This window comes from Zalophus californianus, chromosome 4 (genome assembly GCF_009762305.2).
Source record: "Zalophus californianus isolate mZalCal1 chromosome 4, mZalCal1.pri.v2, whole genome shotgun sequence".
NCBI classification, from domain to species: Eukaryota; Metazoa; Chordata; class Mammalia; order Carnivora; family Otariidae; genus Zalophus; species Zalophus californianus.
In genome coordinates this window covers 3707415-3778894 of record NC_045598.1, presented here as the reverse complement: position 1 = coordinate 3778894, position 71480 = coordinate 3707415, and positions in this window count along the sequence as shown.

The window sequence follows — 71480 nt, the reverse complement described above, 5'->3', positions numbered from 1 at the left end:
ACCATCACTAGGCAGTAATGAGGCCACCCCAAGTGTGATGTCAGTGGAAATCAAAGGGGAGACCACCCCTGCCTAGTGGTAATGATGAGATACCCCCACCCCCTGCAGGTGTCAGTGCAGGCAGACTGGGGGACCTCCATCTGGCAGGAATGAGGCAGAGCCCCTCTCTTACTTCTGCTGCTGGAGCAGTGCCAGAGAAAGCCATCTAAAACAGAAGGTTTAAGTAAGATCTGGAGTCTCAACATAATACAACAATGTCCAGGTTTCAGGGAAAAAATCGCTCATCATACTAAGAACCAGGAGCATGTCAAACTGAATGAAAAATTATAATAAATATTAACACTGAGATGGCAAAGATGTTAGAATTTTCTAACAAAGATTTTAAGGCAGCTGTGATAAAAAATGCTTCATGAGCAATTATGAACACTCTTTAACAAATGTAAAAATAGAAAGTTTTATCAAAGAAATAGAAAGTCTCAAGAAAGGAATAGAAGATATAAAGGGGAACCAAATGGACATTTTAGAACTGATAAAGGCAAAAACTGGAATTTAAAGCTCAGTGTGTGGGCTCAAAAGCAGAATGAGACACGAAGAGGAAATCACTACAGACCCCACAGACACCAACAGCACAAGGGAGTAACTACAAACAACTGTGTGCACATAAATTTGATAACTTAGACAAAATGGACCACTTCCTTCAAACACACAAACTACTACAACTCACCCAAAGTGAAATAGATAATTTGAATAGTTCTGGAACTTTTAAGGAAATTGAATTTGCAATTTAAAATCACCAAAAAAATATCGCCAGACCCAGAAGTTTTCACTGGAGAATTCTGTCAAATGTTGAAGGAAGAATTAATACCAATTCCACACAATCTGTTTCAGAAGATAGAAATGGAGAGAAAACGTCCCAATTTATTTTATGAAATTAGTATTACCCTGTTCCCTAAACCAAATACACTACAAAAAAAGAGAGAAAACTATAGATTAATTTCTGTCATGAACATAGATTAAAAAATCTTCACAAAATATTTGCATTTGGGGGAGGAGCAAGATGGCAGAGAAGTAGGAGCCCTGGATTTTGTCTGGTCCCAGGAATTCAGCTGATAGGGATTAAACCATTCCGAACACCTACAAACTCAACAGGAGATCGAAGAAAAGAATAGCAACAACTCTCTGAACAGAAAAGCGACCACTTTCTGGAAGGTAGGTCGTGCGGAGAAGTGAACCTGAGGCGATATTCGGCAGGATAGACGGCGGGGGAGGGGCCTCCCCCGGCCGCTTCTGGCAAGTGATAGAGCCGCGGAGCACAAATTTCGAACTTTTAGAAGTTGGCTCCGCTGAGGGACATCGCTCCAGTGGCTAAGCGGGGGGTGGAACCCTCGCAGGACCGTGTGGTCTCAGGACCCTCGGGGTCACAGAAAGACCGGGGGTGCCTGAATGCGGCAAAGTTCCCAGGTATCAGAGTAGGGAAGCCGGCTGATCCGCGGCCCAGTCGGGCCACTGCTCCTCCAGCAGGGACCCAACGAGCGGCAGATCCAGGGAGACTCCCCTTCCTCCCCCAGGAGGAGCGGTGTGGGAGTGCATCGCAGGGATCTGCTGGGTTTGGAGACTCCACACGGGGCTGTGTGCCAGAGATAGAAACACTCGGTCACAGGCCGGGTGAGCATGGAGTGTGGCTGGAGATCAGGGAGACGGCAGTGATTGACTGCTTTTCTCTGGGGGCGCACTGAGGAGCGGGGCCCGAGTTCTCAGCTCCTCTGGGGCAGAGATTGGGAGGCCGCCATTTTCACTCTCATCCTCCAAAGCTGTACTGAAAGCTTGCAGGGAACAAAAGCTCCCGAGAGCAAACCCGAGCAGATTGTTTAGTTCAGACCCGACAAGGGCGGGGCAATTCTGCCTCCGGCAAAGACATTTGGGAACCAGGCAACGGGCCCCTCCCCCAGAAGATCAGCAAGAACAGCCAGCAAGCCAAGACCAGGTTTACCAATCAATGAGAACGGCAGAACTCCAGCGTTAAGGGAATACAAGACATAGAATTCATGGCTTTCCCCCATGATTCTTTAGTCTTTCAAAGTTAATTTTCCCCCCTTTTTAACCAACATCTTATCAATCCCTTTTTTAAAAAACCTTTTTTATTTTTCATTTTTAGAGTCATATTCTATCCCTTCATAGTAGTTAACCTTATTTTTGGTATATATATATAAGTTGTTCTCTCTTTAAAATTTTGGGATACAGTTTCTTCTAACAGATCAAAATATACCCTAAATCTCTAGTCTACAGCTTTGTTCTAGTCTCCTGCCTGATCACATTCTCTCCCCCCCTTTCTTAAATCCTCTTCTTTTTTCAACCAACTTCTTATCTTATCAATTCCTCTTATAAAATCTTTTATAATTTTCATCTTTACAGTCATATTCCGTCCCTTCATCGTATTAACCCTTATTTTTGTATATATATAAATTTTTCTTTCTTTAAAATTTTGGGAGGAGCTTTCTTCTAAAAGACCAAAATATGCCCAAAATCTAGTGTGTGGCACTGATTTATGCACCAGCCTGATCATATTTGATCATATTCTGTTTTTTGTGTTTGTTTTTATCTTTATCTTTTTCTTTCTTTTTTTCTTTTTTCTGTCTTTCCCTTTGTTTTCCCCTAGTTTCAGGTCTTTTCTGATTTGTTTATTGTATATTTTCTGGGGACGTTGTCACCCTGTTACCATTTTGTCCTCTCATTCATCTATTCTCCTCTGGACAAAATGACAAGACGGAAAAAATCACCTCAAAAAAAAAAAAAAGAACAAGAGGCAGTCCTGACTGCCAGGGAACTAATCAATACGGACGTTAGTAAGATGTCAGAACTAGAGTTCAGAACGATGATTTTAAAGATACTAGCTGGGCTTGAAAAAAACATGGAAGTTATTAGAGAAACCCTTTCTGGAGAAATAAAGAACTAAAATCTAACCAAGTCAAAATCAAAAAGACTATTAAGGAGGTGCAATCAAAAATGGAGGCTCTAACTGCTAGGATAAATGAGGTAGAAGAGAGAATTAGTGATATAGAAGACCAACTGATGGAAAATAAAGAAGCTGAGAAAAAGAGAGATAAACAACTAGTGGATCATGAGGGCAGAACTCGAGAGATAAGTGATACCATAAGATGAAACAATATTAGAATAATTGGGATCCCAGAAGAAGAAGAAAGAGAGGGGCAGAAGGTATATTGGAGCAAATTATAGCAGAGAACTTCCCTAATGTGGGGAAGGAAACAGACATCAAAATCCAGGAGGCACAGAGAACCCCTCTCAAAATCAATAAAAATAGGTCAACACCCCGACATCTAATAGTAAAATATAAGTCTCAGAGACAAAGAGAAAATCTTGAAAGCAACTTGGGAGAAGATATCTGTAACCTACAATGGTAGAAATACTAGATTGGCAACAGACCTATCCACAGAGACCTGGCAGGCCAGAAAGGACTGGCATGATATCTTCAGAGCACTAAACGAGAAAAATATGCAGCCAAGAATACTATATCCAGCTAGACTGTCATTGAAAATAGGAGAGATAAAAAGCTTCCAGGACAAACAAAGACTAAAGGAATTTGCAAACACGAAACCAGCCCCACAAGAAATATTGAGAGGGGTCTTCTAAGCAAAGAGAGAGCCTAGAGTAACATAAACTGGAAAGGAACACAGACAATATACAGTAACAGTCACCTTACAGGCAATACAATGGCACTAAATTCATATCCTTCAATAGTTACCCTGAATGTAAATGGGCTAAGTGCCCCAATCAAAAGACACAGACTATCAGATTGGATAAAAAAACAAGACCCATCAATATGCGGTCTGCAAGAGACTCATTTTAGACCTAAAGACACCCCCAGATTGAAAGTGAAGGGGTGGAAAACCATTTACCATGCTAATGGACACCAAAAGAAAGCTGGGGTGGCAATCCTTATATCAGACAAATTAGGTTTTAAAACAAAGACTGTAATAAGAGATGAGGAAGGACACTATATCCTACTTAAAGGGTCTATCCAACAAGAAGATCTAACAATTGTAAATATCTATGCCCCTAACATGGGAGCAGTCAATTATATAAGGCAGTTAATAACAAAAGCAAAGAAACACATCCACAACAATACAATAATAGCGGGGGACTTTAACACCCCCCTGACTGAAATGGACAGATCATCTAAGCAAAAGATCAACAAGAAAATAAAGGCTTTAAATGACACACTGGACCAAATGGACTTCACAGATATATTCAGAACATTCCATCCCAAAGCAACGGAATACACATTCTTCTCTAGTGCCCATGGAACATTCTCCAGAATTGATCACATCCTAGGTCACAAATCAGGTCTCAACTGGTACCAAAAGATTGGGATCCTTCCCTGCATATTTTCAGACCACAATGCTTTGAAACTAGATCTCAATCACAAGAGGAAAGTCAGAAAGAACTCAAATACATGGAGGCTAAAGAGTATCTTACTAAAGGATGAATGGGTCAACCAGGAAATTAAAGAAGAATTAAAAAAATTCATGGAAACCAATGAAAATGAAAACACAACTGTTCAAAATCTTTGGGGTACAGCAAAGGCAGTCCTGAGAGGAAAGTATATAGCAATACAAGCCTTTCTTCAGAAGCGAGAAAGGTCTCAAATACACAACCTAACCCTACACCTAAAGGAGCTGGAGAAAGAACAGCATATAAAGCCTAAACCCAGCAGGAGAAGAGAAATCATAAAGATCAGAGCAGAAATCAATGAAATAGAAACCAAAAGAATAGTAGAACAGATCAACGAAACTAGGAGCTAGTTCTTTGAAAGAATTAACAAGATGGATAAACCTCTGGCCAGACTTATCAAAAAGAAAAGAGAAAGGACCCAAATAAATAAAATCATGAATGAAAGAGGAGCAATTACAACCAACACCAAAGAAATACAAACAATTATAAGAACATATTATGAGCAACTCCATGCCAGCAAATTAGATAACCTGGAAGAAATGGATGCATTCCTAGAGATGTATCAACTACCAAAACTGAACCAGGAAGAAATAGAAAACCTGAACAGATCTATAACCACTAAGGAAATTGAGGCGGTCATCAAAAATCTCCCAACAAACAAAAGCCCAGGGACAGATGGCTTCCCAGGGGAATTCTACCAAACATTTAAAGAATAATTAATACCTATTCTTCTGACACTGTTCCAAAAAAAAAGAAATTGAAGGAAAACTTCCAAACTCGTTTTATGAGGCCACCATTACCTTGATCCCAAAACCAGACAAAGACCCCATCAAAAAAGAGAATTACAGACCAATATCCTTGATGAACATGGATGCAAAAATTCTCACCAAAATACTAGCCAATAGGATCCAACAGTACATTAAAAGGATTATTCACCACGACCAAGTGGAATTTATCCCTGGGCTGCAAGGCTGGTTCAACATCCATAAATCAATCAATGTGATACAGTACATCAATAAAAGAAAGAACAAGAACCATATGATCCTCTCAATAGATGCAGAAAAAGCATTTGACAAAGGACAGCATCCTTTCTTGATCAAACTCTTCAGAGTATAGGGATAGAGGGTACATACCTCAATATCATAAAAGCCATCTAGGAAAAACCCACAGCAAATATCATTCTCAATGGGGGAAAACTGAGAGCTTTCCCCCTAAGGTCAGGAACAGAGCAGGGATGTCCACTATCAGCACTGCTATTCAACAAACTATTAGAAGTCCTAGCCACAGCAATCAGACAACAAAAAGAAACAAAAGGCATCCAAATCAGCAAAGAAGAAGTCAAACTCTCACTCTTTGCAGATGACATGATACTGTATGTGGAAAGCCCAAAAGACTCCACCCCAAAACTGCTAGAACTCATACAGGAATTTAGTAAAGTGGCAGGATATAAAATCAATGCACAGAAATCAGTGGCATTCCTATACACCAACAACAGGAAGAAAGAGAAATTAAGGAGTCGATCCCATTTACAATTGCACCCCAAACTATAAGATACCTAGGAATAAATTTAACCAAAGAGGCATAGAATCTGTACTCGGAAAACTATAAAATACTCATGAAAGAAATTGAGGAAGACACAAAGAAATGGAAAAACATTCCATGCTCATGGATTGGAAGAACAAATATTGTGAAAATGTTAATGCTACCTAGAGCAATCTGCACATTTAATGCAATCCCTATCAAAATACCATCAACTTTTTTCAAAGAAATGGAACAAATAATCCTAAAATTTGTACGGAACCAGAAAAGACCTCGAATAGCCAGAGGAATGTTGAAAAAGAAAAGCAAAGCTGGTGGCATCATGATTCCAGACTTCAAGCTCTATTACAAAGCTGTCATCATCAAGACAGTATGGTACTGGCACAAAAACAGACACACTGATCAGTGGAACAGAATCGAGAGCCCAGAAATGGACCCTCAACTCTATGGTCAACTCATCTTTGACAAAGCAGGAAAGAATGTCCAATGGAAAAAAGAAGTCTCTTCAACAAATGGTGTTGGGAAAATTGGACAGCCACATGCAGAAGAATGCAATTGGACCATTTCCTTACGCCACACACAAAAATAGACTCAAAATGGTTGAAAGACCTAAATGTGAGACAGGAGTCCATCAAAATCCTAAGGGAGAACAGAGGCAGCAACCTCTTCGACCTCAGCCACAGCAACTTCTTCCTAGAAACATCGCCAAAGGCAAGGGAAGCAAGGGCAAAAATGAACTATTGGGACTTCATCAAGATAAAAAGCTTTTGCACAGCAAAAGTAACACTCAACAAAACTATAAGACAACCGACAGGATGGGAGAAGATATTTGCAAATGACATATCAGATAAAGGGCTAGTATCCAAAATCTATAAAGAACTTATTAAACTCAACACCCAAAGAACAAATGATCCAATCAAGAAATGGGCAGAAGACATGAACAGACATTTTTCCAAAGAAGACATCCAAATGGCCAACAGACACATGAAAAAGTTGCTCAATATCGCTCGGCATCAGGGAAATCCAAATCAAAACCTCAATGAGATACCACCTCACACCAGTCAGAATGGCTAAAATTAACAAGTCAGGGAACGACAGATGTTGGTGAGGATGTGGAGAAAGGGGAACCCTCCTACACTGTTGGTGGGAATGCAAGCTGGTGCAACCCCTCTGGAAAACAGTATGGAGGTTCCTCAAAAAGTTGGATATAGAGCTACCATACGACCCAGAAATTGCACTACTGGGTATTTATCCCAAAGATACAAATGTAGGGATCCGAAGGGGTACGTGCACCCCGATGTTTATAGCAGCAGTGTCCACAATAGCCAAACTGTGGAAAAAGCCAAGATGTCCATCGACAGATGAATTGATAAAGAAGATGTGGTATATATACATACAAAGGAATATTATGCAGCCATCAAAAGGAATGAAGTCTTGCCATTTGCAACCACATGGATGGAACTAGAGGGTATTATGCTGAGCAAAATAAGTCAATCCAAGAAAGACATGTATCATATGACCTCACTGATATGAGGAATTCTTAATCTCAGGAAACTGAGGGTTGCTGGAGTGGGGGCGGGAGGTATGGGGTGGCTGGGTGATAGATATTGGGGAGGGTATTTGCTATGGTGAGTGCTGTGAATTGTGTAAGACTGTTGAATCACAGACCTGTACCTCTGAAACAAATAATACATTATACGTTAAAAAAAAAAGAAGATAGCAGGAGGGGAAGAATGAAAGGGGGGGAAATCGGAAGGGGAGACAAACCATGAGAAACTACGGACTCTGAAAACAAACAGGGTTCTAGAGGGGTGGGAGGATGGGTTAGCCTGGTGATGGGTATTAAAAGGGCACGCTCTGCATGGAGCACTGGGTGTTATACACAAACAATGAATCATGGAACACTACATCAAAAACTAATGATGTACTGTATGGTGATGAACATAACATAATAAAAAATATTTGCATTTAACATTTAGCAATATATAAAAAAAAATAAAAATATATATAAAAAGAATTGTACACCATATCCAAGGAATTTCAGGAATGCAAGGCTGGTTCACTATTTGAAAATCAATCAATATAACCCACCAAATTAACAAGCTAGAGAAGAAAAATCACATGATTATATAAATTGAAGCAGAAAAAGCATTTGACAAAATTCTACACCCAATCATGACTAAAAACTCTTAGAAAAATAAGAATAGAGGGGAATTTCCTCAACTTGATAATGAGCATCTACAAAAGACCTTCTTTTAAGTTTGTACATAATGGTGGAAGACAAGGTTTTCCCCATACAATCAGGAACAAAACTAAGATGTCTCTTTTCATTATTCTTAACTCAGCTTAGGGCCGACAGTGCTCACAGGGTTATAAGGTAAGAAAAGGAATTAAAAGGCATATAGAATGAAAAAGAAGAACTAAAGCTGTCTCTGTTTGTATATGATATTGTTTATGTAGACTTTTCCAAGGAATCTACAAAAAACACCTAAAACACCTAGAACTAGTAAATGAGTTCAACAAGGTTGCAGGATACAAAGTCGATATACAAAAATCAATTGTATTTCAATATACTAGCAACAAACACATGGACACCAAATAAAAAATACAATACTATTTAAAGTGCACCAAAAAAATTTAGGTATGAATCAAAAACAATTGCAAGACTTGTATGTTATATACCAAAACAAGTCTGATGAAACAAATCAAAGAGTATCTAAATAAAAGGAGAAATATATTTTGTTCATGGATCGGAAGGCTCAACATTGTAAAGATAAAATCTCTCCCTAAATTGATATGCTAGTTTAACAGAACTCCTATCAAAATGCCAGAAAGATTTAATTTTTTGTAGATATGGAAGATATTATTATAAAATTTATTTGGAAAGACAAAGGAACTAGAATAGTTAAATTTGAAAAAGGAAAAGAAAATGGAAAGAACCAGTGTACCTGATTCAAGACTAATTATATAGCTACCAAAATCAAGATTGTGTCATAGTGGCAAAGAAAAAGTCACATAAATCCATGGAACAGAGTAGAGAACCCAGAAAAAGACCCACACAAATATGCCCAACTGATTTTTGACAAAGGTGCAAAAACAGTTCAATGGAGGAAAAATAGCCTTTTCGACAAGTGGTGCTGGACAGCTGGACATCCAGAGGCAAAAATTTAACCTTGAGCTAAATCTCACATTTTATACAAAAATTAACTAAAAATTAATTGTGGCCTTAAGTGTAAAACAAAAAATTATAAAGCAGAAAAAAAAAATAGGAGAAGAATCTTTGGGATATAGGCCAGGCAAAAGGTTCTTAGATTTGACACCAAAAGCACAATTAAAGGAAAAATTGTTGAATTAGGCTTCATCAAAATTAAAACGTTTCCTCTGAGAAAGACCCTGTTAAGAAGATGAAAAGAGAAACTGTACAGTGGGAGCAAATATTTGCAAACCACATATCCGACAAAGTGATGGCATTTCAAATATATAAAGACCTCTCAAAACTCAACAGTTAAAAACTACCTGATCAGAACAGGGGGGAAAAATGTGACCTTTCACCAAAGAAGATACACAGAGGGCAAATAAGCACATGGAAAGTCGTTGAACTTGATTATTCTTTAGGGAAATGTAAGTTAAAATGATGATGAGCTATCCCTACACATCCTCCAGACTGGCTAAAAAAAGAAAAAAAGTAGCAAACGCCAGCAAGAATGTGGAGAAACTGGGTTCCTAATACACTGCTGGTGGGAATGTAAAATAATATAGCCACTCTGGCCCAACAGTGTGGCAATTTCTCAAAAAACTAAACCAGCGACTACCATACTTCCCAGCGATTGAACTCCTGGGCATTCATCCCAGAGAAATGAAGACTTATGTTCGCACAAATATCTGTACATGAATACTTGCAGCAGCCTGATTTGTAATCAACAAGTCAAGTCAATCTTGGGAACAGCCCTGATGTCCTTCCCCAGTTTCTGGTTCAGCAGATCGTGGTACCTCCGCACCCATGGGGGAGTAGCACGCAGCACCACACCTGTGCGCAACCCCAGATGAATCTCCCGGGAGTGTCACCTCAGGAGGAGAGCCCATCCCCAAAGCTTACATGTATGGATCCATTTCTGCAACATTCTCGCGATGACAAAATTACAGGAAGGGGGAGCAGAGGGGTGATTGCAAAATGTTGAAGAGAGGTGGGTGTGGAAGAGGGTGTGGCTATGAAGGACGGCAGGCGGGATTTGGCGGCAAAGGGAACATTCTGGATCTTGACCGTATCAATGTCAATATCGTGGTTTTGATATTGTCCTGTAGTTTTTCAGGATGCTACCACTGGGGGAGAACTGGGTGAAGGGTATGGGGGATCTCTGCATTATTTCTTGTAATGGCATTGTGAATCTGCAGTTATCCTAAAATAAAAAGTTAAGATATTTTGAAGGCAGTTTATGTAATAACTTTACAAGTTCAGCGTTAGTCTGTGTATATAGTAAGCACCGAGCAAGGATATATTGACTCATCGGAAAGCTCTTAGTAGGCACCTCATCCTCCATCAGTGTCAGGGAATGGGTAAGAATACTGCGTTCGTACCATCTCTCTGGGACAGAATGGCAGCGGGGCTCGGGAAGACGGGGAGTAGGCCTGACTCCACACTGGCCAATTTTTAGTAAGTGCCTCAAAGGGGAAATCAAAAGGCCTTGGAGGAGACCCTGCTGGCTGCCCAACCCATGCGTGGCATGGGGACCGTTGTGCCATCAGTAGTGGGCTCACAGCACGAAGGCTGAGACCCCAGGGTCAGAGTGGAGCCTGGCAGGAGCTGACACACAGGCCCACACAGGGACTCCCGGTGGGGCACCATTGGCAGCCCGGAGCCTTCCGTCATCTCATGGTCAGTATGAGTGAGAGTCACCAAGGATCGGCATGTCCACTCGTGCTGATGGCCGGGTCTCGTGCGGTCCTGCAGCAAGTGCACCACACAGACCAGTGGGAGCCACCATCTCGGGAACTGCCCCCCTGCCCCCCGCCCAACTCTAGGACTCCAGGATGACCTCACAACTATGAGTCTCAGAGCTCCTTGGGGGCATCTGTGTGATCCTAGGCTCTGGGCAGAGGGCAGAGCACCCCAAAGGAGACAAATGGAGGCTCATGCAGGCCCTGGAATACTCTTGGGGCACCCTGCCTGGTTCTTGGCACTGGGGGAGGGCTTAGAAGGTTTCCAGGTAGGGGACTGTGAAGCATGGGGCTCCCTGCCACTTGGGGCCAGGCCAGGGGCCCTCATGTCTGGTTGCTGGGCAGTTGCATGGTCACCTGCAGAAGCAGGAGGGGCCCCCCTCCCCCACCCCACTCCAACGTGTGGTTCTGATGTGAAGACAGATGATTACACACTAACATAGACAAACACACACACATCCTAACAGGGTGTGAGAGGCTTATGGCTCACGCGGTAGAGGTCCCTGGGAGCGCAGGGTAGGGCTCTCAAGCAGAGAAAGGGGTCCGACCCGGGCTGTCACCTTGGTTCGGGGTGGGGCCAGGCGGAGAGGTCCCATGTGGCAGAGACTTGCGTGGTTTGAATCGCCTGCCACTGCCGAAGAAAGGAGCACCCAGTTTTCTTACTGGCTTGTGCAGATGTGGGGTCCAAGGGGGTGAGCCTGGTGAGGCTTCAAAGTTGTGAGCCTTCCTCAGACATCAGAGAAGGGTCAGACCTCTCCTGACGCGGTACTGCCAGAAGTAAGGAAACATTGGGTCTTTCCTTCTCGCCACCAGGAGAGAAGTCATTGCCACCGCCAGCGCCGCGGGCTCCCCGGTGCTTTGGGCCGTCGGCCGCTCTGTTCCTGGGCTCACCCAGCAGAGCCCTGCCCCGACCGGGTCACAGGCGTCAGCACCTGCTTCCCCTGCTCCCGCAGCTCATTCCCAGATGCTGTGCCCTCCGTCGTGCTTTCAGAGCTCGGAGGCTCTCTGCAGACGTGCGCGGCGGTGTGTCTTGAGAACGGGCACTGCAGGCAGGCCCAGGGGAAGGCCTGGGCCTGGGACCACAAGGAATCCCTGTGAAGGTCCTTCCTGGTGCTGGGCCCTCCCTGAAGGGAGCCTGCACTCTCCTCAGAGAGGTAGCACTCGGGGAAGAGCGGAAGAGCACAGGGGAGGAGATGGGGAGTGCCCAGAGGGAGGTGTTAGGGATGGCAAGGATGTCCCTCCAAACTCCCTACAGTGGCCAGAGCCATGCTTTTAGATTTTTTCAATGGCTCCCTTGCACTTAAAAGAAGGTTCTAGAAGTGCTTTCCTTTCCAGGCCCCGGGGCCCACATCACCTGCCCTGACCACTGGTATCCCCCAAACCTCCCCCTGCAGGGGGCCCACGCGAGTCACATCCACTCAGGTGCTGTGGACTGGCCCTGCGTCCACTGCAATTCCATTCAGGAAACGACATAGACGTGTGTGGTGTCGATCACCGTGTCGTGGGTACTAACTGGGGACAACTGGGGACCCTCTACCTGTCCCTCAGCAGGGGATGGTTACAGGAGTCCTTCCCTGGACACCCTGCAGTTTCCCACGATGATGTCACAGAAAAGCATGGCAGCCAGGATGCTGCCGGCAGAAGCTGGTGGGGCTCTCCAATGGCATTCGGCCAGGGGAGCCCAGAGTGGATGTGTGCTCAGTGAGCAGAAGCAGCTGGGCAGGCAGGGGGTCTCACTGCTTGTGTGCAGGACCGTGACCACCGTGCTGGGTTCTCCGGAGAGCATCCAGGAAGGCAGGGCCAGGGCTCAAGGCTGCAGTAAGGCTCACTAGCTCTCTCAAGGTCAGATCTGCCCACCTTGAGACGGCACAGAGCACGGCTGACGGTGCCAGTGTGGCCATGTGGGCACCCGGGGGCAGAGCCCCATGGTCAGAGTAAGGCAAGAGCAGCTCAGGGCGGAGACTCCCTCCTGCAGGGAGAGGAGGGGGCGGTGCCAGTGTGTGCCCCTGCACATGTGGATGTGTGCCTATATACGCGGATATGTGCACGCACAGGTGTATGTGTGGATATGGGCGTGTGTGTGCCTGGACATGTACATACGGGTAAGTGTGCATGCGCGTGCGTATGTGTTCATGTATGCACACGTGCCTGCATGCGTGTGTGTGATCTCTTGTCTCATGGCCACTCACGTGGAAACGTGGCCCTCCTGGGTGGTGGCCCCGCCAGCTTCCCTTTCTTGGGGAGGAACTGAGGAGGAGGGCAGGACGAGAGGGGGAGAGAGCTTTCTCCCCCACACCGTCGTGGTACGTTCCGGAGAAAAGGCGTTTTGCCAAACAGGAAGAAAAGTGTGAGACCATTTTTAGAGAGCTCATTTTAGAAAAACATAGACGTGAATGCTGAGGAAAGTTACTGGAAGGATGTACAAACATGTCAAGTGGTGCCTTTGCAGTTTGGGGATTTGGGGTAATTTTCCCCCCCTTCTTTTGGCTTGTCTGCATTTTCTAAAATTTCTACAATAAACATCTATTACTTTGTAATAACAACCGAAAAGTTATTTTAACAGTTGGCCCGGAGTGGTGACAAGTGTTTAGATGAACCGCCTCTGAGCTGCCACCGGGACGCGCTGTGTTCTCGCCTCTGCGGGGGCCTGGGGGCCGCGGGGGAAGTGGCGGGGATAATAACTGGCTTCCTCGAAGACGTCTCATCCCCCACCTTCGCGCTGCCGAAGTGCCGGCGAGTCTGTCTTTCTGGGGCGCATGATTTTTGCCGGCCCCGCCAGGGCGCCTGTTCCTGCTCCTCGGGCCCCAGAGCGCAGCTGGGTGCTGGTTTCCACGGCGAGGCCAGTGTGTGCTCAGGGGCCTGCCTCCAGCTCCGCAGCCTCTGGCCACCTCACTCTGTCCCCTTGTCTCTCGGGGCTCGGGGTTGAGAGCAGTTTGGATAGGGGCTCCTGGGCCAGACGCCTGGGCTCCACAGTGGTGCCAGTGACTGTGGGCTAGTCCCTCAGCCTCCCAGGGCCTCAACTCCGTCATGTATAGAAAGGGGCTGATGATGTGTCCACTGCTTGGGCCGCCTAGAGAAATTGCAATGCATCTGAAGCACATAGAGCAGTTCCCGGCACACAGTCAGCACTAAATCAGTGCGTGTTACTGTTCTTGTCATCTGTGCAATGGGTGTGTCGGCTGGCAGGATACTGGCTTCAAAGATGTTCCAGTCTGAATCCCCAGAACCCGTGAATGTGGGGGGCCGCATGGCAAGGGGGATTTCACAGAATCAAGGCTGCTTGTTAATTCACCTTGACACGGGGAGAGGAGCCTGCCTTATCCTGGCGGACCCAGTGTGACCACAGGGCCCTTGTAAATGGACGAGGGGGGCAGAGAGTCAGAGAGCTTGGGGATGACAACAGAAGTGGGGTCAGAGGGGGCACTGGTGCTGGCCTTGGAGGGGGGGCCACGAGCAAGGAATGGGGGCGGCCTCCAGAAGCTGGAAAGGCAGCTCTCCCAGAGCCTCCAGAAGGAGGGCTGCCTTGCCCACACCATGCCTTCAGCCCAGTGAGACCCGGGTTTCCAAAATACACAGCTATGAGGGAATGAGTCTGTGTGAAATCACGATGTTGGCGGTCAGAGGCGGCTGAGAAAAGCCACCACGGGGGTGTCTCAGCTTCCTCCCTGAAGAAAGGGCGGGAAGGCGGACAAAGTCTCAGGTGCCCAGCATGCCTGCCTTCCCACAGCCTGTGTCTGGAGTATGTCACAGCCAGCCGTCCTGCAGGCCCCTTTCCCGCCAACTCTGGGGGCACGGTTTTGGGGGTGGGGTGGGGTTTGGCACTTGGGAGATGTCTGTGGGGGCCCTCTGGTGCCTCAGTGGATCTGATTTGCAGAGCTCCCCGCTGTCACCCCTTCCTCCTCCTGGATGTCACCTTTGCAGGCACGTCCTTGAGCGTGAAACTTTGGGGGAAGCCCACTTCTTTTTTTTTTTTTTTTTTTTTTGGGAAGCCCACTTCTACTTGCTCAGAGGGCAGAGTGGGCTGTAGCCTTCACCGAGCGCTGCACTCGACAGAATGCCTTGAAATCTCCTTAAGACTGGTCCTCGTAGAGTGCTTGAGGGGGAGACAGCTCAGGCACACCACTCTGATGAGTGCGTGCTCTCTTGCCGAGAACAGCGAGAGGTTTACAGCTGCTCTCATTAAAAGCTCCTCTTTCTGTGTGAAATCCCAGCTTCAGAAGTGCTGCCTAGGAAGTGGCAGGGGAGGGAAAGCCCCCTCCTGGAGCGGGGGGGGGGCCCTGCTGGAGAACCAGCGTGGGCACCTGGGTTACCCCCCATCACCCCACCTGTTCTGGCCCCTGGGGGGCGGGTCAGCAGGACCTGGGGCTCTCCTGCCATCCCCCTCTCTGCTTTGTCTGCTGGGACCCGGATGGCTTCAGAAGCTCTGCAAAGAAGCTCCCCTGAGCCCCCCTCCCCAGCCATCCTGACTCCTCCCGCAGGAGACGCTGACCATTCTAGTAATAACCATCTGGTGCTTAGGGGGCCCCGCCCTGTCCTAAGCACATGTCCTGCACTAGAGGGTTTTGCTTCCCCAACTCTCAGTGAAGCAGGTACTATTATTGCCACCATTTTACAGATAAGACAACTGAGGCACAAAGTGGTGACCCAGTTTCCTCAAAGGCACACAGCCAAGAAAGTAGCAGAGCCAAGATCAGAGCTGGGGTAGCCACACACCGAGCCTGCCCGCCCCGCCCCCCGCATGCTGATGTGGCACATGCCCGGCAGGAGGCGTCCACACTCTTGCTCGGCAGTTCCCTCTGTTTGAACACAAGGCAGCTCCAGCATTGTTTCCCTGCAGGATTTAGGGCACAGCGTTATTTTGCTGTCGAGGAGTGTAGCCGTATGAGGAGTGGAAGGCGGAAAGGGCCTGAACCTTAAGGCTCCAGCAGGAAACTTTACACACATGGTGGGTTTGCAGCGGCTGCCTCAGCCAGGGGCCTCGAGCAGCTGTCCGGCCCCACGCTGTATGGCGGCCCCTTCGGCAGGTGGAACTGGGCTCTGCGGTCCTGTGAGTGTGAGGTTCTTGGTGGGGGCGGGGCGTTTTCAGCCGGATGTTTGGCCCTTCTTGCTTCTCCACATCTCCTGGGCCCCAAGTGCTGTCTTTCAGGGGTCGGTTTGTATTTCGGACTGAAATGTCCGGGGAAAGGGGACTGTAGGAATGAGAAGAGGAATGTTCCATGAGAGTGTGCAGCTCAGGGACTAGAATTCCCACCAGGGCGATGTTTATTGTTTGGTAATTCAGTTCTCCAGCAGACCCACACCTTTCTCTGTGGAGCGGCGGGCGTGGCCTTGGGTAGGCCGTCTCGGGACAAGCAAGCAGGTGCTCCGGGCTGTGGTCCTGTTCTGGAACAGGGCTCGGTCCCAAACAGGCTTTGTCTGCCCCTCATCCTCCCTGAGGCTGTGCCCCACCAGCATGTCACCCCTGACACCCTGAGCAAGTCGAGCTGCCTCTCAGTGGCTTGTTTCCCCCCAGGGTTTTCAGGTCAAAAGTGGGGTTTCTACAGGTGCCTCCGTGTAGTCTTGCTCAGCAAAGCAAGGATGGAGAACATCCCAGGAGTCAGCATTTGTTGGTGCATTCAATCCTTTCCCTCCCTGGGCCCCACTTTATTCCCCTGTGAACTGGGGAGGGGGTTAGACCAGAGGCTCCCTTGGTCTGGGGTAGTTTCAAGTGCCCCATGGCATAGCTTCACCAAACACCTTCCCAGCTGGAGGAGGTTGCCGGGATGGGGTCTCCAGTGGCCGGTAGGGCTCAGGATCAGGACAGCATGTCAGGACAGGGGTGGGCAGGACTCCAAGCCAGAGGGCCCGGGTTTGCCTCCTGGCTGCGTCACCATGAACTTAGGAAAATGAGGCCGTTCCTTTTGCTTTGCTTTCTTGGATTGCAGAATGGGAGTAATGGTAGCTCCTACCTCTGGGGTTGTTCTGTGGTTAAATGCCATGTTTAATCTTAACAGGAACTTGGCAACCACATTAGGTATTCTTTCCCATTAGTCTGATTTTAGCTTTTCTTCAAACCCTTCATTTCTCTTCATTGTGTTGGGGTATCTTTCAGGGCCCTGAGAGCTGGCTTTCCTGGCAGCAGATCAAAAATGTCATCTCTGGGGACAAAGGACATGAGAGTCTGTAATCAGACAGCTGCCGCTTTAGTGCCAGGTGGGTGGATGCCGCTTTCCCTTCAGACCCAGAGGACCCGAGACATGGAGGGATCAGGCTGGAGAGAGAGCTGGCATTTCTTGAGTGCCTGGTGCACTGGGTGCTGGGCTGGGGGTGTCAGCATGCCATCTCTGGGTTAATTCATCTCCAGAAGCAGGCTTTATTCAATAGCATCCCCTCCCTAACTCAACCTCTTGTGCTGAGCAGGTGTTGTTTTTTAAAAATTTTTATTGTTATGTTAATCACCATACATTACATCATTAGTTTTTGATGTAGTGTTCTATGATTCATTGTTTGTGCGTAACACCCAGTGCTCCATGCAGAACATGCCCTCTTTAATACCCATCACCAGGCTAACCCATCCCCCCACCCCCCTCCCCTCTAGAACCCTCAGTTTGTTTCTCAGAGTCCATAGTCTCTCATGGTTCGTCTCCCCTTCCGATTTCGCCCCCTTCACTCTTCCCCTCCTGCTATCTTCTTCTTCTTCTTCTTTTTTTAACATATAATGTATTATTTGTTTCAGAGGTACAGATCTGTGATTCAACAGTCTTGCACAATTCACAGCACTCACCATAGCACATACCCTCCCCAGTGTCTATCACCCAGCCACCCCATCCCTCCCACCCCCCACCACTCCAGCAACACTCAGTTTGTTTCCTGAGATTAAGAAGTCCTCATATCAGTGAGGTCATATGATACATGTCTTTCTCTGATTGACTTATTTCACTCAGCATAACACCCTCCAGTTCCATCCACGTCGTTGCAAATGGCAAGATCTCATTCCTTTTGATGGCTGCATAATATTCCATTGTGTATATATACCACTTCTTCTTTATCTGTTCATCTGTCGATGGACATCTTGGCTCTTTCCACAGTTTGGCTATTGTGGACATTGCTGCTATAAACATCGGGGTGCACACACCCCTTCGGATCCCTACATTTGTATCTTTGTGGTAAATACCCAGTAGTGCAACTGCTGGATCGTATGGTATTGAGCCGGTGTCTTGACTTCTACCCATAGCTTCTAACATGACTACTTGCTTCCCCTGGCCCTACATTGTGGTGCCCCCACTTTGGTTTTCTCTCCAGCACTTTGGTATCAGGGAGCCATCTGGTCGACCAACCAAATGGCCAATAGGGTCTAAAGCCTTTTTGTCTTTGTACATACTCCCACTTCCCCTGCCTCAGGGAGGGTACTCAGGGCCTGGGGTGGGGGTGGAGAGGGGGCGCCTGGCCTCATGACCTCATGCCAACAGTGGTGGGGGCTGGGTTCAGGGCAAAACTGCAGCTCAGGCCTGCAGGTGCTTCTGTGTGTGTGGCTGGCAGGTGACAAAGGGGGGAGCTCTTGTCCCTGGAATGGAGGCAGCAAATGAGGATTTCTAATTGGAATGCTTGTTCTACCCAAAAGGCTCTTTAAGGAGCTGGTTTGTGGGGGAAAGGAAAGTGGAATTTGCATGGAATTTGCAAATATTCAAGCTCCTTCAGCTCTGAGAGCTTTCTTTCTTAATAACAGAAACTTGTTGCCCCTGTAGGAGTGGCAACATACTGAATCTGAGGCTTTATGAAGAATAATTCCAGATAAACAGTTCTGTGACCCTGGTTAAGTGCCTGTGATTGAAGCTTCTCCATTTGCTCTGCTTTTGAAAAATTGCTTCCCAGCCCGAATTGATGCAGATGCCCACAGGAACATCCGCCTCCCACTGCTGGTCCTCAGCCTCTGCTGTCCTGTGGAACACCTGGAGGCAGGAGGTGAGATGGCCTTCCTGCCTCAAGTTGTAAGTGTTATGGGTCCAGGGCTGGGCTAACTTTCCAAGATTCCTCTCATTCCACTTCGAGGACGGGGGGGCGGGGGGGGGGTGGCATTTTCAGAGAACATCTGAGTTGGTGGCTGGTTATTCTACTTGTCAGAGTTTCTCCTGGATTATGCTGGTTCCAGAAACCCTGGTCTGGTCACGGTTATTAGTTTGCTAGGTTGCCATAACAAAGCGCCACAGCCTGCGTGGTTTAAACAGCAAATATTTATTGTCCCACCATTCTGGAGAAATCTGAGATCGAGGTGTCAGCAGGGTGGGTTCCTTCTGAGGGCTGTGAAGCATCTGCTCCAAGCCTCTCTGCTATGTGTCTCTATGCCAGAATTTTCCCTCTTTATAAGGACTCCAGTCATGTTGGATTAGGACTCATGCTAATGACCTCACCTCAACTCAACCTTCTGCAGAGACTTTACCTCCACATAAGGTCATCTTCAGAGGTACTCAAGCTAGGACTTCAGCACCTTTGGAGGGGGCACAATTCACCCCATAACACTGTCTTTTTGGATGGAGCTCCGGTCTGGCAGGGACAATATAGCAAGCATTTCCAGAGCAAACCCACTTTCTAAATGATGCTTGTGTGGGGGATTCTGTCAAGTTCTGTTAAAGGATGCTTTCCTTCTGGCCTGCTACTTCTGTCCTAAAGACAGAGGAAAGGGTTCTTCTCAGAGTAATGAGGGTTGGGAGCCAGAAGCCACAAGGAGAAAGGAGGTCCTCAGCAGCAGAGAAATGAATGAGGGCTGTGGCATCACAGGGCCAGGGTTCAAATCCCAGCTTTGTTGCTTACCTGCTGTGTGACTCTGGAAAAGTGATCAAACCTCTCTGAGCCCTTCCCCCAATCTGTGAAGTAAGGGTAATAGAAGCACCTGCTTCACAGAGTTGTTTTGAGGCTAGATGGGAACATGTCAGCAAAGTGCCCAGCACAGCACCTGAAGCCCACCAGCTCCAGACACTGGATCTTGGGGTCTCACCTCACCAGATCTGGCTGTTGGGTCCTGAGGGGGACCATATTTTCAATATTATTGTCTCCCGTGTCCTTGCTGCACACACTGACACAGGCTAGCCTCACTCATGGTCACCCTGGGCCCCCTTGGAGACAGCATGACCCTTTGTTGAGGAGTCTGGGATCTTGGTTCTGGGCCGACCGTTTTCTGAGGGGGGAGCCTCAGCTATCTTAGGACCCTGACATCAGGAGGTGATCAGTCGTGAGGGTGGAGCCTAGGATGGGCTTTGTGCCCTTATAAAGGGGACCCCACGGAGCCACCTCACCCCTTCCACCACTGGGGGACACAGCAAGAAGGGCTGGCTCTGAACCAGGGAGCAGGACCTCACCAGATGCTGGTTCTGCCGGCGCCTTGAGCTTGGACTTCCAATCTCCGGAACTGTGGGAAATAAACTTCTGTTGTTTTTAAGCTGCCCGGCTTATGGTTTTTTGGTTATAGCAGCCAGATTGGCCTGCCACAGGGTGGGCACCTAGAGGGGAGTCCATGATGAGGGCTGCGATGGCCACAGCCACTGTCTGGGTCATGCGGGGAGTGGGGTCTCTCTTGGGATTTCTCTCTTGTTTGCTTCCCAGCCTCCAGGGCCCCTGCTGCAGAGGAGCTGGAGAAGCTGAGAGTTTTCAGAGTCAGGGGCTTCCATGGCCTGCTCAGTCCCATGCAGAGGCAGCCTCAGGGCTCGGGGTTCACGTCTGATTTGGGTGGCCTGCTGCCTCCTCAGCAGATGCCCATCTCCCCCTCCTGGCCCAGGGGCTGGGGCTGTGGCAGCGGAAAAGAGGGGAATTGTCCTTCCCCAAGGCAAAACTACTCTGGGTGTACCCCCCCGATTCCCGCCCTCCATCCCTGACTTAGCAAACACCAGGATTGGCTCTGTTTTTCTGGAACCGGAGTTCTTGTAACTGTGAAGCCTGCCAGAGAGCTCAGATGTTTTTTGGACCGATGGATGGATGGAAGAAAGACATCGCTTTCCCAGGAGAAAGGGCCTGAGCCAGGTTCCTCCCCCGCAGTGTCCTGGCCCAGGATGCTGGCCTCAGGGGCAGAGGGAACATCTGTGCTCTGGTGCAGGGAGAATGGCGTTGAGCTCCTCACCTGCTCCCGGGGACATGGGCACCCAGGGCCCCTGATACGGAGGAACTGGAGAAGCTGAGAATTTCCAGAGTCAGGGGCTCAGAGTCGAAAACAGGCTGCCTGCCCAGCCCTAAGCCCTGACCACAGCGACCCACAGGCAGGTGGCACTTGGCCTCTGTCGCGCAGTCCCAGCCATGTGGTTTCCTGGTCCCCCCGGCCCAGCTAAGTGGGCTGCTGGGGAGGAAGTTCGAGGGTGTCAGTGCAACCTTCGGTGAGGGAACGGTTGTGCCCTGGCCTAGTGCCCGGTGGGGAGAGGATAGGCCGCCCGCCTGCTCCCCTTCCTGCAGCCGTACGTGGGGCTGCACCTTTTCCTCCTGTCCTTCTGCTGGGGCTCTGCGACACAGACACATTTGTTTAATATGTTTTATGTGACACAGGAGCCTTCACAAGGAAATGAAGAGCCAAGGAAACGGTCAAACCTCAGTGTTCAGTGAAAAGTGGCGAGTGGTAGAAAACCAGCTGGGACAGAAGTGTGAGCTCAGGGTGGTGACCTGGGGGAGCTCAGCGGGACCGGCCTGTCCCTCCTCCCAACCCTCTTTCTTGGAGGTAAGGATGCTCCTTTCCCTAGGCATGGGGAGTGCTTCTGTCCCAGGAGGGTCTCTGACCTGCTTCTGGAACAGGTCAGAGAGTCCTCCCTGCTTCTGCCATTGTCTCAAATTCCTTCAAGTATTCAATATGCCAAGGCACCGTATTCTAAGGGAGTACGTCCTGAACCCCATCACTTCGAGGCCCCCTTTCTCCATGAGAGAAAGGGAACTCAGCCTTAGCCACAGTGCCGTGGGCTTAGGAGTAGTTTGGAACAGGCTAGATTCTTGTCTGGTCCAGCCGACTGGTGGGGCTGTTTGGGGAGGGGTGCACCCGGGTATCTGGGGTTGGGAGGCCTGCAGTGCCGGCAGATGGACAGACAAACAGAGGTGGCATCCGAGGCACGCCGTGCCCGGTCCCGGCCCCAGTGAACCTCTGCGGGGCTGGCTGCAGGGCTGCTGTGGGAGGCGTGGCTGAGTGGGACACCCAGGTGCAGACAGGGGGCTGCAGGAAGAATCTGGAGTGTGGAGAATTGTATGATCTGGGCTCTGTGGCTGAAGGGGAATTTAACCTGGACCTGGGGGTGTAGCCACACCTCAGAAAGTGGAGGGCTGCCCCCAGCACCAGGCCCAAGCAAAGCTCAGCAGCTTCCCCGGGGTGGAGGCAAGTGGCGGCTGGTGCTCAGGTGGGCCACAATCTCTGCTCACCTGCAGGGCACCCTTCACCCTGAGCGTCTCCCCCCATCTCCATCTCTCTGTCTCCCTCTCTCTGTCTCTCTCGCTCTCTCCTTCTCTCTGTCTCTCTGCCTCCCTCTTGCTTTCTCTGTCGTGTGCTGAAAAGCAGCACTGGTCACTGTGGAGCTGCTCATCCCCTCCCCTCCTCACCTGTCTGAGGGGCCACCAGCCCCAGGAGGGCAGGGATCTTGCTTGGGCCATTCACCGCTCCTGCTGACACATGCACTTGACACAGCAGGTGCTCAGTGAGCTCTCCAGGGGCGTTGTGCACGCCCGGCTGTGCGCGCTGCGCCCGAGGGGACCCCGTTGGCTCTGGCTGGTCTTCCCGTCCAGCTGAGGGTGTGGCGTCTGTCTTATTTGTGTCGCCCTCCTGCTCTCCCAGGAGTTTGCTCCAGGCCTGGTGGGAATCAGGCTGCAGGAGGGGCCCGGGGGCAGAAGGGACTGTGGTTCCCTCCTCAGGTCCTGTCCCAAAGACGGCAGCTTCCTGTTCCTGCTGGAGGGACCCAGGGGGAGGACAGGCCCAACCGAGGGGTGGGGTGTGCCAGGGCCCCTCTCCCAGGCGAAGGTCAGAGGCCCTGGGGCGAGGCGGGCCTGAGTTTGCACCAGGGTGCAGCTGCTTCCCTGGGGAGGAGGGCAAGTAATTCAAATTCCCTGTGGCTCCAGTTTCTCATCTGTAAGGTGGGGCCAAGGATAATAATAGTAATCATCATACTTAGAATACTACTCAGCTCATCTAGATCTAGTGGAGGAGGAGGTGACATGGTGCGAGGTCTCTGGGTCGCCACAGATACTCCGTAAATGGCAGTTATCATCCCCGCGATTATAGCTTTTATTAAGTTTGGGGGGCACGGTTGGAGCCTGAGTGTCGGTGGCTGATGAGCATGAACGCTGGGAGCTGGGTGGATGAGCCCAGCTTTTAGCAGGCAGACGCCCCGATGCCCCCATCTGGCTGTCATCACAGAAGCAGCCATGCTCCCACCGTGGGGGTCAACCCTCTGGGTCCAGACTCTGAGCCCCTTGTCTCCTTGGCACTGGGGGCTTTCTCATGTTCCAGGGGACCTAGCAGCGTTTGGAAGACTTGCCGGCTTTGGAGCCTTTGTGTCTGAACCCTTGGGGTTTCTGCTGTGGAGGACCGGTCCCTGTCTTTTCTCGGGAGCTTTCCCAGCAGGAGTGCTCTCTCTGGTCCGGCCCCTGGCTCTCGAGGCAATGCAACCTCTCCTAAGTCCTGCCGACAGGGTTTGGCTTCTCTAGGGCCCTGGGGGTTGGCTACGGGGCGCGCGGTGCTCCAGGGCTGCCCGTCAGGGACTTTGGGAGCAGTGGCCAGGATGGTCAGCAGGTCCTCCCCTCCCATTTTCCTAGGACTGTGCTCCTTTGAGAGTTTGTAACAGGTTTCCAAAGGATTCAGCAGATAGCATGGCTGGTGCCTGCAGTCGAGGCTCGGTCTTGCCCTGAGAACCGTCCTATCACACAGCCCTGGAGCCCACAATGGACCTTTTCAAGGACCTTCCACCCCCCTGTGCTCTCCGGCTGGCTCCCCCCAACCCTGGGAAACTGTCCTTTTTCATTCAGACCCACTCCGGAGCTTCAAGATCCCTCAGGATGAACAGAAGTATGTCTCTGGGTCCAGAGGCAGGAGCTGGTGGTAGACAAAACCAGCAGGAGTCTGGGGATCCTCTTCACACAGCCAGAGCAGAAGCCAAGCAGGTGCGCCGGGTGGGGCTGAGGCCGGGCCAAGCCCTGGGTAGGGAAGGGGGTTTAGCCTCGGGGGGGGGGGGCGCGGCGGGGGAAAGGGTGCCTGGGAGGAGCCTGGAGGAGGGGCTGGGAACACCCCCTTGCTGAGGGCTGCCCCGGCCCCCAAGCAGCAGGAATAACTGCCCAGCAGCCTTGTGTGGGCACCATGCCACATGCTTTACATGAGCAGTGCTTCCGGGTCTCCAAGTGTCTGTGAGGAGGAGCTGCTCTTGATCCTGGTGAGTAGATGGGGAAGCAGCAGATCAGAGGGTGGTGACATGGCCAAAGTTACAGTCAGCAGACTGCAGAGCCTGGTGCCAGCCCAGGCTGCTCTGATCCCCAAATCTTTCCTGCCCTCCACCTCCCCCTCGCCTCTTCCCTCCATCAGTCTTCTGGAGAGCTTTCTCTGTGCCAGTCCTTCTTGGAGAGGAGGTTCTACCTTGGAACTTTTGGGACTGCTTGGAGGTCTGAGCCTTGGAGCCATGGGTCCTTCTTTCCCCATGGGCTCCGCTCCCCTCTGGGTTGCACACAGCCCATGGGGGGAGAGTGGGCAGCCCTTCCTGACTTCTCTATTAGGGACATGGAAAGGGGCCAAGGGAGCCCACGGTCCCACCCAACCGTTGGGGTCACTGAGTGCTGCCCCCCAAAGGCAGGCCTGCAGGGGTAGGGGCGACCCTGGTTCCCTACAACTGGCTAAGGGGTGGGAACCCCCTGGCATTTCTGGTCTCCCTGGGGCTCATGCTGGGGTGACCTTGACGTGCTCCTGGAACCCCACGGGAGCGCAGAGAGCTCACAGCCCCCTGCAGCGGGGGCCTGGATCCTGGCAGGACAGTGTGTGCACTCGGAGCCCCGCGTCAGCTCCCCTACCCCGAGCTCCCCCACAGCGAGGAGCGGGCTACCCGATGGACTCGCAGCCTTCCCTGTTCTGACTTCCAGGGGGACGCTGGCTGCTATGCATGCTGCTCCCTCACTGTTTGAACCGAGAGTCCTCCTATTTGCAGAAACAGTGACTTGCATATTTGAGTAGTTCAAGAAGGGGAAATTCAATAAGATGCCAACTGAGTAAATGCCACTCGCTTTGAAAAAGTAATTTAAATTGCCAGGTGGATACACGTTAGGGTGAAAGTACCCTTCTTGTGCCGGCCGTGGTGGCAGGCCCATCTGGTCCTGCCTGCAGGCCTCAACCTCAGTACTGGTGGTTGGTGGCATGGTCGCTGCGCCCAGAGAGCGGCTGGGCGCTAACTGGCCTCTCTCCCACCTGCTTCTCTTGTCACCCTTGACCACCTGCAAGGGGTGCTGCCCCTCTCGCCCAGCTCTGGCACCTTCCCTCTGGGGTGTGGGAGGAAGCCCGTGTGTCCATGCAGTGTCCCACAGCTGCCACCAGGGGTCACCAGGCCCAAGGGCTGGAGGGTGGACGCTGGTGGCCAGGCGCAGAGCCAAGCGGCCGGGGCAGGCAGCCAGATGGAGGAAGCCGGCAACAGCCTGGATGCTAGCGTTGGTTGGGATCTGGGAGTCCAACCCTGGCCAGGCCCTCGGGCCAGCTGAGCGCTGAGCTTTAACAACTGGGGTGCCCTGGCGTCCCGCCTGCCTTGCAAGAGCTGGGGGCTCTGAGGGGGGGGCCAGGACCCGATGCTGGTGGCTTCTGGGAGACATGAGGCCCAGCACAGTGCTTGAGAGCTGGTGGCCTTTGGAGTCATTCTGAGCGGGCTCCAAATCCCGGGTGGATGTGGGTCACCCCCTTAACCTCCTTGAGACTGTTTCCCCCTCTGTAAAATGGGAGAAATGACCCAAGGGTTGCTGGAGCGCTCAAGGAAATAATGTGTGCAGAGTGCTTGGCACGGGCCTGGCGTGGTGGCGTCATTCAGCAGGTGGAAGCGACGGTTCCTGTCCCGGTCGGGGGTTTTCAGAGGGACTGTCCTTGCCGTGTTGTCGCCTCCTCCAAGACACTGTGTGGTTCCTGCTGGTTCTTAATGTCCCTAATCTCCTGTTGATTATTCCTGGGGTTTCAGCCAAATAAGCACTTCCAATTAAAGCTCCTGCCACCACTCCGAGTTGAGTTGCCATGGCAACGGGAGTGAGGATTCTACTTCTTCCCTGGAAGGTACACATGTGTGTGAGTCTTTGTGTGGGTCTCTGCTCGTCCCTGTGGGGCCGGGGCCGGCAGGGGGGCGGACGGAGGGAGGCTGAGAACCCTTCCCGGGGTTCTTCCTGGCAGTCTGGGAAAGGCTTTGCCCTCGAGTGCTCGGGCCAGTGTGTGTGGGGGAAATGCGGGTTTCCCCGTGTTCCCCATGCAAGTGTGGCCTCAAGGCTCCTGTCCAGCCCGGCTGCCGGGAGGAGACCGGGATGGGTGGTAGGTGGTCCTGCCCGAGTCTCTGGAGCATCACACTCGTGAGTGCATGTCTGTGCGTGCCTCTCTGTCTCTCTCTCTGTGTCTCGAGCCGGTCCTTGGAGCTGAATCTCAGACAGAGACAGAATTCTGAACTCTGCTCAGGCCCCGGCTGATGGAGGTTGGGGAGGTGCCAAGCTGGAAGCAGAGCCGCGAGGCCCAAGCTGACCTCTGGGGGCTCTGAATTCCAGATGCGTTCAGCGTCGGTCCTACCCTTCGGCACTGGGAGTTCCTGGAAAATAGGCTGGCTGCTTCACGCGCAGATCGGCTGGGACTCTTTCAGTTGAGAGCATCTAAGTGACTTGTGCAAAATAAAGTAAACAAATGAAAGAGAAAAAGAAAGAACATGTATGCACACACACACGAGACATAGACACACACCCACCCACCTACCCACACACACGCACACACATGGGGCCCTGGTAACGGGAGTCCAGACTTGTCTAGCTTCTTGCACATCTGGATCTGGGGCTCCAAAGGGTGTGGGGCTCTGACCGCTCCAGGTCTCAGCTCTGCCTGCCCTGTGGGAGCCTCTCTCCTTGGAGTGGAAAGACCTCCCCACCCAGACGTCTCAGTGCGTGGGTGGTGGTGGTGGTGGTGAGAGAGGTTTTCTCTGAGACTGTTGAGAAAGCAGATCTCATGGAAGGGTCTGATAGGTCCCCTCCCCACCTTCCCGCTCTGGACACTGCTGGAGGAATGTGCTGAGCTGGAGGCTGGATCTCAGGCTTTGGCCATGTGGGAAGAAGTGGGTGTCCATAAGCAGCTGGAGTCTCTCTCTGAAGATCTTTATCCCTGCTGTGGCTCCCCAGTCCAGGGAAGGGAGTGGACCCCCGGGGCGGCTGCATATCCTCCCTGCCTGCAGCCTGCTTCCTATGTGTTGGGCGCTGTCTGGGCCCCGAGAAGGAGGAGGAGGGTCCCCCGAGGGGCAGAAAAGCACAGTGGTAGCTTCTGGGCTCCCTCTTTGGGCGCCTTATTTATGCTCAGTGCCTTACCTGCAGACTAAGTGTGCAAACACCTGCATGAGGCTTTTGACCCACGGTAGTCTATTTCAAAGACCAGTGCTCATGGGATATTTTCTCTTAAATTCTGGCAATTTAAGCTTCTTCATGGTGACTGTTGACTTTGAAAACAATGGGACTGGTTTTCTGAATGAACTGGGATTCACCGAGCAACGGATTTGACAAGCGGGACAGAGATGCTAATCAAATGCCCGACAGCTTCCACTGTTGCAACAAATAAGCTTCTCTCCTCTGCATCTAGAATCATTCCAACTATTTGGGATGATCGAGAAAGTAGTCCCTCACATTGTTTTTGGGGTTGGTAGTCCAGATGAGAAACCTTGTTGGGAAACCTATGGAAACTGCTTCCCAAGACACTGATTTCCCCCAATTAGGGGTTTTTCCCAATCTCTGTCTTAGCATCTCTGGATTCTTTCTGGGTCCCTGCTGGTACCACCACCCTCACCGTGGATGGAATCCCAGGCCTTCTTTGCTTCGTTTTAGAACCATCACCTCTGCTCCGCCAGGAGGGCTGGTGACAGCTGGGCATGTCTCTGACAGGTGTCTGCTCTGTGTCTAGTTAATTTCCTATTTGGAAATGAACACACCCTTTGTCTTTGGAAATGGAAGGGGACACAACCATGTCCCTCCGGCCGCCTGTGGTCATCTTGGTTTTCCGTCTCAGGTCTGTCTGTCCAAGACAGACCACCAGATCACGGTCTCTGTCCCACTTGCCTGAGGCAGCAGAGCTCCCCAGCCTCCCCGTGCCTTGTCCCTCCCACCGTTCATGTCACACTGGATTGTCACTGCCAATTTCCCTGTCTCCCTAACGAGGCTGAATCTTCCTGTCTTCACTGAATATCCCCAGCCCCTCAGAGGATTGGGCAGGGCGTCCCATGCAGTGTCTATTTGCCGAATGGGTACCCGGATGAACTTCAGGAAGCATCTTGATGGAGCTTGAGAACAGCTTGCCTTCCCCCAACCTCGTGGCCTCACGTCTTTTACTTCAGTGGCACAGGCTGGTTCGTTGGTGCGAAATACCCAGAATGAGATCTTCCGGGTTGTTCATTCGTGTTCTTGTTGCTTAGAGGCTGGTGCAGGGGAGTAAGATCCCTTCCTTAGTCTGCCCTTTGGCTCTCAAGAGGGCATCATCAGCTACCAGGGGGCTAAATGTGGGTGCAGGCAGGCATGGGGGCTGCCCAGAGTGCTCAGGGCTTGATGGGGGTGGCTGGGGAGTCGGTATGCCTATCTCCAAACTGGCTAGGTGCTGCTAAGCTCTTTCTTTTCCTCCTGGGCATTTAGCCCCATGATGTTTCCCAGGCTCCGGTGCAGCCAGTGCGGCTGTCTGACTACTTTCCGGACAATGGGGGTGGGGGGGCGGGTGGAAGAGGCCAGAGCAGCCCTTCCCATCCTGACCCATGACACCCTCCCAGGATGTCTGCGGTCTCCCCCCATCTTCTGAGGAGTGGAGAGGGGATCTAAGGACCTCCGTGAAGGAACGAGCCTGGGCCTGGCCCTCTGCCAGGCCAGGGCGGATCACATCGCCACCACCGAAGGAGCTGGTCTTCCCTGACTGTCACACGCGCTGAGTCTCATGCTCCTCCTGGCAACCCCCGTCCTGTGAGCTGCCACCCAGGGTTGTCCCTGCTCAGGTCGCCGTCATCTTTCAGGGCCCAGTGCAGGGGTCACCTGTTCTCGGTGGCCTTTCCTGACTTCTGAGGACTCTCACGGGCCAGTTCTCTGGGTCTTGACGTTCCCTGGATTTACCACGATCCTTGAACTTACCTCTCGATGTCCTAAAGATCCGTGTACTTGTTCCTTCCCTCCACTGACCTGCAAGCATCTTGAAGGTGGAAGTATGTTTGTGTCCTCGGTGCCTGGCATGGTGCCAGACAGGAGCTGGCGTTCACGGTGTTCTTGTGGAGCTGGAAGGGAGGGACAGAGGGCCGGAGGGATGGAGTGAGAGAGAGAGGGAGGGAGGGGGGCAGTGGCCTGCTTCCTCTTCTTTCTCAAAGTTGGCTCTATGTCTCTGGAATTAATGCTACAAAACAAAGATCCAAGTGCCCCAAATCCCTCAAATGTATACCTTGGAGCACTCTTGGGTTTCTATTAAAAACTAGTATTTTCTGTCACACCATCTATCCATTAAGAGATTGGATCCCTGTCTCTGGTCCATTTTTCCATTTATCGGTTTGCCTTTAGTTCTGTCCTCACTCCTGCTTTTGTTATTGCTCTTTCTTTCACTTCTCATCCCTGTATCCCTCCCTCCCTTCCCCATCCATCCATATGTCCATCCAATCACCCCTTCCTTCAAAAAATGTACTGTGTGGTCAACTGCTGTTCAAAACATAAAAACCAATGCCATAAGAACCGGGACAAAAATCCATGCTGTCATAGAGTATGCCTCTATCTATATCCATATAACAATCATCTCTCTGTCTGCCCATCCATCCATCCATCCATGCATCCATGCATCCATCCATCCATCCATCCATCCATCCATGCATCCATGCATCCATCCATCCATCCATCCATCCATCCATCCATGCATCCATCCATCCAACCATCCATCCATCCATCCATCCATGCATCCATCCATGCATCCATCCATGCATCCATCCATCCATGCATCCATCCATCCATCCATCCATCCATGCATCCATCCATGCATCCATCCATCCATCCATCCATCCATGCATCCATCCATGCATCCATCCATCCATCCATCCATCCATGCATCCATCCATCCATCCATCCATCTATCCATCCATCCATCCATCCATGCATCCATGCATCCATCCATGCATCCATCCATCCATCCATCCATCCATCCATCCATGCATCCATCCATGCATCCATCCATGCATCCATGCATCCATGCATCCATCCATCCATCCATCCATCCATGCATCCATGCATCCATCCATGCATCCATCCATCCATCCATCCATCCATCCATCCATCCATGCATCCATCCATGCATCCATCCATCCATCCATCCATCCATCCATCCATCCATCCATGCATCCATGCATCCATCCATCCATCCATGCATCCATCCATGCATCCATCCATGCATCCATCCATCCATGCATCTATCTATGTATCCATCCATCCTTCCATCCATCCATGCACATCCATCCATTCTTCCACTATGCATCTATGTCTCCATCCGTCCATGCATCTGTGTATCCATCCATCCATCCATCCATCGTTCCATCCATTCATCCATCCCTCCATTAAGCATCTATGTATCCATCCATCCATCCATGCATCTGTCCTTTGTCACATAGTTATGCTAGAAGTCAAAGCATGTGTTTGCTTTGGCCAATGAAATAGGAGCAGAAGTGATGTGTGTCACCTCTGGGCAGAGGTCGAGAGGCGGTTTTGTTTTGTTCATTCCTTCCCTCCACCACAGATGCCAGCAACATTCTAGGTGTTTCCTGCCTCTTCAGCATGGGTCCTGGAGTGAGGAACAGCACACTGCGCAGACCACCCTTCCCTCCAGCATAACAACCAAACTGCTCTGGACATGTGGCAGGAGAGAGAATCAAGACTTTGTTATAAGCCATTACTTTTTTTGTTGTTTTTTTCTATAGCATACGCTGGCCTAGTCTGGCTGATAGATACAAAGTGACAGATTGTTTTCCAGATGGTTATGCCAATTTACATGCCCGTCCTCAGTGATTGGGAGTGCCTGTCTTACTCTATCCTCACTGCCTAGAATAGCATCATTGAGATTTATTTTAAAAATCTGATCAATCCGAGAGGTAAAGAGGAATCTTATTTTAATTTCCATTTCTTTGATTAGTAGGGAGGTTGATCATATGGGTAGTGGTCATTTGCTTTTCTTTTCTCAGGAACCGTTTTTCTTGCTGAAAATGATGAATATGACCGTGTCAGAGAAATTCAGTTTAGTCCTACCTGGAAGAAATCAAAGGCAGGCATGCAAAGTCCTGGGAAGGAAGTTCCCACCAGGATGAAACCGTGCCGCGGGAAGTTCTCTGCTGGGGAAGAACAGGTTTACAGGTAGTGCAGGGGCTGGAGCTGGGAGGGCAGGTAGAGGGCAGAGCATGGGTCCTGAAGCCTGGAGGCCCCTGTTGGTCTCCTCTGCAGCCCATGTTCACGCCCTGTTTCTGGTCTTTGAGTCTGCAGGTGGGAGGCGGAAACTGCACACCCAGTGTGGCCCTGCTCTGGCTCAGCCGGTGCTCCAAGTGCCCAGCTCTGCCGTCCAATGCTCCGTTGAGGGCCTGGAAGTGGGCATAGGGCCGTCCATTCCAGCAGCTCAGTATCCCCTGGCTTACGTAAGCCTTCGCCAGGTTGTGTCTCTGGTCCAGGTCTTTAAAAGTAAGCTGCTTACATAACTGTTTTGACAGCACATTTGAATTAATTTCCAACACTACCTTTGCTTTAGAATGAAGTCATTGGAGACCAGTGGGAAGTGGGGGGTGGGCTCCAGGGAGAGCATCCCTGCCCTCCTTCCCCCGTCCCTGCCCCCCCCCCCCGCCCATGCCCCGCCCTCTGTCCCTGCCCCCCGCCCCGCTAAGTGCTGGGGACTCCCGGGAATGCTGCAAAAGTGCCATTTTTTCAAAGAGGCCGCTCAAGATTCCAAATTTCCCTCTGCCTTTGTGCTGCAATAAATTATTCAGGTAAATTGCTTCAGCCCGTGGAAAGAGCCAGATTACACAAAGGCCTTGAGCCACGAGGTTGATAGAAACAGGAGACTCAGCTGGGCCTTGAAGGAGCTGGAGACAAGAGGCCACTTACTCCTTGAAGGAGGCAGGTGGGTGCCAGTGGCAGGGTGGTCAGGGGCAGCTGGGGCGGGCTGTCAGGACTGTGGCTGCTCTCTGGGAGGTCAGCTTCGTGTCAGAGAGGGTCTCCCTCCATGAGGGTCTCTCCCAAGGCAGGACCCCCAGTAGGAGGGAGGGAGGGAGCGCCTGGAGGACTGTGTGGGGCAGTGGGAAGATCCCTGGCCACCTCCTCAGTCCCAAGGCACACTGGCCCACTCACGTGCCCTCAAACCCATGGGGGTTACTTCTCTGACCTGACATGACCGGGATCCTTCCTAGAGGCCTGGGGGGGACCTGAGAGCTAGGGGTCCTCACAGGGCCCCGGGCAGTTTGGGGACCCGTGACCTACCCCGACCATCTGTGTGGCATGCTCCAGCCTACAGGGAGCCCAGAGGTGGAGCGACATGTCCGGGGGCCTCTGCAGCCAGAGCTGGCCCAGGGCCTCACCAGCTTATTGAAGGGTGACACGTGCCTTCTGGTGTTCTCCTTGTGTGGAGAAGCGGGTTCAGGTGTTGTGGCCTCCGAAGCTGAAGCATGGAATCACACTTGGTTCTGGAAAATTTCTCCATCCCATTTCCCTGGTGGGTGCTTCTAATTGCTTTGTTACCCAGGAGAATCCTCCAGAAAGCCCAGCCTTTGAGAAGTGGCTGGACAGCCAAAGGACCTTTGCTACGCGCCCCCGCCCCCCCAGCTGGCTCCACTCGTCCGCTCTAGATGTGAAAGCCCCGGGCAGAAACGAGTCGAGTCTGACGTACGAGATGCCTGGTGTGGGGGGCCTGGTGGGGGCTGAGGACTGAGAGCTCCATCCCGGAGACGAGAGGAGAAGGGGGCAGTGAGGTGGAGAGGGCAGTGGAAGCCAGCACTTGTTGCTGATGGGAGACTGAGGATGGAAACTGCAGGGACTTGCAGAAATCTGGGGATTTCTGGGGCATGATAGAGGCTCTGGGATCCAGGTTTGCGGGCCGGCCGGGCAGAGCAGACAAGGGCCCGGGAGACTGCCTTCCCAGCTGGAGGACAGCATGGGAGACAGAGAGCCAGCCAGCTCCCCAACGTTCTGCAGGGACAGAGGCAGGAAGGAGTCTGACAGTTCGCTTTTCAGAAAATGTCTTTATCTTTCCAAAACCTCAAACCAAACCCATCGGAAACCTTCCAATGGAAACTCCGCCCCTAGACAAACACGTTTTCAGCAAACCAGACTGTGTCCTGGGAGACGCAGACTGGGGTGCTTGCCGTGCTCACTGCCGGCCCCGGGTTGCTCTGGTATGGGGCTGGGGGAGGAGAGGCGGGGGCCCCCAGGGGCTGTGTCTTCCTGGAGAAGGTCACGCAGCAATCTGCCTGGGCACTTTGTTCTCCCTTTAATTATTCAGCATGTGCACCGTGTGTGGTGCGGCCCCGGGCGCAGAGAGTGGATGCAGGCAACCTTTAACGTCAGCAGCAAACTTCAGAAGGTTGTGTGAGGAGCCAAGATGCCTTGGCAGAACGTGGCCTCTGCAGCCGAGTACCCCACCTAGACGTGACTGCTGGAGGGTGCCTCCATCCCACAGCATGAGGCCACCTCCGCCCAGGCCCTCTGCGGCTCAGGCTGGGGGCTGGACAGCTGTCCTGGGGTCCTCAGCCCTGTGGGGAGCAGGAGAGCTTGTGGCAACCTCCTCCGAGTTGGCTCTCGGACAAGATACCTCGGTTCTCAGAGCCCGTTTCCTTCTTCATCAAGTGTTTATGAACCGTCTGGGTGTGCTGGGCACACTGCGTGTGTGTCCTTCCTGTGCAGTGACATGGATAGTCTGCATCGTCTGGAGCCCTGCACCTGCTAGCTCTCACTGATGGTGCAGAATGCCCCATCCACTGGTTCCTTCGTTTACCTGCTCACTTATGCGACACGTTTTCCCCGGTGTCCACCACTGGGCAACCCGGCGCCAGGCTCCGGGGGCTCTGGGGAGCCTGACCAGAGGGCGTGGCGAAAGAGTGACTGGCCTCAGGGTGGCACTTTCCAGGACTCCGGGACTTGGCTGAAGAGCCCCAGGCTCCACCCTCAGGAGCGCCGGGCCATGCATGACTCCCTGTCTTCCCTCCGCCCTCTTTCCCTGACTCTGTCTCTCCCTCACTCTCCCCTCCCTTTCTCCAATAATTTTTGAGCACCTCCTATGTGCCAGGTGCTCTTCTAGGCACGGGGGATCCAGCAGATGACGAAGTAAAGCGAAGTCCCCGCTGTCCCCGCCACCAGGAGGGCTGGAGCTGGGCGGCAGGGGCCCTGTGTGGCCAGCTCCTCAGAGTCTCAGCCCCTGGGGCAAGGCCAGGGTGCGGGTTGTCACACAGAGGCTGTGGCTCCGTTGCCTGCTGCAGGGCTGGGACGGAGTGGAGCCCAGGTGGCAGGACCTCCCCCCACCCAGGTGTCCCTGGCTTGTGCTCACAAGAGACCAGGGGATGCTTCTGAGCTCAGATGGGGGCACTTCTTCGAAGGGCAGCCCCCAAGTCCCCCTCTAGAGACGTGCCTCTATAGGTCAGTGGTGGAGCCCAGTAGCTTGGTTTTTAACGAGCACCCCCCCACCCCACCCCCCCAGCGGTTCTGTCTGATGCCAGTGGTGTCCTGACCACAGCCTGGTGGTGCGGTAGACACGGCACAGACCAAATCCTGGCCCGCCGCTTACTTCTTCACTGTGAGACCATGGGCAAGTGTAAACCCCGTGGAGGGCCCAAGCGGGGGAACTGGGAGGAGGCTCAGGCTTGCAGGCCTGGGAGAGTCCATCAGTCTGCGCTCAGGTCGTGAATCCCGCTGACCTGCCGTTGGCGTGTCTCTCAGCCTCCGTCTGCCAGGACCCTGCTCTGGGCGCTGCCGCACGGCCGCCGGGGGCGGGTGGTGGGGGGCCCGGCCTGCACGCCTGCCGGTCGAGGTGGATCGGCGACTGGCCGTCAGAGAGACTGTGGCTCTCTGGAACGAGAGGGGCTCTTTCTGCTTTATCATTCATCATTTATGTAACGTAATCGACATTTCTAGCTGTGCATGAAGGATTATAGATGTGTGAGAAAAAAAACTCCACTCAGGCTGAAGTTAAATCTGAAGGCTCCATTTTCAGGTTTTAGTTACGAGCACAGGGCCCTTAGGTGGCAGGTTGTGCTCACACGCCGTCCCCCCCCGCCCCTCTCCGGGGAAGCTCTGCGGATAGGACTCACGGGCTCTGGCAGCCCTCCTCTGGAGGGTGATTTCCGGGAGGAAGTGGTTGGTCCCTGCAGGATGCACTGGATATTCAAGAGGTTAGTCGATTTGGAGCCAGATTTAAAGAAGTAAGCATCTGGGCACACCTGAGTGCCTCTCGTACCACAGATGAGTATTGTTGGACCGTGAACCCCAGGTGTCCCCAGCGCCCAGCGCAATAAAGTTGTCTAATATATATTAGTTGAAGGCATGAAAGAGTATTCTTTATTTTTCTTTACTCTCTTTTGGAAGGAAGCCTTCAACGCTTCCTCTCACTGATCCAGCGGCTCTGCCTTCCCCCGGCCCTCTGGAGTCTCCTGGACTCCCAGCTCTTCCCCGCTCTGGGGATCCCTTGTCCTTCTAGAGCAGGAACCGGGGGTGGGGGCAGAATGTCTCCCCATCTTGCCTCTGGCTGGTCTAGGCACCGCTCCCCTGTGCGCCATCCTCACCCTGCCTTTGGACTTCTCTGTGTCCCCCTGGGCAGGGCCACCCCAGTTCCCACCTGCCTCCAAGGCGCCCTCCCCAGGCCCCTCTGTTCTGTGACTCTGACAGGGCACGTTGCGATGCTCGGCCTCCAGACGACCCTCCCGGGCAGTGCCGCCTCCTCGCCCCCTCTGTGAGCTCCGTGATGCTGAAGGCGTGACCCCTGACGGACACCCTAATACACAGCTGCTCGACTTCGCCGACGACTTCTCCGTTCCAGGCTCCCTGCTAATTACTGTGCTTGTGTGATCGCAATGCTCCGATGGGTTCATGACCCTACTGCGTTTTCCCCAAGAGGAGGTGGAGGCCGGGGCGGAAGAAGAGGCTGGGACTGTCTCCCCTGAGGCAGAGCTGGGCTTTCGGACGGGGCGTCTGTCGGACGCCAGGACCTGGATCCCGTGCTCCAGGGTGGCTATGGCCAGGTGGCCGACTCTCAGCGAAGGCTTCGCAGTGTGGGCGATGGTGACGTTAGATGGAGCTGGGGGCCGGGCGCCCGCTGATGACCTGGGCAGGCAGCAGTGGTGGGAGAGACCTAGGGAAACTGCTTGGATTTCTCCCTCAGAGTCTCCTGTTCTTTCTCCTCTCTCCAGGCCAGGCTCCACTCTAGGTGCAGAGCTGGAGACACTGGAGAGGGAGGAGCGGGTGTGGGGGTTCCCTTTGCCCCTGGAGGAGCCACTCCCCTCACTGGCTGAGCCTGCAGACTGATGCTGGCCCGCACGCTGAATCAAGTGTCTGTGTCCCCGGGAACCTGGGGTGTCTGCTCTGCTCGGGGATGACTTAGCTGCTGTACATGGAGCACCTGGGGTGTGAGGCGGCTTGCTGGGGCACCAGGTGGGGCCGAGGGGCTCAACCCTGAGGACGGAGGGGGTCGGCTCTGTGACCCTGAGCTCGGAGGGGAAGCCACAGCCCCCCTCGTCAGCCTGGAGAGACCTCAGGGACTCTGTGTCTCCAGTACCTCAGGGCAGGAGGTTCGTTTTGTTCAGGGCCAGGAGAGATCTGCCCCCGTTTCTTGCCGGCACAGGCATCTGGAGATGCTGCAGCGCAGAGAGCATGTTCCATCTTGCCGAGGTCACAGGGAGTGATCAACAGCCAGCCAGCCCCGGGCCTCTGGGGTAGCTGAGGTCCAGCTTCACCGACCATCGAGGAGGGTCAAGGCTCCTGCCGGCTGCAGGCTGACCAGCTGCAGGTGTGTGGCAGTCTCTGGAACCGGTCTGCCACCAGAAGCATTCAGAAGAACCCCGCAGCTTAGGGCCAGCTTGGCCCAGGGGGCTCCCCTGGTCACTTCTGTCGTTGCAGAGATGGGACAAATACAGCCCCAAGAGGAGAGGAGGCTGTCAGGGGCCAGCAGTGGGTAGGCCACCTGGGGCTGAAGTTTGGGGTTAACGGTTTCTAGGCCCCGCTTGTGGCCTGAGGCCTGTCTCCAGTGTGGTGAGGACATCGTCCATCCAGGGCTGGGCCTGGGCCAGTTAGGGGAGGTGCTCAGGGCACGAGCTTTAAGGAAGAGCTCACTAGCAGCCTGTGCAAATGCTTCACTTGCCTCGCCCTGGTGCCGACCCTGGTCCATGCAGACGAAGACAAGCAAGCCGGAGAGCCCGTCAGCTCTTGTACTTCACATTCCCTCCTGGCAAAGCCCGACTTGGGCTGGGTCCCAGCACTGGGCATGTCTGTTCGCATCTCAAGAAGGCCAATGAAATACGGCAAAATACATCTCAGAGCAGACAGCCTTAAAACACCTTTAAAACTACGGGAGACGTGCAGTTAGCCCTTACCGCTAGGGCGAGGGGATAGTTTCTTGGGACATCTTGGTCAGTTGCTACTGACAAAAACCCCACCACCTGGTGGAAAAGACGCCTTCATCCAGGGGCTCACAAGGAGTCCCCCACCTGCTCCCTTTCCTACTTTTCCGGCACCTTCTCCATCTTCTCCTCGGGGCGCCCTCGTGGTGGCACGGTGGCTGCCACTGCTGCAGGCTTGCCTTCCTCCCAACCTCCCTCCCAGCAAGCCCCGTGGGCTCAGCTGGGACCACGTGTGCATCGCGGACCAATTGCTGTGGCAGCACTCTGCCAGGCCAGGTCTGAGCCACATGTCTGCAAGCCGCCCTCACTGTCCAGGAACGAGGCAGGGTGGCCAGAGAGCTCTTATCAAGAGGGAGGCAGAGGGGACCGGGCAGAGTATGGATGGCAGCGTATACGAAGTACAGCATCACCACCCAGAGAGACCCAAACCCACCGCACAAGCACGTCCCCACTGCTTCCGACCCCGCGTGCATCACTGTCCGCGTGCCAGCCCACTCACCCTCCCTTCCCAACCCTGCTTACTGTTTGCCTTCCAACACCTCCTTAGTCCCATTCAGTAGAATCGCCTGTAGCCGATCGACACCCGAAAGAGAAACTTCAGAGTGGCATTTAATTTAGATTTAATTGTCATGATTTCAGGGGTCTTGCCGGCATTAATTGCTTGAAGACCCTTAATGGAACTTAATCAGTCCATCCAAACCACCACGGGCCAGGAATAATTTGTCCGCAGACAGTTAGACGCAAAGCACTGGAACAGATGGGGGGCAGCTGGCTTGGGGGGTTGCTTCTGGATTTGTCTTCCCTCCAGAAAACACCCTGGTGATTTCCCATGCTCCCTACCTCCACGCACCATTGGGCTCCTCTGACCCCTGGGGCTGGACCTCTGGCCCCTCCCTCCATTCGCCAGGCTCAGGAGGGATCCGGGGCTCCCCGGGAGAGCGCTGTGATTCCCCTCCTGTCTGGGGCATAATGATGCCCTTTTGAGAACAGCGAGCTCGGGCCCAGGTGGGGTGTGGCCTCTCCGGGGCCATTGTGGGCTGGTCCGGCTGGGCCACTTCTCCTGACCCAGGACCCGTGTTTGCCTCCTGCAATGGTGCATGGACGGAGTGCCCCTTCCCTCAATGCCCCCACCCAGGGCTGAGCTCCCTGCAGTGTTGGGTAGAGGCACTGGGACCTGATGGCCTTGGTCCCTGAGCAGCGACCTGAGTGTGGTTGAGGGATTGAACCCATTTAGATGGCCCATCACCTGCCACCTGGGGGTAAACCGAGGCCTCTTCTGGCTCAGGCAGGTAAAGGGTCTGCACGTGTTGGCCCAGAACCTGCAGTCCATGCTGTTGTTATTATTATTGTTATTATTAGATCTGTGACATTTATTATTTCAGCTCGAACGATGCGCAGGCACCTCGCCAAGTTCTGGGCATGCAGTGACAAACACGGTCTTCACCCAGACAATTATGGTTCACTGGGACATTAGCTTTAGTACCCATCCTGCTCCCGATGGGATCACCACAGACACTGGCTATGTTAAGAGTGTTGATGTTGGGTGACGTGTCCAAGTGCTCTGAGAGCCCTGGCAGGGTCCCTATCTCGTGGAGGAGGGAAGTCAGGGTGGGCTTCCTGAAGGAGGTGCTTCTGAATGTCCCGCCACAAGAAACTGCCTCTTCCTCCTCCTCACTGGGGAGGGCGGCTGTAGCTCTCTCGGCAGTGGGTGAGCCTGCCAGGGTTCAGGGGCATCTGAAATTATCCCAGGCTCCGCGTGCTCAGGGCCATGGAGTGCCCTCAAGCTGTGACCTGATTTCCTGGGGGGCGCCGAGACTGGCCGCCTGCTCCACCAACCAAAGAGCTTCTTAATGCCTCCAACAGAAGAGCTGGGCTTCCAGGCACACTCGAGCTTCTCTCGGCTCCCGGCTACGTGGAGCCACCCATAGTAGGGTTTGGGTCCTGAGACAGCCTGTGCCTCAGCTCAAGGCTGCTCAGCGACGTCTGAAGACGCTGTGGAGCCCACAGGGGTGTCTGGTGGTGCCAGCCCTCACTCGGGGTGGGGGCTCCAAGGCTGAAGTACTCCTTTGTTGTCCTTGTTTGAAGCTGTATTGGGTTTTTACCGTGGTGCCCGGTGGAAGGTTCCGGAGATAGGGCAGCAGCCACAGCACCAGCAGGGGCCTCTGGTGGAGCCTTTATCTTCCCGGCGGCCTGGCTGCTCGGTGCCTTCATTTTCAGCCACACACGAGGTTTCTTGGAGCCCCCAGCCGCTCCCAACTTGCCATGGCACGAAGGTGGGGCCTGGACTCTGCAAGTTGCTTTCCCTTCCCCTTGAGCGGCTGGTCCGATGTGCAGGGCTGATGCGAACTATCACAGAATTATTTCTTGGCTGAGGGGGCTTGGGACCGTGCGTGCCACCAGGGTAATTCCAGGTGGTTCATTCGGACAACTTAAAACACAGGATTTCAAAGGCGGGATCCAGGAGGTCCTGAAGAAGGACGCAGGTTCCCGCGGTGATGGCGGCTCCTTCTGGGGGTCCCTGGTGTGACGGGGATGCAGCCCTGCATCTCCATCACTGTGGGGACCGTGGAGGGCACGATCGGCACGCTGGGCCTGACCCCTCACAGAAACAGGTTGTAGGACCCCGAGGCTAATGGTTCACTTCTAAGTGTCTCTAGCAACTTTGCCCCCTTCTGGTTTATAGACACTGCTTGGCTCTGGTCTGGGGACTGTTTGCTCATGAAACCCCACACCGTGGATTGGAACCAGGACATCCCAGCCTGGGGGGCTCTCACCCCTTCTGAAAGGAGAGCTGCCTGCAATCTCTATCGGGAGGCAAGGTGCTGGGTCTCCCATGGCTGCAGGAGGCTGGGGGGGCAGCGATTCAGAGAAGGGGCTCTGAGCCTCCCCAAGACTGGGGTTGGGTTGGTGGATGCGGGTGCCCTTAAGCTGACCTTTGCGGGGCAGCCACAGTTGGATATGACTTTTAGCAACATCGGTCTGAAAAAGGGCAGAACTAAACAAAGTCCAGAAGTCCCAGGTCCCATTGACTCGTCCTGCCTGAACCACCACCCGCTCCCAGCCTTGCTGGAATCCGGGGACTGATGCCCCTCTCCCTCCTGGCGGCTGCGCTTCTGCGGGATCCAGTTTTAGAAACAGCGTTCTCCTTTGGGCCGACCTTTCTGCTTTGAAATTGCCTTTCACAAAACATGCTACACCCGAGGTTAGGACATCACTTCATTTTATTCTTTTGCCGGGAAAAAAAAATGTCTCTGCAACAGCAGAAACTACAACCCTGATCATTCAGCCACGTGGCATGCCGCTGTGCTCAAGAGAGCCCTTCCGGGCAGTCTTTTCTGAGGACAACGGAAGGGAGAAGCTTTATTCTTTACTTTCCAATGGGGGTTGCTGCTTTCTCCAAGAAAGCGTCCTCCTTGTCTGTAGAAAGAGGTTCAAAGATGGGGATCACCGGCAGGAGCCCCGGAAACGGTCCAGGCCTGGTCAGGCGCTGCTGCGGAGGACTCTGAGCAGACACTTCTCTCCAGAGACCACTTGCTCCTCTCTGATGGTTTCCATCCCTGCTGACAATTTAGGAGCAGGATGTTTACCCCACAAGAGTTTTGAAGCACAGCTTTGCCTCACATGGAAGTTTTGGACCTGTCTACAGAGCATGAGCCAGCAGGACACAGGCTGGTCAGGGTGCTCTGTCCCTGTGGGCACTTTCAGAGCAGTGGAGCCGATTGTCCCCCAGGGACGGTTGGGTGGGCCCTGGCTTGCTTGGGTTAGGCCCTGAGCAGGCAAGGCAGGGCCTCCCAGGGTCTCTGAACTGTTGTGCTGGTTGCGCACTGCCCAAGGTTGCCTGGGCCTAGTTGATGAACAGGTACTGAAATTCAGCCTCAATCTGCTTGCCAAGCCTGGTGTCTGTCTGGAAGATGGGGAAACTTCCTGCCCAGAAGCCTCTGTTATAGGGCGTTAGTGGCCCTAGGACCTCCCTGGGCTGATTTTGACCATGTCTTTTATTTTCTGTATTTCGGTGCTTGGGGAGCTGGGGCCTTGTTGGCACTGGGGACGGACCTCCCAGGGTTATCCAATTCCCAGAGATAGTAAACACCTGGTTCTGACTTTCAAATGCAGAGCATCGACTCTCGAGCCCCAGCCCCTGTGCACTCCCTTTATCAGATCTGCCCTGGTCACCCCAGGGCAGGTACAGATAACTGGGAACAGTCCTCTGCCCCAGAAGCCCCTGAAATTATTCCAGCTAGCCAATCTGAAGCCTGCTTTCCCCATTCCTTCCGTGGAAAAACCACAGGAAAGGCTTTCTCTCGCACACCCTCTGCCTCCTGCCTCTTGGCTGATCCTGGTGTGTCCCCGTGTGGCCCCGGGCGGGGGGGGGCGTGCCGCCTCCTCTGGAGTCTGTGAGCATAACATGTTTTTTCCTTCATGGCAGGCACTCTCCTGTCTGTGGGTCTCACCACAGCCGACGAAAACAAATCCCGATGTCCCTGGAGCACATTGCTGGAGAAAGCGCCTGGGGAAGAAACTGCAAGCCCACTGTTAACGGGTCAGTCTGAAGCCGGGCCCTGCCAGGAGTCCTGAGGATGGGGGGCAGTCTGGGAAAAGGCGTTTCCCACAGGGACTGGGGGCCGTGGGCTTCTGGAGAGGAGTGGGCTGGGGGGAGGGAGAGGTGAGTGACCAAGGCCCCAGGATGTTCCCAGGAGTCCCACAGCCCCAGACCGTCGCCCTGGCTTCCAGGGTAGCCCAGCAGGTCAAGTCAGTCTGATCTTGAGCGTTCGGAGTCCCAGGGTGGTGGTCTCCAGACCCACCCGCTGAGTGCTCAGCACACACTCGGCTGCACCCCCGCAGGCATCTGGAGGCAGCTGTGTGGTCAACAGCTGGGCTCGTGTATAGCTGGTGATGGCCGCCAGAGCCCAGGGCCCACTCCTCCCCTGCCCTGACTTCCCGCCTGCCTCTTGCTGGCCAGAGGCTCTCCCACATGAGACAGATCAACAGGACTGCTCCTTCCTTCCACATGGTCTTCTGGTGACTTGGAGCTGTGATCTCGCTGCCACGGGCTGTGTGCACGTGAACGGTAGGGAAATGAGTTAAAAATGTTCTTTCACGAGCCTGCCTGACCTGAGAAGTCTACGGTTCATCTTAGAGATTCTCTGTTGCACTGATGTGGGTACGTACTGCCGAGGCCGGAGATATCATTTCCAGTTGTTTAACTCAGAAAAGCCCCTGTAAAACATCACAGAGAAGAGCAGGGCCTCATGAGGGCCGGGAGGTAAATCCACGGAGGAAGGGTAGCAGGAAGTGTGCTTTCAGAATCAAAACCCTTTGCACAGATGCTCGGGAGCGGTGGGTCGGGACCGCTCGGGGGGCTGCATCAGGGAGCGGATTCAAGCCCTCTGTGACAATGGAGCGATCAGCCCCCTGCGCACAGGTTCCAAGTGCCTGCAGAGGTGCTCTCCCTTCTTCCTCCCCCCTGCAATTCCTGCAGGCTGTGACCGTTACCTCGTAGTGCTGTAGCTGAAGACGCTGGACTCAGGAAGCAAAGTGGCCATCCAGAGTTACCTGCGGTGTGGCTTTGGGGACATGCTTGGGTCCAGCACAGCCCTCCTGCACCTTGCCCTTCCTCGGTTCTACTGTAATTTTTGGAGTGAGAGGTACACACTTGGAGGGGACCTCCTCTGGGAGTGTGGTAGGACAAGTCAATGGTGGGGGACGGCAGAGTCAGAGCCCAGATGCTGACCTCGTGGTCACATGGAGGTCCAGTCACCTGATTGTCAGCTTCCGTGCCAAGGGTGCCAAGAGCATTTCCACACGGAAGGTAAGGATGTCACAAAGATGAGGATCTGGGAACCACTCTCTTGTTTGAGTCAAAGTCTGGTCTATTGGATCTCTGCCCCCATCTATGTACTTGACAAGTTCACTGAGCACCTGCTACATGACAGGTATCCTGGTGGGGTCTGGGGATGTGGCTGTGAGTGCGGAGAGCAAGCCCACCCCTGCTGAGCTTAGCCCGTGGTCTTCCCAGAACTCTGGTACAGAGAGAAAGAGCAGGATGGGGGCCTCAGATGGTTCTCGTTTGCTAGGAGAGGCCAGGGCACAGGGGCTGGGCATGGGGTTGGTGGGGGGCGGGGGGTTTGGAAAACAGGGGAACAGGTAGACCAGAAGGACAGACCACTAAACCTCAGGATCGGAACCCATCACTGGAGGCTTCCGAATATCATGGGAGGAAGTAAGAAGCAGGCCGGGGGTGTCTGGACGCTGCTCTGGTTTTAACCTGCCCTTCCTCACCCTACATAGGCTACACAGCAGCTGTTGGGGTCCCTGGGACCCAAGCTGTGCCTGGGAGCAGGCTCTTGATATCCCCCAAATCAGAGGATACTGGGGAACCTGTCTTGTGCCTGTCTTGCTTGGGATGCTGTCCTGTGCTTTCGCATTTGAACACCTTCTGGTCCACTGACCTGCTGTGTGGCTCTGGCCTCAGTTTCCCCAGCTGTGAATGGGAAGCTGTCCTAGATGCCTGGCTGGGCAAGGATTCCCCACTTGAACCAGACACCTCTCTGTGCCCAGCTGCTCACGAGCTGTGATGCGGTGCCATTCTCCGCCAAGGACAGTGAGATAGTGATTTGATAATGGGCCTCCTTTTCTCCTGGCTGCATCTGGCAATAATGACGGAGCACCTGGGAGCGCCTGAGCCATTTTATTTTTATTTTATTTCTTCCTGAAGTTCAATACTTTCCAGAGCACCTCCGCGTGGTAATGCTATTTTCCTGGCAGGAAGGCATTTATTGAGCTGTCACTCACTCTGAAGCTGCTCCGTCTCGGCTCTGTGGCAGGTCAGGCAGAGGGGTATGGCCCTCTATAATTTAAAGGCTGATAGACCCAATTTGCCCGCACAGACCTTGCCGGTGGCACGAGTTAAGGACAGACTCTGCAAATTGGTTGCCTAATACGTTTGTGGTCCTAAGTGACTGAGTTTTCTCTCCTGGCCAGTTTCCCTCCTTGCCTCCCAAGATTGTCCTCGCCGGTCTGACTTGCCCTGGTGAGGTGGCCCTGGGGGGGAGGGTGCCCCGCGGCTGTGTTTTGATTGACCACCAGGGGTGGACCCTGATGAGGGAGTTTGGGGCTGGGGGTCATGACTTAGCAATGACCCAGAGCAGGGGGTGAAGGGACACAGTTTTGAAAGCCAGGGGAACCCGAGTTCGAATTCAGACCTGCCCCAGGCCAGCAGTGAGCTTAGGTTCCCCATCTACGATGGGTGCTAATGGAGCCCATGCTCCCTGGTGTTGGTGAGAACCGCTAGGGGAACCGGGTCGAGTGTGGGGTGTGGGACACGGCGGGCTCTTCTGCCTGGACGGCAGTCTTGCCCAGCGGGACTCAGCTCAGTTTTCTTCATCTCGGGATTCTAGGTCTGGGGTGGGCTGGTGTCGGTCCCCCATAGCAGAGGCGCCTTCCCTCGCTTCCTGAGTCCTGCGCTGGCTGTGTTGGCTGTCTAAGATTCGGCACCCAACACCCTCTCTCTCCCGCATGGGGTTCTCCATTCCCCACCTCCCCGCCCCTGCCACCAAAAGCACCTATTCTGTCTGCTTTATTGGGAAGCCAGGAAGGAGTCCACTGAAAACAGAATTCTGCTGAAAACCCACTACAGCGGAGGGGTCAGGTCAAGACAGGTTGCCTGCAAATGGCCAAGTGGGAGGATCTCTGCTTAAAACATTCACAGGGTGCATGCAAGTGAGGGTAGCCATTGTTTTAAAACCTGAAAATGATTTGTCTTTCTAAGTGGACCCAGCCTTCCCCCCTGTTAATGTGGTCATATTAACTTGCTAATATCACTTTCTCATACCTGTTTTCTTTTCTTTGTTTTTTCTTTTTCTGAACACACCCCTCCAGCTGAGTGCCTGCACCTTTCCCACGAACGTTGGGGCCCACATAGGGGTCTTTGCACTTGTTGCGTGTGGTGGGGAACAGCAGGAACGCAGCCCAAACAACCTTGAGCAAAAACAAGGAACCCCCTGGTTCACAAAATTGAAGCAGGGAAGCAGATAGAGCTGGCCCAAGGGAACTGGGGCCCTGAGTGTTCTCAGCCAGCCCTGAGCCCCACCTCCCTGCACGGTGGCTTTGTCCCATGCTGCCTTTCCAGGTCAGGAGCCAGGGCTGCAAATCTTCCAGGGATAGGAGAGGCCTCTTCCCTGAGCCAGAGGGAGAGAAATCCTGGGGCAGGCTTCTCACGGGGTCCACTCACATCCCATGCCTGGCCCTGGACCCATGACATTGGCCTTGGGATTCCAATGCCATGAGGACAGCCCCCACCTGAACCCAGAGCCTAGCCCCTAGCTCGGCAGTAAAGTGGAGAAAGAGGTGGCCCTGGGCTGGCAAACCTCTCCCATTTGCATCCCTGAGTACCTCTCTTCAGGCTTCTCACTGAAGGCAGAGAGTGGGGGGTGGGGGGGTTTGGACCTACATTTCTCAAAGAACAATCCCCCCCAGGAAGTGACTCGGAGCGACATTCAAGGAGCAGCTTGAGGATTTTCCATGCTGCCCAGCTTCACTAGTGAGAAGTACTGCAGCCCTAATTGGCTTTCCCCCACATTCACGGCAACACCAGGTTTTTAATTTCAGCTCCCTCCTGTCTGAGGGAGGATGATTAGTTGGTAGAGCAACATCCTAATGTTTTGGCTGGAAACCAAAGCATTGGGGGAATGCATTCAGGCTCATCGAGTACATGGGTTCCTGCACATCTCCCCCCTACCCTGCCGCTCAGAAGATGGAGGGGAGAAGTAGAGGGGTCACAGGGAGGCTGTCATGGACCAGAGTGGGGGAGCAGGGTCTGGAATCTGGTGCGTCTTCATAAACATGGTCCTGGCTGGAGGGAGCTTCACTTTGGTTGATTTTTGCCGTACCCAGTCGTGGGAGTTTTTGAGGCTAAGCCATGGTGCATCCCGGGGGGGGGGGCACACAAGGGGCTGCTCTCTCCCTGAACTCCCAGGTGACTGTCTGGGGAAGGAGGGGAATCAGGAGGAGGAGGGGATGGGTGGGGACACAGGACCTACCCCACCCATGCCTTGGCCTTTCTTTTCACCCCGGGGAACTCTGGCCTGTGGAAGAGCGCTGGGTCTTTGCTTTCTCTGATCCTTGGAGACGCCTAGGGAAGGAGGAAGCAGTGGGAGGCCAGTGGAGGGTGTCTTGGGTGGACAGAGTCCACACTTAAGTGTCGCCCACTTCGGGACCCGAGGATACCTTTTCAGGGCTGAGTGGGGAGGGCTGAGCCCCAGGAAGCCGATCCCCCAAACTGAGCCCGTGTTCCATCTCTCTACACAATTGATTAATCAGGTTCTTAGGTTTTAATAAGTTGGTAGGTCCAGATGTTTCCCATTGTATGTTACAAATGTTAATTATCTTCTAATTACTTATTAGCCGAGGCCGCGTTGGCAACGAGTGCCCCAGAAGCCCAGCCAAATGAGTCCTGAGCTACAAAAGGAGTGGATTAACCAACAGCTTTTCCTGGCAGCACCTTCCAGAGACTTCTCACTGCCCATTAGGTTTTTTCCAATTGTTATTAATTTTGGAGGGGAGAAACCCAGTGGCCTGTGCACTGGGGATAGGCACAGCTAAGTGTTTGGAGCCTTGGGGGAGCCTGGGCACCCACGGTGTTGGGTTATGTCATTCAGTTGCTCAGCCAGGCTGCTCCCAGGGCCGGGGAGGGTTGATGAGATACAGGGCCCTTTTTCCGGGCAGGATCATCCTCCTAAGCCTCTCTCCTGCTTGCCTGTTCTCCTGAGGGTACTGGGCATCTGTTCCCCTGGACCTGGGTCAAGGTCAACAGGGAGGATGCTTCTCCGAGCTGAGCCTTTGGTGAATGTTCGCTCCTCTAGGTGCTTACGGTGGGATTGTGCATCGTTGCTCACTCTCGAATGCCTGGATTTGTGTGTGACAGAGGGCTGTGTCCCTGGTGCCTCCATCTCCTTCTCCTTAGTGGTCAGACACTCTCATGTCAGAGACCAGCAGCACCTGCCACCGAGCTGGCTCCCGTGGAGGGAGGATGGCATACCTGGATGCTGGCATCTCCCTCTTGCTGTTCCTGGCTCATCTCATTGGCCAAGCAAAAAATTCTGCAGGGTGTCATCCTCCATGAAAGGACCTGCCCCATCACCTCCCTGGGGATATGCACCCAGTCCCCTTGCAGCAACCCCTACTTCTTCCTCTGAGCCCCCTTTGTTATTCATGAGGAATAAAAATAGGTGGTGTGAAGAGTAAAACAGATGGATGCAGTCATTGATCAGGGCAGTTCCTGGCAGTTTTACAGAAAACGATGGCCTATTTTTCCCTGGAATTGAGGTTGCATTGATTTCTGTGGAATCCACGGGCGTGATGCAGCCGTTCTGCCAGCTGCACATGCCGGGGTGGTCTGTGAGCACTTGTAGGCATGGGAGGCATTTTGCAGAATCCTTGAAGCATCTGGTGGCTGCCCTTTGTGTTCTTCCATCCACGCATTCATTCATTTGTTCATCTTCTTACTCACACACCATCCGTGCACTCACGTCTTCATATTCATCCATCCACCCATCCACCCATCTAACCATCAGTCCATCCATCCATCTATCCATCCACCCACCCATCCATCCATCTACCACCCATCCATCTATCCACCCACCCCTTCACCTATCCATTCACCCAACCATCCAGCCATCTAACCATCAGTCCATCCATCCATCCATCCATCCATCCATCCATCCATCCATCCAACCATACATCCATCTATCCATCCACCCACCCATCTGTCTATTCATCCACCTATCCATCTGCCCATCCATCCAGCCATCCAATCATTGGTCCATCCATTCATCTATCTACTCACCCACCTATCCACCCACCCACTCATCCATGCATCCATGCATCCAGCCAGCCAACCAGCCAGCCAGCCAACCAGCCAGCCAGCCAACCATCAGTCCAGCCATCTACCCACCTACATATCCATCTATCCATCCATCTACCCACCTACATATCCACCCACCCACCCACCCATCCATCCAGCCAGCCAGCCAACCAGCCATCCACCCACCCATCCATCCATCCATCCATCCATCCATCCATCCATCCATCCATCCATCCATTCATCCATTCATCCAACCATTGGTCCATCCATCCATCCATCTACCCACCTATGTATCCGCCCAACCACCCATCCATCTATCCACCATCTATCCACCATCCATCCATCCATCCACCCAACCATCCACCCAACCATCCACTTCTCCTCCTGCCCAGGAAACACTGAGTACCAGTCAGTCAGTGTGCTGTGATGCCTGGCATGTAAACTCTTGAAGGACAGGGTGATGTGGGTATAACCTGCTGTATGAGTTTGCTGGGGCTGCCATGACAAAGCACTAAAGCTGGAATTCATTGTTTCACTGTTCTGGAAGTCAGAAGTTGAGATCAGGTTGTGAATAGGGCCATTCTCCCTCTGAAGGCAGGTCCTGGGGAAGCATCTGTCCTGTCCTTGCTTCTGGTGGTTCCTTGGCAGCATAACTCCGATCTTCCCACGACGTGTGTTCTCCCTGTGTGTGCATGTGTGCCCATGTGTGTGTGTGCAATTTCTTTTTCTTATAAGCACACCAATCATATTGGGTTAGGGGCCTATCCTACTCACCTCTTCTTAACTCATTACACCTGTAACAATTACACCTGTGTTTCATCTCCCCAGAGAGCCATCCCAGGCCAGTGTTGGAGTGCCACCTATGACTTAGACACCCAGGTCCAGTCACAGCTCAGGCCTTCACTCCTGGGATGGAGTCCAGATCCCTTCCACCAGCATATGCCACATTATCACCTGTCTCTGAGATCCACTGGGAGGAGGTTTCGCTAAGCTCAGTGCATCCCCTTGGCATGTGTACAGAGCTGAAGGAGAAACCCCCATGCCACACTTAACCCCGAAACATGTAAGGGAGTTGGAGCTAAGTCTGGGGGGAGTGCCCACTGTGTGCCAGGCTGGCGGTGTCTCTGGGGAGATGCGGTGTGAGAAGGAGTCACTGTATATCCATCAGCCAAGATTAGGTTCTGCAGCATTTAACCAAAATCTTCCCAGCACCAGTGTCTGAAACAAGAGAGTTATTTTATCCCCCTTTTCATGTAACAGCAGTTTGGAGGTGGGTGGTTGTAGGAAGCTCTTAGGGATGGACACTCCAGCATGCCCTCATCCTCGTGGTCCAAGGTGGGTGCTGGAACTCCAGCCATCCTATCCATGTTCCTTAGGGAGACTTTCTGGAAGTACCATACAAGGCTTTGCTTCACACCTCATTGGCCAGAACCAAATCATGTGACCACACCGAGTGCAAGGGAGGATCATCAGTGCTCAGCTAAAAATCGGGTTCTCTTCCTAAGGAAGAGAGTGAGGATGGCCGCTGCATAGGCAGTGAGGAGCCTCTGCAACATCTGCAGAAGGTCTTGTCTGCTGCCTCCCAGGCACAGGGCTGAGTGCACTGGGGTGCACGGTGCAGGGAGGGGTGGGGCGAGGCAGCTGCAACGAGCCCACCCACCCTCCTCGCCTGCACTGTGTCAAAGGGTTCGTTTCCAGCCACTTGGAGACTCCACGTTGTCAGTATTGCCCCTTTGGACTGCTGAAGCCTTGCATGGAATGAATGTGATGCCTGGCAGACCGCGTGATGTCTCTGGTCCTTCTCAGAAATGGAAAGTCATATCGTCTTTCTTAGCTACAGCAGAAGTCTGATTTTTCTTTAAAGTAGTGTGGTTAGTCCAGTAAAATGACTCAAAACTCTGATCTTCGCTGTCCCTCAGTGTCTCTGTTCCTCCGGCAGAGGCCTGGTCAGGGATGGGACTGCAGTGGGGTCCCAGTGGGCAGACCCAGACTCCCACTGCCCTCACAGGCCCTGGGCACTTGCAAGGTTGGAGGGAGGGGAGGGGGCAGGGAGCAGAGAGGGACACGTGGTGCTGAGAGCCCCAGGGCCCCTTGGAGGTGTCCGTCTATGCGGCCCCAGGACGGAGGCTAGCCCTCTCCTCGCTCTGCTGTGGTTCCTTGAACGGCCCCAGGGCACGCCCTCTGCACAGATGTTCCCGACCTGTCACCCCTCCAGGCATCTTCCTGGGAGAAGTCTCTTTCAAATGGCCCCAGACATTGTCTTAGGCATAGTGCCATCTGCCTCCAGGAGGCCCACAGCTGGCCCGTCCTTGGTGGCACATTATCCGAGTCACAACCTTCCTGTCCTTCAGCAGGAGGCAGTGCTGCCCAGACTCTCTTTGGGAGTGAGGTGACTTGCATCAGTGTCCTGCACACTCTTGGGGACGTACCTTGAACCCTCCAGGGGCCTCCTAGAAACCCCTCTCCTCTCCTCCGAGTGAGGAGAAGGCCGTGCTGTGGTGGGACTCACAGCAGACCCAAGTATTTCCAAAGAACTCGACTTGCTGACTTCCAGCCTCCCCCCTTCGACAATCCAGCCCCAACCCTCCAAACCCTCAAGGTGGCTCAGGCCGAGAACTGGGAAAGCACTTGAGAATCACGCACAGGTGCTCGGGCTCTTTGCTGTGGACCCTGGAGGTCTCCACTGACGTCTCTTGACTTTGGCCTCAGCAGAAACCGAGTTGGGAGCCCAACTGTGGCACCTGTGTTATATGCATAAGACCTGCCTGAGAAACCTGTTACACATGCAGCTTCCCGGGGGCCATGGCCTGAGACCTGGGGTCACCAGGTCTGGTGTGGGGCCAGAAGCCTGCATTTGGAGCCAGCCCCCCAGGTGATGCGGATGCTGGAGTTGTCATCAGGGATGGAACGGGCCATATACTTCTCTGCCATCCCAGAGCCCTGGCAGGCCCGAGGCTTTCCTCGGCTCAGCTACATTTCCAGGCACTCGCCTAAATGGGTGTTTTATTTTTCCATAGCCCACTGATTGAGTTAAATGCCTATAATACTGCAGTGTTATCTGAGGGAGACACGCACACTTTCTCAACCGTATTTCCAAGAAATTGTATGAAAGACTGGTTTCCTTTGAGAGGCCTGGCTCCTTTATGCAACAGAATAGAATAGTCTGGACTGAACCAGGACAGTGAGCCCTTCCCTGTCCTCTGCTGTTCTAAGCCGTCCGCGAGGCCGAGGACTCTTCACCTTCAAAAGCACAGAATGAATGAGAGGAAAAGCAGTTTCCTGAACATTATTTAAATCTTCCTTGGTACTTTGATGATCCCAGCCTCGCTTACATGGTTGCTGAGTCCTTCATGGTGTTGGCATGACATTAAAACCAGCAGTGAGATTTTTCTTTAAAGAGAACACGGCAGGGGGGGCATCCTGCAAATTCCCATCAGCACCCCCAGAGCCTCCCTCCAGCCTCCCTCCCCATGCCGGCTGCCACCACCTCCTCCATCTGCCCTCTGGGATCCAGCCCCCGGTACTCCTTCTGGGTCTCTGGAGGGTCTTGGACCCCAGCTCTGCCTGGGCTCACCGTACGTATTTCCCAAAACCAATATAGTTTTTATCTTCCTCATCAATCTGGGGTAACCTCTCTAGGCTCTGTAGGTACCATCCTATAACAGAGGTTATGTTGGCTGCCTGGAGGCGGGCAGGATCGGCTGGTGTCCGCAGGTGCCAGACATAGGGCTCGGGGGTTGGCGGTATTTCCTATCTATTCTGGAGGTGCTGTACTTAGTCAACTTTGCCACATTTCTGTGTGTGCAGCGTTCACAGTACTCCCTGCTCTCCCCCAATACCCATAGGTTCTGCCGCGATAGCCCTGTTTCATTCTTCATAGTGGTATGGTAATTCATGTCTTTTATGTTTCTTTCCTTGTCAGTCATGCTTGGGTTTTGTCAATTTTAGTGATGTCTCTGAAGGCCAGCTCTTTGTTTCACTGATATTCTGTATCATTTTTTCTGTTGTCAATTTCATCGATTTCTGCTCTTCTATTTATTATTTCCTCTCTTCTGCCTGTTTTGGGTTTATTTTATTTAAAAAAACTGTGTGTGTGTGTGTGTGTGTGTGTGTGTGTGTGTATTGTAGAGAGACACACAGAGAGAGAGAGCACGAGTTGGAGGAGGGGCAGAAGGAGAGGGAGAGGGAGACTCTCAAGCAGGCTCCCTGCCCAGCAGAGCCCAGCATGGGGCTTGATCTCACGACCCTGAGACCGGGACCTGAGCCGAGATCAAGAGTCAGACGCTTAACTGACTGAGCCACCCAGGCGCCCCGGGTTTATTTTCCTCTCCTTTTCTAGGTTCTTGAGATGGGAACCTAGACGATTGATTTGAGACAGTTTCTTCCTTAATGCATGCATTTATTACTACAACACTCACCCTCAGCTCCGCTCTTGCACTATAGAGACGCTGTATCTTCATTGTCATTTGAATGTATTTCTCGGTTCCCCGTGGGGTTTTCTCTTTGCCGCACACAAGCACGCTTGGTCCCCTGGGTTCGAGGCTTTCGCCTCATCTTCCAGTCATGGACATCTAGAGTGATTCCATCATGTTTGGAGAATACCCTGTGCCCGGGTTCAATTATTTATAATTTCTGAAGTTTGTCTTATGGCCCAGGATATGGTCTACCTTGGTATACGTTCCCAGGGCATCTGGAAACGGCGTGGTCATGAGGTGTAAATGCCGACCAGTTCCTGTGGGTGGATGGTGTTACCAGGTTCTTCTGTATCTTTGCTTAGCGCCAGGTACATCTCTCAGTCACTGAGAAGGGGATGCTGACGTTTCCAGCTACAACTGTGGGTTTGACTGTTTCTCCTTCTATTAGCATCTGCCTCACATCACGTTGTTGGGTGCATTCATATTTTGGGTTGCTACGTCTTCTGGGAGGACTGGCCCTTTTGTCATGATAGCACGTCCCCGTCTGTTGTGGTGATCTTCTTTGCTCTGATGTCTACTTTATCTCATATGGGAACGTGGCCCCTTCTGCTTTCATGTGATGGGGGTTTGCAAGCGATGTTATTCCCATCTTTTTGCTTTCTGCCAATATTGTTATAATTAAAGTGAGTTTCTTATGGACGGCGTCTAGTTGAGACATGTTTTTAAATCCACTCTGCCAATCTGTGTCTTCATTGGTATGTTTAATGTAATCATTTATATGTTAGATGTTAAGTGCCATATATATATGTGTGTGTCTATTTTTGCTTTGTGTTTGCTTTCTTCTCTCTGTGTTATTTTTTTCTGCCTTTCTGCTTTTGTCCCTTGCTCACTTAATTCCATTTTGTTTATTGAGAGTGTTTTTGAGTGTGTCTCTCTGGTTTTTTTTTGGTGATTACTCTGTGTTTTATGTGATATATGCATCACTAATCACAGCCTACTGGCTTTGCCATTTCAGTAGTTTGAGTGAAGTAGAGAAGACTTCCCTTGTTTTATGTCCCTTTTCCATCCCCTGTGTATGATTTAACTGTGAATATTTACTCTATATACATGTAGAACCACATCAGGCCATGTTGTAATTTGTGCTCCACTACCAAATGTAATTAGAAAACTCAAGAACTTGAAAAAAAACCTCTATTTTACTTACCCATTTTGTTTTGCTCGCTGTGTCTTCTCTTCCTAATATTCTAAGGTCCCTTCTTTTTTTCTTTCTGTTTAGAGAACTTCCTTCGGCCATATTCTGGGGTAGCTCCGTGAGTGGCAAGTTCTCTTGGTTTTTCTTCCTCTGGGAATGCCTTGATCTCCCCTTTATTCCTTAATCATAGCTTTGCTGGTTACAAAGTCCTGGGATGACTTTTTTTTTTTTTTCTCCTTTCAGCTCATGGGGAATATGGTGCCACTTCCTTCCAGCTACTAACAAAAACATCTGCTCTCATTCTGATAGTTGTTCTCCTGTAGGTAAGGTTTATTTTCCTCGGACTGCTTTCAAGATTTTTCTTTGTCTTCGATTTTCAGAAATGTAAGCATCCTGCATCTCGGCATGGATGTCTTTGGGTTTATCCTTGTTTGGGGTTTGTGAGGTTAATTTTATGCATCCACGAGGCTGGGTCATGGGGCCCAGCTATGTGGTCAAACAGTTTTCTGGGTGTTTCTGTGATGGTGTTTATGGGTGAGATTCACCTTGAAATCAGTGGGCTCTGAGTGAAGCAGATTGCCTCCACAAAGCGGCTTGGCCTCACCTGGTCAGCTGGACACCTGAGCAGCACACACGACGGCCTCCCCAGGGGGAAAAGGGAATTCTGCAGCACATGCCTTGGGGCTTGAACTGCAGCTTCGGCCCCTCCCTGGGTCTCCAGCCAGTTGAACATGGACTGCGTCCCAGGCACTGTTGCAGACATTGGGGATGAAGTGGGGAACGAAGCAGAGCCTGCCTTTGCCTGACAGGCAGCTGTTGTCTAGCCGAGGCAGGGAAGAGATCGGCAGGTATGCAAGAGCGGATCAGACAGTGTTGGCGTTGGGAGGAGGAGGGACTGCAGCGGAGAGGATTGAGGTCGGTGATCGGGGAAGGAGGAGCTCATTGTACGGAGACCCTGGAAGATAACTTTCCAGGCATAGGGAACAGCCAGTGCAAAGGACCTGAGGCATGAACAGCTTGGGGGTATTGAGGAAGGAAAGGGGGTCTAGCATGGGGGGAGGGACAGGATGAAGTCACAGAGGTCACACACCTATGTGGGGGGAACTTCCCCTGGATGGGGGTGGAGAACCCATGAGGTTTTTGAGCAGAGGAGTAGCTGTGCCTGCTTTAGATCTCTGGATGCCTGCCCTGCAGGGGGTGGGGTGGTAGAGAAGTAAGGACTAGCCCTGCATGGCTACCCAGTGGCAGGTGCAGGAGAGAGGGGCTGGGAGGCTTGGGATGGTTGCCATGGCGACAAGAGACAGCTACAGGACATACATTTTGCAGGTGGAGGGATCGCCCTGGCAAGCTGTGTGCCTCATGACTTTTCATATATTAAAAAATAAAATGGACCCTAAGGTAAGACTGGGCAAATCACTGTCACCGCCGAGTGACGTATTCCTGCCTCCCGAGGGCGGGACAGTTAAATTTAACTGAGTAAATTTTGAAGATCTGACTGGCTTTATCTGATGGTCCATGAATCGGCGGCATCGCATCTAGTAGGCGGGAAGGAGCTCCGAGGAGCCCTACCGAATGGGAAGCTCTTACAGGTAAAAAGGGGACAAGGGAGGGTTGGTTCAGGCAAGGTCACCTTCCTCTGGGGGACGAGATGGTCTCTCAGGTGGATTACCTCCCTTGCCCTGTGCAGGACATGCCTGACTGAGGCGGTAAGATGGCATTCCTGGGAGGGGCCCCAACGGCAGTTAGGTGTTGTAAGTTTTGGTTTGCTGACCTGGGGCTTGGCACAGCGATTCCATTTGGGGTCTGTTCTTTCTTTCTTTCTATTTTTTTAAACAAATGGAATCTCCATCATCATCTCCCTCCCCCCACCCACGGTCACTTCCTCACCTCTTGGAGCGAGGCACGGTTTCATTGCTATCGTACTCTCTGTTGCAGGGCACCTGCTTGGGCTGTTGGGCTGGGGGCAGCTCTGCCGGCTCCGGGTGGGCTCCGGGTGGCTGCAGGGCCCAGACGCACCCAGCCAGAGTCGGCCTCAACGGAGGGCCCCAGCAATGTCCGTGCGCAAGGCAGCAGGGCCCAGAAGGGGCAGGCAGTGGCTCCGGTCTCAGCCACAAAGCGCAGGGCCCTCCAATCCCTGTGGGGGGGGGGGGGTCCTCCCGTCCCTCCTGCTGAGAACAGCCCAGCCCCCAAGCTCAGTGTCAGGAGGGAGAGGTGCCCCGGGTGGGAGGCACCCCAACCTCACCCGTCATTGCCTGTGTGGGGAAAGAGGGGAGAATATTGCTCAAGCTCAGTCTTCTCGCCCATGGCGTGGGCTAGTGAGGAGAGCGCCTGCGCGTTCCTGTGGGATCCAGACAATGTGCGTGGGGCACAGCCGCAGGTGGGGCCCTTTGCTGGGGAAATACAACATTTTAAATGTATTTACGATATCTAGAAAATCAAGCCTTCTCTCTTTAAGGGCAAGTGCCTTAAAAACCTTTCACGTTGTTGAGAGGTATCCGTGAGACACACCAGGGGGTTCCCAGCGACCTTGCTGGGCTGCCCCGTTGGGGGGGACGCCTGGAGGGTGCGCGGCTGGGGAGCATGAGGCCCAGGCTGCTGGCCACCGCCCCGCCCTGACCCCTCTGGGCCCCCACCAGGCCCCTCTTGGAGGGCGTGGAATTCGCTCCGCTCAGACAAAGCCTGAGGCAACAGAGTGCTCGGGGCCTTTTCTGTTTGGCTGGCAGAACTCTGCCCTGCGAATATGCTTGGGGGTGCTGGCGGGCTCTGTGTCAGTGCCCAGGATTGTTTGCGGAAATATGCATTATGCATATGTGCCTTATGTATAGTAAGTGCCTGATGTTCTGCTTCTGATCGGGAGGCGGCCACCTCGGAGACACCCATCTCGAATAATCGCACGAACAGCTGCCCAGCTAGAGAGAGAGCCAGGCCGCCCCAGCCAGGCGGTTCCCCTGGTAGAAAGCCCCGAGTGACCTGGAAGGCGGACCACTCGAGTGACCCTGCTCTCCCTGCCCAGCCTTTAAAGCCACTCCTGGGTTTTAAATTCACCGATAAATAGTGAGCCCCCGAAAACCCTCAGGCCCTCCTCCCCGCCCCCACAATAAAGGCAGACCCCCCCCCTCTGAAAGGGGAGATATGGGTGGGGACTCACCCCAGGTAATACGGCCCAGGTGAGTCTCCCCGGGCGTCGCCAGATGATAGCACCACTATGGATGGGATAGGGTGAGGCCAACATGAGACAGCGTATGTGTATATATGTATTTTATACATGTATGTATATCTTTATTTATATATGTATATATGCTTATATATATACATAAAATAATTTTTAAAGCATAGTTTGAGACTTACAGAAAAGTTGCAAAAAGATAATGCAGAGAGTCCCCACACATCTTCCATTCAGTCCTGCCAACGTAACACATTTATATGATACATTTGTTACAATAATGGACCAATGTTGATATCTCATTATTGGCTAGACACACGTTATTCAGATCTCACTGGTTTTTCCCTAATGTTCCTTTTTCTCCTCCAGGATCCCACTCAGGGCACCACATGACATGTAGGCGTCCCATCTCCTTAGGTTCCTCTTGGTGGTGACAGTTTTCCAGGCTTTTCTTGATTTTGATGACCTTGATAGCTTCAAGGAGGACTGGTCAGGGATTTTGTCGACCGTCCCTTCATCGGGATTTGTCGGGTGGTTTTCTCATGGTTAGACGAGGTGACGAGGTTTTGGGAAGAGACACAGGGCCCTCCCCATTACGTCAGGAGTGCCTGTTGTCATGACTCACCACCGCGGATGCGACCTTCGTCACCTGACTGAGCTTATCTTTTTCTCTCCTGGAAAGGGACCCCCTTCCCCCTTTCCATTCGGTCCTCTCTGAAGGAAGTCACTCTGCACAGCACCCACGGAAGGGGAGGGGTTGTGCTCCACCTGCTTGAGGAGAAAGTGTCTACATAAATTGTTCAGAATCCTTCTGAATGGAAGATTTGTCTATTCTTACCCATTTATTCATTTATCCAATCATTTATTTTTATCAGTATGGAATCATGAATTTTCTTTTTATACTTTGGGTTATATTTATTTTGCTGCTCAAATTGTTCCAGCTTTGGCTCTTTCAGTTGGCTCCTGGGTCCCTTTGATATGTCCCCATCGTTTTATTTTTTTGGTCGCTGTCTTACGTTCTGGCACTATTAGATACTGCAGGCTCATCTTGAATACATCCTGTCCCAGCCCTAGAGTCAACAGTTTCTCTAAGGAGCCGTGGTTCCTTTTACTGGAGAATGGCATTTAGAAGCCAAGATCTGGGTGCTGGGTGTGCTTGTTGCTGCTGGGGACTCACTCCTTCCAGGCCCCCTCAGGGGACAGAGCAAGGACATAGTTGTATGTTTACTAACTGAAAGGTGTTCTGAGACCAATTTCTAGTGTGTGTGTGTGTGTGTGGGGGGGTGTGTGGGGTGCTCCCCACACATCCAAGGAATTCTCTGCAGTATCAGCCAATTCTGACACTGTCTACCTGGAAACAGCATCAGGTCCCAGAGGTGAAGGACTCAGTCCCACAGGGCTGCCCTCCCTTTCAGATGTCCCACAGGTCCGGGTTGTTACCTGTGTTTCTGACCAATCAGCTATAGATCAGAGGTCCCAACAGTCCCCTCCTTCAGTTTGATTAATTTGCTAGAGTGGCTCACAGAACTTGGAGAAACAATTTACCTACTAGATCACTCATTTATTATAAAAGGTTGTAACTAAGAAGCAGTCAGATGGGAAAGCTACATGGGGCAAGTATGAGGGATGGAGCTTCATGCCCTCTCCAGGCACACCACTCTCCCTATATCTCCATGTGTTCACGAACATGGGTGCTCTCTGAGCCCTCTCCTTTTAGGATTTTATAGCAGCTGCATCACATAGGCATAACTGATTAAATCGTTGGCCATTGGCAATTAATTCAACCTCTGTCCCCTCTCCCCTCTCCAAGGGGTTGGGGTGGGTGGGGGGACTGAGAGTTCCAACCCTAAAAACATAAGTGGTTCTCCTGGCAACCAGCCCCCACCCTTAGGTCTGGTCCAGAAGCCACCTCATTAACATAACAAAAGACACCTTTGTTGCTCTCACCACTTAGGACATTTCAAAGCTTTGGGGAGCTCTGTCAGAAATGGGGATGGAGAACAAGTACATATTTCTTATTATAAATCACAATATCACACTGACCCATGTCTATATATACTCATCTATCTATCTATCTATCTATCATCATCATCTCTCTTTCCATCTCTGTCTATCTCCAGCTCTACTCCCTGACACTTCAGATCCTTCTAGCCTCCTCCCCTTGCTTACCTATAACCTCCACTCCAACAGCGGGGAGCCTGGATCCCATTCTCTTCCAACCATTTACTTCTTCATTCATTCTTAGGATATATACACAGTGGTCCCAGGAGGGATACCTGGTACCCCTGAAGGAAGCCACGTCATCAGCTAGAGTACAGTGATATGGACAGCTCCTTTTATCTTTCATTCAACAGACTCCATTCGTTTCCAGCATTGCATGGATCCGTGCCTCCCCCACCACCTGTAGTGAGGTCATGTCCTGCATTTGTATTACATTTAGAGTCCTCTGTCACAGTCTCCATTACATCCTGGGATCCCTGACCTCCTAATTTTTTTTTTCTAATTTACACACATTAAATTTCACTCTTTGTGCTGTAAAAGTCTATGGGTCGTGACAAATGTGCAGTGTTATGTACCAACTAGCATCATACAGAATTCTTTCACTGCCCTAAAATATTCCTCGTGTTTCATCAATTCAAAATCTCCCCTCCCTAAACTTCGGGCAACCACTGATCTGTTTGTCATCGCTATAGTTTTGCCTTTTCAAGAATATCATATGATTGGAATTGTAAAGTATAGAGCATTTTAAGACTAATGTCTTTCATTTAGCGATATGCATTTAAGGTTCCTTGATGTCTTCTCATGGCTTAATAGCTCATTTCTTCTTAGTGCTAAATGATTCTCCATTGTCTGATCAACCACAGTTTATTTATGCACTCACCTATTAAAGGACATCTTGGTTGCTTTCAATTTTTGGCAGTGATGAATAAAGCTGCTATAAATATCCTTTTACAGATTTTTGTGTGGTCAAGTTTTCTGCCCATTTGGGTAAATACCAGAGAACATGATTGCTGATTGTATAGTAAGAGCGTATTTGTCATTGTAAGAAACCACCCAACTGTCTTCCAAATTGGCTGCACCATGTTGCCTTCCCACCAGCAACGAATGAGCTTCTCTTTTTTTCTCTTTAAATTTTTTTATTGTTATGTTAATCACCATACATTACATCATTAGTTTTGGATGTAGTGTTCCATGATTCATTGTTTGTGCATAACACCCAGTGCTCCACGCAGAACGTGCCCTCTTGAATACCCATCACCAGGCTAACCCATCCCCCCACGCCCTCCCCTCTAGAACCCTCAGTTTGTTTTTCAGCGTCCATCATCTCTCATGGTTCATCTCCCCCTCCGATTTACTCCCCTTCAACAACGAATGAGCTTCTTGCTGCTCCGTGTCCTCCCAACATTTGCTATTGTCAGTGTTCTGGATCTTGGCCGTCCCAATAGGTGTGTAGTTATATCTCCTGGAAGTATATTTTTAGTCCATCTTTACAGATAGAGAATGTTTGTATATTCAGTGTGCTTGGCATCCTTCATTGTTGAGGGACACCTTTGTGAAATATTGGGGAGTTCTGAAATTCTGTTAATGGTCTTTGTTCCTTCCTGTTTGGGGTGGGGGGGAGTCCTTGGGCCTTTTTGGTTTCCAGTTCACTGTTAGAGTGTACACGACCGTCCACATGAAAAGCACTCTGGAAAGACTGAGAAGCATGGTTAATCAATGGGTAACTTCGTGCTTATGCAGCAATTACCTAACCTGGTAACGTCACTTTCGCCCAGGAAATATACTTCTTTCCCTCCCAATAAATCTGCTGGCCTTCACTGCCATGGGCATTTGTTTTCAGGAACAGGTGACAAATAACCACCACTAAATTACATGAGGACTTCCTTTATTTTTAAATATATGGATTGTGATTTCTAACCAGCAGGTGAAGGCAGCAGCATAGGAAGCAGCTCTGACTTGAAGCCCGTTTAGTGGAAACACAGTGGACTTTGGGTGAGGCTCGTGAACGAAGCCTTCTTTTTCATTGTTTTCTTTTTGTATGTGTCAGTTTTTCAAAAGTGCTTGTTGATTTGATTTTTGAGATATGAGGCTTTTGACTTTTCTTGTAGTAGGTCTCAGCAGAGCAGAAAACTGGACCCTATTAACATGATCTAACCCATCTGGCTGTGTGCGTGCGTGTGTGCGTGTGCACACATCTTTGATAACTTTAAAAAAGATTTTGCAAAGTGTCAGTTGCAGACCTGGATACTTAAAGAAAAGTAACCAGGGCTCCATTCAAAGACATGTCCCTGGTAGAATGAGACAGATGAAGAAAATGACACATCATTCAAAGGAACCCTTTGTGCTCAGGAAGTGGGCTGTTGGGGATGGGACAGGGGAGACAGCTGGGCTGGATGCAAAGGGAGGGCAAGGAGCTTTCAGAGCTCCTGGGAGACCCTGCCAGGGGGCCAGCTGTGGCTCAGCCCCTTCCTGCTCGCATGGGAAACTGGGCTTATGGCAACTTGCCTGTTGGGGAGGTCAAGCTCACACTGGTCCACGGCTGAATTACAGTAGCAATAATAACAAACTGACTGACTTGTAGTTTATAAGGTGCTCTCAGACTTGGCTTCTTCTCTGCTCCCCGTGACATCATGAGGAGGTACCTGGAAATCCTCAGCAGGATCAAGGCGCAGCAATGTCACGGCGTCCCAAGGTCACACAGCTGGGAAGTGGCAGCTGGGTTCTCAAACTCAGTGTGTCTGATTTAAGAAGGTTGCTAATAATAGCTTTCGCTCCTTGGCTAAGTGATCTGTACGTTGTGAGGAGTTTCCGGTACAAGGTAGAAACTTGCTGCAGCTAACATCCCTACACGGAGGGCTTTGGAGGCTCATCCATCGCAGTGTTCAGCCAGCCATTCAAACCGTGTTTACAGAGTGCCTACTATGGGACCAGCCTTGCTCAGCCCTCCTGGGGGTGGGGGGCAGGCAGATGGTGAGCACACACACAGATAATGTGCATTCTGTTAGTCTAGTGAGGAGATAGAGTGGTGGCAGGGCTGGGGCTGTGATGCAGGGGCTAGAGTCTGCAGGGTCACCACCATCCACCCAGAGGCTGCTATATGAGTACAACTCCTTGGTTGGGAAGGCAAAGTCACTCCCCTTGGGGATGGAGCTGGGTCTGAGGTTGAGTTCAGGTGGAGTATGGTCCAGGTGCCCACGGGGACAGTGTGAAGGCAGGGGACCCACCTGATGCTGCAGAGCATCCTGGCCGGCCTGCTTCCTCCAACCAGCACTCCTAACCCCTCAAAGGAGCCTGGTCACGTTCCCAAGTCCACTGCAGTTTCCTTCTGAGAAGCCCTTGAGCCCGTCTTTGGTCTTCTGGCTCTGGACAACTTTCTCAGCTAGTTTTAGAAGGGAGCATCACGTGGGACGTGGGGCCCAGTTCTGAGCACCCCACCAGCAGCCTTTGCCTGCCTTCTCTGGCCACAGGCATAATGCCTCTTTCCTCTCCTGCCCCCACCTTTCTTTCTCTCACTCAATAAACGCTTACTGAGCACTGACTATATACCCACTTCTGTGCTGCGTTGTGTGCGGCCCCAGCCCCTCAGGGACCCTTGTTCCCTTTGCCCCTGGTCAAAGTCAGTGTCAGCAGTGCCGAGGTGAGAAACCCTGGGTGGGAGGGGAAGGCACTGACTCCAGTGGGCAGAGCTCAGGGTGTGGGTGGGCAGCAGAGGCTCCCTCTGTCCGGGGGGATGGAGGATGCCAAGGCACTGCCAGACAGCCCGACTGCAGGGCTGAACCATCCACGGGCACCCAGGAGCCCATGGCCTGGCCTGCCTCCCATGGGCGGGAGCGGACGCCTGTCGTTCTGTGGGCTGCTGGTGACACCCGCCTGGCCCCGGGCACTAGGGGTTCTATCAGATTGTTAATACAACCATTAGAGTGTCAGCATATTATCTCTCTGCCTGGGAGGGATCAGATGCTGTTTGCACTTCTGTCGGTTCATTTTTATTTATCTGGCTTTCACCTTGATGGCTAACAAGTTGATAAAAGCCCCAGTGGATGGAACCAGGAACCAGGAACCAGGAACGAGACAGCCCCAGGATGTTTGGATGTCATACAGGGGTTATTCCAACTCCAGGAGCAAAAGGGAGGTCAGCTGAGCCACCAGGGCCTGGGTTGTGTTTGTCCGCTCCCTTGGTCATCAGTCCTTCTGTCCTGCACACACACGGGCAGCTTCAGGGACCGGGACCGCCTCTCAGCGCTGGGCATGCGGTGATGAGGAAGGCGGATCCTGCCCACGTCTCCGTGGGCTTGACTGTTGAGAGCAGGGTCCTGAGCCACAGGCGATTCCATCCTGGGGGACGTTTGGCAACATCTGGAGTTGTTTTGGGTTGTCATAACTGGGGGTGGGGAGGGGCTCAATCTGCTGAGTGGGGGCCGGGAATGCCACTAAGCCCTGTGCAGTTAACAAGACTGCCCCCCGGACAGAGACTGCTGTGCCCCCAAGTGTCGACAGAGCTGCTGGAAGGAAGAACAGGATTCAGGCAGGGCCCGCCAAGGTGTGTGCTATCGACACTGGCACGCTGCCACAGGGCAGAGAATTTAGTGTGCTTTTCGTGTTGGGGGAGAGGGGCAGTGCGAGGAGTGTCCCACGCAGAGCGTGAGCAGGTGACAAAGCTGGGAGGTGGGAAGGACAGTCCCCTCATGGGAAGTGAGAGGAACGTGCTGGAACTGGCGAAGCCAGAGAGAAGCCAGGGCAGGAGGGCCTGCACGCCGCACGGGGGTTCCAGCCTCTGCTAAGTGCCTTGGGAAACTACTAGATGGTTGTAAGCACTTACGACATGCTCAGATCAGAAGATAATCCCCGTGGCAGCCTGACAGCGGAAGGGCGCCCATCAGCTTCCCGTGGCCGTCACGGAACACCACAGGTGTGGGCTTGGCCAACAGAAATCTGAGCTCACAGCTCTGGAGACGGGAGTCTGAGGCCCAGGAGTCGGCGGGGCCGGGCCCTTCTGACACCTCCCTCCCTGGTGTGGAGGCCCGTGCCCTCACGTCCCTCCCCCTTGTGTGTGTCTGTGTCCAAATTATTCCTTTCTTATAAGGACGCCATCGTACTGGATTAGGACCCACTCTAATGACCTTGCTTTAACTTGATGACTTCAGGAAAGGTTCTGTCTTGAAATACGGTCACATTCTGAGGCCCTGGGTAAGGACTTCAGTGTGTCTTTTTGGGGGACACGATTCGATCCGTCCCAGCATTGGCAGGGGCAGTGTGAGAAGCAGGGAGACTGGTGTGTTGTAATGAGTCGGGTGTGAGGGCAGCATGGCTGGACAGGTGGTGGCACCAGGGCGGAAGGGCAGGTGGCCTGGGGGACGGTCAGAGCTTGAGTCAAGGGTCTGGGTGGTTCGGGCCCCACGGGGTCTGCCTGAGAGTCCTGGGCTTCTCCCTCGGGCAGGTATTACCTCAATTCCCTCCGCCGTTCGCACGGTGGCCCCGATGAAGCGAAGAAATGTGACAAAGAGCGGGCTTCACTCACTGAGTCTCTCAGTAAGCTCGTACATGGTTTCCAAATGCTGAGCTCCCTTAGCCTTAGGCGTACCTTAAAAAATTAATTTATTTGCTCTTAATAAAGTCATGCATTCTCATTGTAGGACCCAGATGATTCAGAAAACAGTGAAAAGTATAAGTGTATGAATAATAAGACAAAAACCACTTGCAGTCATATAAATGGCAACGTGGAATTCCTTCGAATGGTTATTTATTTAACTGCTCTCTGGGGGTTGGATGTTTGAATTATTGAGAAAACTTTCTCCATATATTAAAATGTCAGCTTCCCCCAACCTTGTCATCATGAAAATGTTTGCTGCTAATTGAAAGTAGCACTTTATCTGTATTGTACTTTGCATTTCTTTACTCAGTGAGGGTTCATGTCTCCCCTGCTATTTTGCTGTCAGCTGGTGTGAATGGCCTTTGTCCTTCTCCCCTTCATTTACAGGGTCTTGGGGGATGTTCTTGTGGCTCCACATGAGTTCATTGGGAAGCAGGAGGGAACTCTTCCAAAAAGGGAGCTGATGCCCATTAAAACCTGCGCTGGGAGTATGCCGGCCCCGACCAGGCACTGGTGTGGTTCCAACAACACTCTGCCCAGGTGTCCTGCTGCAGGTGAGGCCGGCGGGGATCGCAGGTTCCTGGACACCAGGCCTTGCAGTTTGTCTCATTTGGTCTTGGCTGCCGGGTGGGGCCTAGAGTACCTTGCCCACATCACACATTCGGAGCTGGCTGAGCTGGGGTTTGAACCTCAGTGGTCGGACTCAGAGCCCCCCCGATCCCCGCCCCTGTTTCTGCCTCCCTATGTACAGCAGGGCTGGGTCCACACAGAACGGGGTGGAGGGAGGCTCCTTGGACACCTTCTGCTTTCTGAGGGTCCCACCTGCCTACACAGCCCAGCCTTTACCTGGTTCCATTCTCTGGCCACATCCCAGGCTGGAGCCTGCACATCTCTGCCATCGTGGAAAACCAGCAGCCTGCAGGGCTCCAGAAGGGAACTGGGTCAGTCTGTGTACTCCAAGGGGCTGTGTGTCCATCTGTCTCAAGGCAAATTCTCCCATATGGAGTGAAGAAACAGTGTGCTGGGCACTACACACAATTTATACTTTAGCTGCATGCCCACAGGTGAGCAAGCCAAGCTGGAGATGCTAAGTAACGACGAGTAAGGTCCGGCAGCGAGCGAGCGGTGGAGCGGGGGTCTGAGCTCAGCTCCCTCATGCTGTTCTGCTGCCTGACAGTGGCCTCTGGGGACTAGCTGGCTTCAGGGTCCTGCTGTCAGTCACTGTGATCACACCCACACTCACACACGTTCACATACACGTGTGCTCACACACACGCACACAAACATCCTGATCTAACCCCCACGCACACCTTCACATGCTTATGTGGACCCACACTTTATATATACACGCTCACATTCACACTCGTACATTTACACACACACACTCACGCTTGCCCAGGCGTAGGCTTTGTTTGCGCTCTCCGTGTTTTATGAGTGTCTCCAAGCAGACACTGGGGCTGTCCGAAGTCTTTATCGCGCCGGGGTATCGACTCTTTGTCATGTTCGATGCTGTTATTTCCCCCAGTCTGTTGTTTCTCTTTTATTCTAGTTTTGTGTGCTTTCCCCGTTCAGCTCTCCTTTCCGCTTTATTTCTCACTGCCTCATTCTGGATGTGTTTCTATTACCAGTGACTGCAAATCGTTTTCAGAGGAACGTGCTGACTCACACGCGCATACAGAGCAGGCCCGGCTCCCGCTCTTCTCGGGGGTCTAGGCTGCTGGAGCCTGAAGGACATCCTTCCTGAGGGTGCCGGCCCAGCCAGGTCGGGGCATCCGCAGAAGCGACCCCAGTCCAACCTGGCGAGGGGTTGATGAGGCTGGCCGGGGGTAGGGTGGGGGGCAGGGCAGTGGGGGGTCTCGGCTTCTCGTAGGGCCTGCATTCTGAAAGGGCAGTCTTCCAACTGAAGTGTGACAAAAAGACATTTTCCAGGAGCTATTGTTCTAGTGACTTCATGTGGCTTCAAACACAGAGAGACTCTTTGAAGGGTTTGGAAGCAGTTTTTCTTCTGCTGAAAAGGGTAAATTTCATACCCTCTCTGTGGATCCTGGAAGAAGCTATTCTTAGAAATATTCTGAAAAATTCTATATGCTTGGAAATGCTGTACATTGCAGGAAATTTGAAAGGGAGGGAAACTATAATTCCCCAAACAATTGCCTTCTTATGTTGAACAAAGATATCATTAATTCTATTTTTAATCAGCAAATGCTATATTTCCAAATATAAATATCAAGGGGCCCTGCTAGCTCTCAGCCCACTCAAGAGAAGAGCCCTGGAGCCTTAGTCTTGCCAGCAGGGCCTGGGCCATGTCCCTGGGTCAGACGTGGCCCCTCTTGCTCAGGAATCTGTGAGCTGAAAAGACAAATTACCAGCACCTTCTTCCTCCCTGCTTTTGGAACAGGGACTGGAACTCCACTTTAAACGTCCCCATTCAGAAGGAGGCAGAGTGGGGACCTGCAGAACACAGCAGGCTGCTGCCCTTCCAAGCCCCACTGGGAAAATGTGCTGAGACCCCGTCTTTACTGTCTGGTAAGGATGTCCTGTTTCTGCTCCTCGGCAGCCCCTGGGTCCACCTGGGAGAGTCGGTTTCCCACTGCCCTCCTGAGCCACCTCTGCTGCAGGCGTGGGGACTGTGCTCTCTCTGGGGGGGGCGGGGTGAGTGGCTTTCCCAGCCTTCTTCCCGCCTGTACAGGGCCAACGCTCATTGTGTCTCCAATGCATGTGGCCCCCTACTGCGCGTGCTGCTGGTCCCTGTGGCCCTGGAGCTCTCTCAGAATGCAGTGGCTTCCTCCCGTCTGGTCCAGTCAGCTCCATGTTCCAACGGCCACAGCTTGGCTTCCTTGGGAGGCACAATTCTCGTAGTTTCCGTATTTCCTAGCTTCTCTATCTTCTCAGAGTTAATCACAATCCCCTCCGGACGTCAGGCTTCAGAGCCACACCTACAGACTCTTTTCTGAGAGCGGCTCCTTCCAGCTGGAAGGGTCTGGTGGTTGTCACACCCTTGCTGAGGCTATTATCCCGAGCTGCCCAATCTGTCCCTTCGGCTCTGACTGTGACCCCCATTCCCTCCATCTGGCTTTTCACCACGCGGCACAGTTTTAGCCAGCCTTTGGGGTGCCACGCCTTCCTCAGAGGGCTTAATAGACCACTTGGGCTTAGGAAGAAGTTGGCTCTTCCAGACCTACAAGTCTCTAAACTCAGGAATTCTTTGCGCTCTCTTCATTTGTGTCTGCAAACCGGCCATTACTTTCCTGATCTCCCCTCTTGCTTGCAACGCCTCGCCAGAGTCCAAAGCGACCAGCACACGCTTTGCAGCCTCCTTTCCTCCCCCTCTGCCCTGGGTACATGTCACCGCAGGTGACAACCCAGATATCTCCCCACCGCATGGTACGGGCGACCATCTTCCCAGCCTTTGGTATCCGTTTCCTACATTCCTGTTGCCTGATCACGAACGCAAGCCATACATTTTGGATTTTTGCTACGGCAACGCCTTGGGAACCTTTGTATTGGTTAACACAGGCTCGACTTTGACGCGGTGATAACTAGCCCCAGACTTAAGTGACTTAAACAACAAAGGCTTCTTTGTCACGCATGGCCTCCACGGTGTTGGTGGGGGGCTCTGAAGCCCGCAGTCGCTCTCGGGGCAGTGGGTCGCACAACCCTCACCGTCCGCGGTGCCCCTGTGCACCAACGACCGCGTGCCACGAGCCGGGCAGCTCACACACCTCTCTTTCTCTTCCGTTGGCCAAAGCGTGTCACATGACCAACCCTGTCTCAAGAAAGTCCCGTGACCACACCTCTCTTCTGCTCCCATTCCATTGGTCAAGGCTGGTCACATGATCACATTGCACTTCTGCTCCCATTCCATTGGCTACAGCAAGTCTCATGACCACACCTAACTTCGGGGAGGGCCGGGGAAGCCGAGTCTCAGCTCAGAAGAGCACCTGGATGTTGGGAGCCAGTCTGAAGATGCTCCTAGGTTTTAAAGAATAGCAGTGCTTTCTCCTTGCTCTTCCTTCTTGCTGGTTAAAGACCCAGTCTCTTCAGCCGTATCTCATATAATATTCCAGGCCCAGCCGCACCCTAGAAGCCTCTCTGGGCCCCTCCAGTTGCTCAGCCTGCCCCTTATAAACTGCTGTCCGTTTCGTGTAACCTCCCCCCCCCCCCGCCCGCCCCACAAACTGAAATGTGGTGCTGCTGGAATAGTCGAGAACGGGCTGGGTGCGTTTTGTGTCCACCTGCTAGCAGTTGAGGTGGCAGAATGGGGACGAGCAGAAAGCGAGGAGCTGCAGTGCCGTGTCCCCAAGGGAAAGGCTGCTTCTTTCCAGGTTGCTTGCCTAGATTTCCCCCCTAACTTCTGCATCCCGTCCAAGAAGCGTTCTGGGAATAATTGCGGCTGCGTCTCCGCCTCTCTTGGAGAGTCCTAGCTAACCCGGGCAGCTTGGTCTGGGGCTCCGAGAAGCCCCAAGTCAGAGCACCTCCTGAATTTTAATTTTGCATTTTTTTTCCAGTTTGGTGTTTCCCCGACTTATTTGTTGAGAGGGTGGGCTCCTGCCCCCATGCACGTCGGCCTGCAGGTGCTGCTGTAGCAGGCCCAGAGGCTTGCCTGCCCCAGTGGAGAGAGCCTTCCCCAATGGCACACTGCTGCAGGCCCCGGCTGCTGGGCACAGATTCAGCGATTCTCTGGCTATTAATCAAAGCAGGCAGCTGTTTATTGTTCTGTGTACTCCAAAGTTGGAGAGATTCTTCCTTAATTATAGTTTAGAGGATTCATCCAAATGAATGAGTAACTGCGGCCTCCACCGCCCCCCCTACTGCCCCCCTGCCCTATGTCCTTCCTCTCTGGTACATTATTCTACTTGTGTGCTGTGTCCCAAAGCCACTGGACTCTTCCCTACAGCCTGGTTTTCTCAGGTCGGCTTCTGAGGCTCGCAGGGCCCGTGAGCACCAAATCCTTAAACCCCAAAATATCTGAGGTGTCTCTGGGTCTCTGAGATCTTTAACAATTGCTTGATTTCTGCTTTTGCAATGTAATTGCTTTGCAAAGAAGGATGACGTTTTCTTCTCAGATAGACCAGGGTGGGGCTTCTGTGTGCCAAAAGCTCCCCTCTCCCGTCTCAGCCCCACAAGGTTCCCAGAGCAGCCAGCTCAGAGGAACTTTCACTCTCTTGGACACGGGAACGAAATGCCGAGTGGAATCCTTCGTCTGGCCCCAGTACACAGGGCCACTTTGCCAGCGCCCTCTCGGCTCCAGCACCGTGCAGCCGGCCCCATGCCCCAACATTAATCTGTTCTCTCCAAAAGCTCAGTGGTTTCTCTTCTCTGAACATTTTAAAAGGCTGCGAACAAATCAGATGATTTTTAAATAGTTCTACCCAGCCTCCTCATGGCTCTTGTGGTCCAGGTACTAAGGGTGTGATGTGGTAAAGCAGCTCAAGTACAGTTTATTGACTCATTCAGCAAATCTTCATTGTGATTGGGCACCACGTGTCAGTGGTGCAGTGGGCTAACTTTGGGGATGCGAAGAGGTGTGGGCCTGGATTTTTGCCTTCGGTGGGCACATGGCCTGGTGGCTGGAAAAGGTGGGCACAGACTCTGTGGAGCTATCTGAACAGGGCCTGGTGCCATGCAGATGAGGGGCCATGAGTCCGTCTGTATCTGACAGGGTGGGGAAGGGCATCAGAGATGAGCGAAGGGCTGTCAAGTCTGGGAGAGGTTGTCTGGGACACACGGGTGTGTGCGGGCCACTGTCCACTGTGCTGCTCAAATGTGTATGTGTCCGTCCCTGGGCGTCTGGGTAAAAGGCAGGTTCTGCCCCAGCAGATCTGGGGTGGGGCCTGAGATTCTGCATTCCTAGCAAGATCCCAGGTGAAGTGGCTGGCTTGAGGACCGTGAAGACTGAGACCGGTGGGAAGCCTGAGGACAGCAGAGAGAAGAGTCAGGAGCATGGGGGGGGGGGGGCACCGGCCGGTTACGGGTGTAGCAGGGTGCAGGTGAGGGCAGGGACAGAGAGGCAGGTTTCGTTTTTGGGGCTTCATACACCCTGAAGAATACCATGTTCTCCTTTGGGCTCCCAGAATGTTCTCTTCACATGTCTTCCTGAGCCTTCATCACTCTTTGGCTGCTCAGGTGTGTTCCTTTTCCTCCTTTAGTACAGGCAGACCTGGGATGGGGCCACAACTGCACCACCCTGACACCCAAGGGCCCGGCCTGAGAACACAATGAATGCTTGTCTAGTGATAAATTCACCTGCCTTCTCTGGTCTGGTTGGCAGGACTAGGTCTTATTCACTCAACTTTGGATCTCTACGCTCAAGACACAGGGATTGCACAATTCATGCTTTTGGAGTTTAATTTACTTCTCTGCCTATGCCTGTAAAACTTCTTAGCTTGCTTGCACTAGAGTCCTGGGACAGTGGGCAAGGTTGTTAGGTCTGGTTGCCCAGGTTGGATACTGCACAAGGATTCCCTGCCAACATGACCTAAGCAGGGTGGAAATTGCCTTCGTGAGGAGGTGTGAGGACTTGCTCTGGAGCTTGCATTCTTTTGGCCTAAGGTA